The sequence below is a fragment of the Prionailurus viverrinus genome, chromosome D4, assembly GCF_022837055.1.
Source record: "Prionailurus viverrinus isolate Anna chromosome D4, UM_Priviv_1.0, whole genome shotgun sequence".
Taxonomy (NCBI): Eukaryota; Metazoa; Chordata; class Mammalia; order Carnivora; family Felidae; genus Prionailurus; species Prionailurus viverrinus.
Window position 1 is genome coordinate 21,770,504 of NC_062573.1, and position 55,227 is coordinate 21,825,730.

General features: G+C 37.3%; 4 protein-coding genes across 4 annotated transcripts; 3 read left to right on the forward strand and 1 right to left on the reverse strand.

The window, feature by feature from the left end:
* The first annotated feature begins 5,849 nt into the window (after positions 1 to 5,849).
* Positions 5,850 to 6,806, forward strand: LOC125150036 (olfactory receptor 13C2). Its single transcript, XM_047829350.1, has one exon. It carries the CDS (start codon positions 5,850 to 5,852, stop codon positions 6,804 to 6,806), a length of 957 nt encoding a protein of 318 aa, XP_047685306.1.
* A 10,354-nt stretch (positions 6,807 to 17,160) lies between these two features.
* Positions 17,161 to 18,123, forward strand: LOC125150035 (olfactory receptor 13F1-like). Its single transcript, XM_047829349.1, has one exon. The coding sequence runs from the start codon at positions 17,161 to 17,163 to the stop codon at positions 18,121 to 18,123; it is 963 nt and encodes a 320-aa protein (XP_047685305.1).
* Positions 18,124 to 23,407: 5,284 nt separating this feature from the next.
* Positions 23,408 to 24,361, reverse strand: LOC125150050 (olfactory receptor 13C3-like). The gene has a single exon (XM_047829365.1). The coding sequence runs from the start codon at positions 24,344 to 24,346 to the stop codon at positions 23,408 to 23,410; it is 939 nt and encodes a 312-aa protein (XP_047685321.1). The 5' UTR covers positions 24,347 to 24,361.
* Positions 24,362 to 48,710: 24,349 nt separating this feature from the next.
* On the forward strand, positions 48,711 to 49,679 carry LOC125150045 (olfactory receptor 13C9). The gene has a single exon (XM_047829361.1). The coding sequence runs from the start codon at positions 48,726 to 48,728 to the stop codon at positions 49,677 to 49,679; it is 954 nt and encodes a 317-aa protein (XP_047685317.1). The 5' UTR covers positions 48,711 to 48,725.
* Positions 49,680 to 55,227: the final 5,548 nt, after the last annotated feature.

A 55,227-nucleotide genomic window follows, 5' to 3' on the forward strand; every position in this document is an offset into this window, starting at 1 on the left:
ATGAGTTACTTTTTATTAATGTTCAGCTTTTTAGTGTGTTACATCGTATTTGGACACTGTTATTTACTTGAGCGAATTGAGGCTTACTATAGGGTGTACAGTAGACTGTGTTCTTTGGTAAACAAGTCATCGCTGGTCCTCTAGCAACAGCTCAGTTCCATTTGGTTCAGTCACTTAAGAACCAGGTGAACTGTGTTCCAGGTACTGTTCTAGGGCCTCTTTATACAGAGATAATATACGAGGAGGATCCTATGACCAATTTGGATTTTTTTAAAGAAAGTGAACAGTATCATTTTGTGAACTGAAAAAGAAAATATACCAAAGCAATGCATAGCCAGAAAGACACCTGCTTGGGCATTATTCTAGTATGTTTGCATGCAGTATTGGGGACTATTTTGAATATCTGCTTTTCGATCATTGGGTTATAATTGTAAAAGTGAGTAACTTTTCCTTTTCCTTTTCCTTTTCCTTTTTATGTCAAGAGGCTTGCTAAAAATGTTAAAATAGTCTTAGTCAAAAAAGTTAGTCATGTGTTTTAAGACAAGGAACACACTGGTAACTTACTACAACCCTATCTTTTTATAGAGGGAATTGAATTTGATATAAGGCAGAACTTGAGATGATTTTTGCCATTTTGGCACCTAATTTTCTGGTGTCCAGAAGATTGGGGTGACTGTGATAAAGTGTATTAGGATCTGTATGTAGGATGAAATAATACCATTTGTCAGAACATTGTGTGTGACCTGATTAAGCTTTTAAGCTACATGTACTTGATAAAGAAATGACTGTTTCAGAGATGTAAAAAAAAAAAAAGAAGGAAGAAATGAACAGAGAGGCATGAAGGAAACCACTGACAATGGGAACCATTGTTGTGCTATTTGCATTATATGCACCAGCTCCTTTAGTCATATAAACAAATATTATGATGTAAGTGTTTTTATCTTCATTCTTTACCAAGGATGATGATAATCAGAAACGTGCCCAGGCCATCTAGTTAAGAGGCAGAGATGGTGTTTGACCTAAGTTTGCCTCCAAAGTCTGTGTGCCTGACAGTGGTATGGAATGTGCGTGTTAGAATATCATGTAGCATGGGGATAGCTAATGGAACCATGGTTTTGGCAGAGATGATTTTTCACAGGGGTGCATATAATCTTCAGTATTCAAAGAACCCCTGGTGTACCTAATGCCTTTGGGGGTCTCAAGTGGTTTGAGACCTAACCCAGAAAAATATGACAAATTCTATAAGATGGAAATCTTCTAAAAAATTAAATAATTTTAAAAGTTAGGGCAAAGAGGATTTTAAAACAGGAAAATCAGATTTGGCTTTGGGTGATCCCAAGAAGACTAGTTATGGTCTGAAAATGAGAAGATGGATCCTTATTTCAGAGCAAAGTGCCTCATAACATTAGGTGGACAACGGAATTGAGAATGGAACAAGAATAATAGCTAGCATATTGAGCTATTATTTATTGAGCTATTATTTTGTGGGGAATTTTACTACTCATAAAAGCAATAATGCATTTAATGGAAAGGAAATGACATAGGATATAAGGATAGACCCTTAACCTGGTCAAAGAATAGTTTACAGCTTGATGGTGGGACAGGAGATGGTTATGGGCCTGAAAATCCTAATGATACTATTAAGTATCTTGAGTATTGAAAATTTGACTATATTTAGAGTACCTATTAGTCTCCAAGTCTCATGTAGTGTGTAATACTGAACAAGTTAGAACAATTTTCAAACATACCGCCTTGTGTCCTATGACAATGGATGGTTTGATGTAGTATATGTCATGTAGTGATGTAAGTGAAAGGAGAGAGAGAGGCAGGCAGTGAATCTCAAGAGCTTTAATGTTGCTTTTAACTAATAAGCAATCTATTCATAAAGTGCCAAAATTTCAAAAAGTAGTAAAAGATATACTGTAAATAGCCAACTTTCCATTCCTGTTAATCAGCTATCCATTTCATTTTCTGGTGATAACTATTCTTGTTTCTTTTTCTAGAGATATTCTATATATGAGCAAAAATGCGTGTATGTATGTGTATCATAATGCATATATAATATTTTTTCACAAATGTTAGTGTGTCATATACTATTAATGCTATTCTGAGCATTAATTAATGCTATTCTGAGCATTAATTTTCCAGTTAATATTTCTTAAAGGTATTTCCACATCAATGCACAAAAAGACCCATATTCTTTTTGACAGCAGAATAGTATTCCATTATTTCTATGTCCCCTTTTCCTGGAAATGTAAACTGTTTCCACATCTGCTAATACAGACAATATGTTAATGAATCAATTTGTATGTAAATCACTTTACACATGTGCTAGCATAACTAGTGATAATTACTTACAGGTAGATCTTGGTCAATGATTATATGTATGCTTTTATGATTTTGACATATATTTCCAAATTGTCCTCCATAGAGGATGTACCAATTAGAGTGTACATTGAGAATATAGGAGTTCCTGTCTCCTTGCCCTTAGGAGGCAAGCCATTAGAGGTGAAACCATGCCTTGTCCTTATGAGATCAGTGCATAGACATCTAAAGAATGAGTCATGGTGAGAGATGTAGGAAAATTCTCTGTAGCTCCCTGTGATGTTGGTCACTCAGTTTCTTGAAAACTTTTTTGAATATATGTGTGTGTGTGTGTGTGTGTGTGTGTGTGTGTGTAGTGTTTGTATATTCATACTTATATGTATAATTATATATAAACTTTAATGTACCAAATAAAATAACGATGTCAATTAACAGCAGGCACAACTTATATATACATATGTATGTATATTACCAATATATATTTTAATATATACTTATATATTACATGTTATACATATATTTGTTGTATATGATATATAACTATATATTGTATATTATGCATAATTATGTATATTATATCCTTAGGGTATATTCTGAAATGTAGAATTTGGTAGAAAAGTCATGCATTTTTATCTGCGATTTTAAAAAAGAAAGATATTTGATAATTTATGGAAATTTAGATAATCTATTACATTATAATCTGAGGAAAATTCTGCAAATATACTCTAACCAAACCAAAATATAAATTAACATGTGGTCCTGAAGAGAATAGAAGAGAAACAGAAGAGAGAGGAACCAATAGTGAACAATGAGTAAATATAGAGTGGTAAATACATTGATGAAGAATATCCAATACGTATAGTGTAAGGGCTGAGAAAGAACTCTCAAAAAGGCTCATTGTAAGGAAATTATAAACACTTCTACATTATTTCACTGACTGAAATTTAGCAATTTGAGGATAGAAATGGGGGAATAAAAGTATTCTTGTAGTTCTGTCTTCATTTAATGTTTGAGGGATAGTTTAGGAGATTAGGCAGCACTCTAGTAGAAAAAAATAATCATTATGAGCAAATGGTTGGGTCCTGTAAGTCAAATTTTGAGAGTAGAGAAAGAGAAGATATCCACTTACTTATGGAATGGTAAAATTGAGTAGAGCGTTCAAGTTAATGAAAACAAATAAGAATGACAACTTAACCAGCAAAAATAAGGAAGTGGGAAAAAAAGAGAATGCACTAATGTAAAGTAAATAAGTTATAAAAATAAAGTATATGGAAAGAAGAAAATTAAATAGATTAATAACTATATTTTAAAGTGAATGGACTAAATACTTTCATATAAGACAGAGACTGTAAAAGGAGATTAAAAATTTAAACCAGATATATGTTACTTATAAGTACTATACTTAAAGCGAGAAAGAGAAAGAAAAGTTGAAAATAATGGGATGCACTAAGAGTAGGCAAAAGCTCCCAAACTAAGAGGAAACAGGAGTGTAATAGAAATATCCTAAAAGTGGAAAATAAAGCACAAAACAGGAGAAAGGCCAATTAAGAACAGTCATAGTTTATAAAGATTATTAGCCATTAACAACACAGAAGTAAGCATATAAAAAAATCCTACTTATATAGGCAGAACATGCTTACCAATATTTATATATAATTTATTAATTATAGATGACAGAAGTTAATTATTTCAAAGGTTTGAATAATACATTAAATAAACTTGATTATATGTATACATGTATGCATGTATTGTGTATCTATATAAAATCATATGTCTCTCTCAAAGAGAATTCATATCTTTTGTTAACATTTACAACATGGATCAAGTAATTGGCTGCCAAAGTCTCCATAACTAGAGAATTATAGGTCATTTCTCATGTCATAAAATTGGAAATAACAAAAATCGAACACAAATATCTAATGACTAGAGTTCAAGAAACACACACTTGGGTAACTCCTGGTTAAAGAGGAAAAGGAAAAATAATTATCTAGAAGTTAATGAAAAGAACATTTCATATCAAAATCTAAGTTTTTAGGAAACAACGTATTTTAAGAGCATGAATTACAGTTAGCAATAGGGAAGAAGGGAAATATTAAGGAATTTAGTTCTTATTTCATGAAATTAGAAAATCCAAATAAGCTTGAAAAAAATTTACAAACAAACTTCTTAAGTTCATAAGACAGGGATAAAAAGATTGGAAAAGATAAATCTATCCAAAAGCCTCCTTTCCTTTTAAGAGAAGATCTGTAATATAGGGAAATGCCTTGTGAGACTAATACAGAAAAAATATCACTTAAGATAGTAAGGAAAAAGGAGATAAAACGTCTCACAAGGGAGAGCACAGATTATTAGGATTAAATGCAACCCTGTGATGACACATTTGTAGCAAAATATAAAGTATTAAAATGAATTTCTCTCAAATCTCCATGTTGAAATCTTACTTCTTTCTGAACAATCATCTATTTTGGTTTGATATTTCTTTTGAAACGTTAGTATTAGAAAATATTAGTAAATTAGATTACAAGGTAATCTAGTCTATGAGCCAAGTTCTCTGCAAATTGAATAATTAAGAATTTACACTCTGCAGCCATATGGCTTGGGGTTAATCTTAGTTATACCATTATTTAGCTATATGACCTTGACCTTAGGCAAATTACTTAACTTTTATGTGCTTTATTTTCTTCCTCTGTTAATAAAGATGATGATGCTAACAACAGTAATTGCCTAATACGGATGCCATTCAGACTAAATGAGGTAATGCATAAAGTAAGCAATTAGTAGTGGATTGGCACAGAGTGACAAATAGTAGTCATTATTTTGTCTTTCATTTTATTCCTTTATTCAACATATATTTTTGAACATCTCTTTCTGTGTCCACTTCACTATAGGTACTGGACTGTGGAAGTAAACAACAAAAGTACCTACCTTTGTAAAGTTTACATGCTGCTGGTCAAGACAGATAGTAAACATAATTTCAAGGAGTGACAAATTATAATTTCAAGGAGTGACAAGATCATTGATTTATTGTGTGGTGGTGTGTAGCCAGTAAAAATGGTTTATTGTTCAGTTACACATAAAATACAATGCTAAGTTTTTATTATAACCTCTAGTTTACATATGTGATGATAAATATGATAAAACGGCCAGGCTTCAGCAAGGAAGACTTAGGTTTGAATCTGACTTAGCTCTGATATATATTTACCTTTAGTCAAGTTTACTTAATATTTATACTTTAGTTTATCTGTAAAATGTGGATTACAATACCTCTATTTTAGCACTATGATGAGATTAACTAAATTACATGACACATTGCATGTAGCATAAAACATGTTAGTTTCCTCTTCCTTGCTTTGGTTCATTTTTGTATACTTCTTTTTTTTTCTTTAGTCTTCTCCTTTAGAAATATTTTTCCCTTCTGGAAGAATATGGTACTTGTAAACTAGTACACATTTGAAAGTAATCATAAGATACACATTTTGTTTTAACAAATATTAATGTTTTACAGGTAAAAGAGAAACAGTAGAATGGAATGGGAAAATCAAACCATTCTGGTGGAATTCTTTTTAAAGGGACTTTCTGGCTACCCAAGGCTTGAGCTACTCTTTTTTGCACTGATCTTAATAATGTATGTTGTCATCCTTCTGGGCAATGGCACCCTTATTTTAATCAGCATCTGGGACCCCCACCTTCACACCCCTATGTACTTCTTCCTGGGGAACCTCTCCTTCTTGGACATCTGCTACACCACCACCTCCATTCCCTCCACACTGGTGAGCTTCCTCTCAGAAAGAAAGACCATATCCTTCTCTGGCTGTGCAATACAGATGTTCCTCGGCTTGGCCATGGGGACAACAGAGTGTGTGCTCCTCGGCATGATGGCCTTTGACCGGTATGTGGCTATCTGCAACCCTCTAAGATATCCTGTCATCATGAGCAAGGATTCCTATGTGCCCATGGCAGTTGGGTCCTGGATCATAGGAGTCATCAACTCTGCAGTACAAACCGCATTTGTAGTACAATTGCCTTTCTGTGGGAATAACGTCATCAATCATTTCTCCTGTGAAATTCTGGCTATCATGAAACTGGCCTGTGCTGACATCTCAGGCAATGAGTTCATCATGCTCGTGGCCACAACACTGTTTATATTGACACCACTGTTATTAATCATTATCTCTTACACATTAATCATTGTCAGCATCCTCAAAATTCGCTCTTCTGAGGGGAGAAGCAAAGTTTTCTCCACATGCTCAGCCCATCTGACTGTGGTGATAATATTCTATGGAACCATTCTCTTCATGTACATGAAGCCCAAGTCTAAAGACACACTTAATTCAGAGGACTTGGATGCTACTGACAAACTTATATCCTTGTTTTATGGGGTTATTACTCCTATGATTAATCCTTTAATCTACAGTCTTAGGAACAAGGATGTGAAGGAGGCAGTAAAACACCTATTGAGAAGAAATGTTTTTAATAAGTAAATGGGAAAGGGACAGGTTATTTTTATAATCACAATATGAAAATCAATTAGGGAAACCAAAGAGCCTAATAGATCGGTTCTTATTGCTGTGTCAAATTCACCTCTCAAATCTCTCAAGCTTTAAAAATTTTTTTGGTGCAGTGCATAATGAAAATAAGTAAATGCCTATGTTTTAGGAGTCAGCGATTATGGTTTTTTCTTATTGTTCAAGAGCTTGAACGTGAGGGCAAGTAGAGGGGTAATGTAATAGTGAGAGAGATTTCCAGACAGGACAATGTTACCCTTTAAATGCTTTTTGATAAGATTATTTTCAAAACCAATTTAATATTTTCTTACTTTATAAGACAGAATAAAAACCTGTTTCAGATTTTTAAAACTGTTAAAATCATGAACTTACAATATTGTATTTACTAAAAAATATAATTTACTTGGAGCTTGTTCATATATGTAATGTTGATTGTCCTCTGTCTAGGTAGCTGTACAATATTAAACTTTTTGGTTCTAGTATAATAATTTTTTATAACTTTTTGTTCATATCCACCTATGAAGTATTAAGTTATTATTCTTTTCTACTTTCAACATATCTACTTTGACAGTCTTTTTTTCTGAAGGCCTTCTGATACATGGGATCTAACTGCTTTGGATGTGGAATTAAATGACTGATTTTTAAAGCCTTTTGAAAATTAAAAGAAAATAACTACTTAGTGAAATATCCATGGATAAAAGTAGAGCTATATATTTTCCTTTGTACCACTGACTTTCTATCCATGAAGTATGTTGCTAATCCAGGAGGAATCTGTTATTATGGAATGGTGGATCTACCTTTAGATGGTTTTTACATTTGGTTTTTATCTGGGATTTCCATTTCTTTTCTATGTTATGGTAACGTTCAGCTTTAAAAACATTTACTTTTATCATTTTATTCCTTCATCTGAATTTCATACTTTAAATATTCATATTAGATTTGAATGATTAATATTATATATTTTTTCTTCCTCTATCATATTATTCTCAGAGTTTTTTTATTTAAAAATTTAAGTAATTTAGGTTATGTTTCTTTTTTAAAACAATATCCTATATTTTTTAAAAAATTAAATTGAAGTTAATTAACAAACAGTGTAGTCTTGGCTTCAGGAGTAGAACCCAGTGATGCATCACTTATATATGACACCCAGTGCTCATCCTGAAAAGTGCTCTCCATCACCCATTTAATCCACCCCTCCACTCACACTCCAACAACCCTCAGTTTATTTTCTGTCTTTAGGAGTCTCTTATGGCTTGCCTCCTGCTCTGTTCTTATCTTATTTTTCCTTCTGAGCCCCTATGTTCATTTGTTGAGTTTCTCAAATTCCACATGTGAGTGAAATCATATGATATCTTTCTCTGACTAATTTATAATACCCTGTAGTTCTATCCATGTTGTTGCAAATGGTAGGACTTCATTCTTTTTAATCGCCAAGTTGTATTCCATTGTACATGTATACCACATCTTCTTTATCAGTTTGTCAGTTGGGTGGACATTTGGGCTCTTTCCATAATTTGGCTATAGTTGATAGTGCTGCTATGAACATTGGGGTGCATATGCCCCTTCGAATCAGCATTTTTGTATCCTTTGGTTAAATGTGTAGTAGTGCGATTACTAGTTCTATTATTAATTTTTTGAGGAAACTCCATACTGTTTTCCAGAGTGGCTGTATCAGTTTGCATTCCCGCCAACAGTGCAAAAGGGCTTCCCTGTCTCCACATCCTTGCCATCATCTGTTGTTCCTATCTCGAGAAGCAAGAAATGTCCCCAGTACATAACCTAATCTTATAACTAGAAAGAAAGAAGCTAGAAAAGGAACAGGAAATAAAGCCCAAAGCCAGCATAAGGGAAATAATAAACATTAGAGGAACTAAATGATATAGAATCCAAAGAAACCAAAACAGATAAATGAAACTAAGAGCTGTTTTTTTTGAAATAATAGCTTATGATTCTTTTAGAATTTTAGAAAACTTTAAGATATTAGGTTACTTGGTTTTACTCTGATTGCTTCAGCTTTTTAAACACTGCTTAAAATTCTACGTTATTTAATTGCTAATTTTTATTTAGATTTTAAATTTTTATTGTTTTTTTAACCTTTTAATTTTTTAAAAATCTTGTGTTTACTTTTAATTGTAAAATAGAGATTCATTTTCCCCTTATAGTTCAGAAAGAGGCAGCAGTGAGCATTTTATAAGATACTACATCACAAAAGAAAGGCCTCCTTTATTCCATTGTCATTATACTTCTATCTCTGTCTCCTTGAATCTTTTATTTTTCTTAGTAATAATAGTAGTAAATAATTATTTTCTGGGAATGTCCTTCAAGAAATTTGAGAGAACCACAAGTTCATGATCCTTCCAAGATCCTATATCTATCTAACTAACTAACGAACGAACGAACGAACGAACGACAGCAACAACAAAAAGACCTAAGACCTGAGTGACTTCTTGTAATGGTGTACTTTCTGAAACTATAAGGGGGATAAAATGTTTTAAATTTCTCCAATATGCAAAGCTGTTAGGATATACTGAGCCAACATTTGTCTAAAACCACGAGCTGTCAGCATACTCAAGGAGGTAGTGAAAGATTTGACTGACAAACCACAATAGAGGTTTTGTATAACAGGTTCACAGCCTGATTTACATCAAACATATTTATTCCCAAGATGGAGCTCTTGGGAATTTCTTTCCAGAACAGTCATATATGTATGTCATATATATACTGTATATATATATATATACATACTGTTTGTCACTCCTTTGCATTACTTTCTTTCATCATTATGATCAGTGAGAAGCTGGCTAGAACCCAGTTTATACAAAATAAGATTTTAAAACATGGCATCAGAGTCGTTTCACTGATTCATGGTTTCCTGACTTTGTTGGATTTAGACTTGGTCATTGTGCAGCTTCCCAGAAAGTGGAACCACCATATTGCAGATTGGCCCTTCTTTGGAAAATGCTTAGGGAGCAGATAGACTAGCAATTTGTAAACTTTAGTTGGCTTTCTTAGGAGAGAGTGATGTGCCATTCAGAGGGGGACAGAATAACTGAAGGGTGACTGAATGAGAGTGTTTAGAGACTACTGGTTGTGGCTGATCTCTTGTTTCATACCACTGTTTAGGCTTCAGGACCAGTCATTTCTGCCTGTTCTTCAATGTCATCAATGCTGATGTCATTTTGATCCAGTTTGTCTCATCCCATGCATGGATTTACATTCCCTTCATTCCCTGAACTATAGCTAGCTCTGGGCTTCTATTTACTAACTGAAGATTTGAGGAAGATACAAAGGAATGACAATGCAGAAAAGGAAAAAAGAATAACCCTAATTAGACTTCAGATCTCACTCTATCTAACCTCCACCATGAGCTTACATAAAGATTCCTTATCATCCGTCTCTCCCCTAGGCTCTGGTCACCTGTTATGTTAATAGGGTTCACTGTTTCTCATTTAAGAATTATATCTTACATTTGTTATCATCCTTAGTCCCAGAGAAGCATGACTCCATGTACTTGCTTCTGGACCTTGGAAGACATCAGGTTCAGACCAAAACTTAAGTAGTTGCTGTCAGCTAGGGCACAAACAAAGCGTAATGCCAGTTTTTGTTTGTTTGTTTTGTTTGTTTTGTTTTTGTTTTTGTTTTTGCTTTTCTAGTCAAACATCTTGTGTCTTTGGAACATGATGGCCCTAATAGAATCAACCTTGGAATGGTGACCATATGTCTTATTTGCTCAGAACGAGTCTACTTAGCAGAGTTTCCCTGGTGTAATTAGTAATAGTTCACTTTCATTGTCAAGTGTCCTAGCTTGGATGAGAAGAAAAATTATGTAATGCCTTATAAGTGGAGATGAACAAAAAGTTATAAAAATAATACTATACTAAAATGAAAAAGTTTAATATTACATAGCTACATAGAACAAGGATAATCAGCATTTCATATTTGAATAGACTCCAAATAAATCAGATTCTTTTAGTAATTACAATATTATAAATTCATAATTTTAACTGAGTTTTAAAAATCTGAAACCAGTTTTCATTCTGTCTTGTAAAGAAAGTAACAAAATATCCTGGTAGTCCAAGCCTCCTTACCTTACTTTCTAGAACCTTTATATTTTTACCTTTCATACTGAGATACACAACCCATCTGGAATTGATTAATTAACAATCTCTGGGCAGATCATGCCATGCTGTTTAGGGTGTCCTAAATTGTTTTCCACAATTTACTTGGAAATTTGTTAATTTGCTTTACATTTATTAGACATCAGAGTAACATATTTTTACTTATTTTTATTCTCTTCTGTTTTGTCTCACTAAAGTCATTAGAAATACATTTTATAGGATTTCTGGGAGCTCATTTACACCCAGTACTAAGAAAATGGACTTTATATTTATAATTGTATTTTGGAACTAGAAATATTTTGTGTCGTCTACAATTTGCTTGTTTGTATTATAAGAGGAATCTTAATTTTTAAGGAACCTAAAACGTAGTTTTAAATAGTCCTTAGCCATTTTCAGGCACCAATACATTTTTCAAATAAAATTCTCTCATTTTACCTTATATGTCTCAACTCCTGAATATGTTACTCTAAGTACCAGAATTCATAACCAGTACTAAAAGTAATGATAAATGATATAAATAATGAAAACAAATCTGTCCCTATTTATGAATAATGCTCTATGATGTAGGATACTCAAATGATCTACAGTATTGGACTTAAAAAGTGAATTAATGTCAACTATGCTTCAATTAAACATTTTAAAAAATTGCAAAAAAGTGAATTTACCAAGATTGCTAAATATCAGTTTAGCATAGAAAAATCATTACATACCAATAACAAGAAAGTAGAAAATAGCATTTAAAGCAAAATTTATAATAGCATCAAAAATATAAAAATATATGACAAGACATTTATATAAGAAAAATCAATAAAACATTATTGAGAGAAATTTAAAAATACCTAAATTAATGGATTAGAAGATTCAATAGTATAAAGATGTCATTCTCTCTAAATTGAAATATAGGTTCAAGGCTATCTCAATCAAAATTCCAGCAGATTATTGTGAAAATTTATACACAGACACCAAAATATACAAATGCCAACACTAGCTAACCCACCCATAAAGAATAAATAATTTAGAGGGCCAAAATCAAATCTTATTATATAGAGCTATAGCTAAAAAGACAATGTAATATTTGTGCAAGGATAAGAATAATAGACTAATGGAACAGTACAAGAGGCCAAAAAGAGATCCAAACATATATGGTCAATTAGTTTATATCAAAAGTGATACTGTAGTGCAGTGGGGAAGAGAGCTTTCAATAAAATCATATTGAGTCAAATAGTGTACACATAGTAAAAAATAAATCCTGACCTTGCCTGGTACCGTACACAAAAATTAATTCCAGATGGATTGTATATCTCAGTATGAAAGGCAAAAATGTAAAAGTTCTAGAAAGTAAGTTAGGAAGCTTGGACTCATCAGGATATTTTCCCTATGGATATAAATAGGAGAGACAAATGAATAAAATTATGACTCTTTTAAGAGGGATAAAGACCAGGTGAGTCAGTGTTGGATAGGCGATGAAATCATTTATTGCTACATCAGTGTTACATTGTTACAATGAAACAGCATAATAAACAATCATAAAATCTCGGTGGTACACCAAAGTAAACATTTATTCAAGACTATGAGACACCTGGATCCATGTGACCTCAACTAAATCATCTTTATATCTCAAATCAGCTGTGAGTTGGCTTGCTGATTGTGGACTCACTCATTTGTTGGGGATTGACTGACTCATGTAAAGTCGCCTTGGCTGTTGGCAACTGAGGCACCTCAGTTCTGCTTAATGCGCATTTTATCCTCCAGTTGGATAACTTGGACATATTTTCATGATAATAGCAGAGATGGAAAAGAGAGGACTAACCTAAGTGAAAGTGCTTTACTAGTCTCTTCTTGCATTATATTTCTTAATGCTCCAGTGATCAAATCAAGCCACATGTGTAGGACCAAATCAGAGTAGGCAAGCCTGGGAAAGAGTGAAGAATTGGGGTCATTAATATAATTAATATACCACAATTGTATAAGATCACTTAGCTCACCAATAGTCGAGCTGAGGTTTAATTCACAACTCTTTACGTCTGGTACTCATTCCAATGCACTATTCCTTCAAAGACTGTTATATAATCTTTATAAAATCACAGTCATTGTGCTAAAACTCAGGGTCTTCACGGGGCATTTGATAGTAGTCAGTTATCTGATTGATCAATGTTCTCCCTTTACTCTGTGACCATTTAAAAGCTCAGTAAGGATGTTTTGTCTTCTGTTTTTCATATAACTGAAATATTTGGAGAGATTTCTGAAAATAATTCAGTTACTTTACAAGCTCAGAGGCCCTGTAGGAAGGCATTTCTATAGTTTTTAATTGCAGTGTTTGCTATGTAATTCGAGGGCAATCTGCAGAAGGAATGCAGGAGGCAAATAGTCTCCTACAATTCTACTTGCACAAAGCCTGCTCAGCAATCAAGTGTTTTATGGGCCCAGATAACTTGAATTAATTAAAAATTTTTTCACCTCATTTTTTGGTTCCCAATTAGTACATGGAACTTGGAGAATCAAACCCTGGAGAACTAGAAAGTTTCTTAACTTCTTTATGTTCCACAATCACAGCATTAAATTGTTAAGGGAGTTGGAAGGTCCCTAATAGCAACAGGAGACTTTAGTAGTCTTAGATCCAGGGATAACCCTTTGGAAGTTTTAGAGAACAGAGCATAGGTGGTGATTTTGGCAGAAAAAAATCTTTGTCATTATTTTTCTTAGGCAGTTATTTTTATATTTTTACCAAAAGCTCTGTATGTTGAGAATTTGTGAATGAGGAAAGATCTGGCTTGATTTTTTGCAAACCAAGAGCATCCATATTCTTTTTCATTGCAATTTCTGAATAAAAATACCTCTGCATAACCCACTCTAATACAGTTTTCATGGAGAATTACCATAATTACAAAATTCAGATTCTTTTACTTTTCTGAGCACTGCACAAAGATTCACAAGCAAGACCATGCTGGAGATCAACTTTAAATAGTGAAGCATACATTAGTCAAAGAGGAAGATACTAAGGTAAATGAGAGCAGACCGTATCCATCTCTTTCTGTATCCTCCGATTTATAAAACTGATTCATGGGTCTCAGCTAGGCCAGGAGACCAGAAGAGGAGACCAGATATTTACTTTTAAAAGAAGTACTTGTTGATAAGGAAAATATTGAGTTGAAATGAGCCCAAAATGTGGGACGGAAGTTTTCGATTTGCTTTTGATTTTCTTATTTATCTCAGACAAGTCATTAAACTCCTTCAAGCATCCATCAACTTTAAAATTAGAATGTTGGGGTAGAACTCTGATTTGTTCTGGCTCTGACATTTGGGAAGGAAAAGGGAAGAGATTGTTGGAAAACATTTGGTTATCTTAGCCCTGGCATCTGAAGTCATTTTAGGGAAAGTATCTCAATAAAATGACTTAGGATAGGTGAGACTCTTACAAGCATTGTAAAGGAAGGATAAGGGAAAGAATAGGGACCCAATCTGCATGAGAAAAAGACATCATTATTTTGTTTATAAGAAAAGACCAGACAGTAGTGAAGAAAGAAGAGAAAGCAAGAAGAGCAAGAGCTAGAGTAGGAAAACTGGTGCTGAGTGGGGAAAGACCACTAGAGAAGCCCTCAGTAGAAGCATGGTGTGTGCCGACCCAAATGAACTTTAAATTATTTTTTTTCAACGTTTATTTATTTTTGGGACAGAGAGAGACAGAGCATGAACGGGGGAGGGGCAGAGAGAGAGGGAGACACAGAATCGGAAACAGGCTCCAGGCTCTGAGCCATCGGCCCAGAGCCCGACGCGGGGCTCGAACTCACAGACCGCGAGATCGTGACCTGGCTGAAGTCGGACGCTTAACCGACTGCGCCACCCAGGCGCCCCCCAAATGAACTTTAAAGAGCAGAAACCTTTAACAATCACCTTTCTGGAACTAGTCAGGTGTTTCCTATTCACCTATGGATTGGAGGTTGACATTTTAATAGATTATGAAGAAGTACTAAGTTTTTTATCTGAGCCAGTGTGAACCAGCACTGGGTTAGCATAGGCAGGTATAGCTCTGAAAGAAAAGCAGGGAGATGATGAAATCATAAACGTTTTGTGATGTTCTGAAATATTAGAGAGGCCATGGAATTGGGTGGTGGAAAAAGAATTTTAAAATAAGTTAATCTAGGAATTGTCATCTTCCTGTATAGATTACAAAAAAAAAAAAAAACCCACACAAACTGATTTCAAAGAGGCCAAGTGATTTGCCTGATTATGTGCACCAGTAAGTAGCATGGTTGGATTTAGAGTCCAATTCTTACACTCAGAGGACAGTGGTCTAAAACCCTACAGAAGATGATTGGGGAACACCTCAACCTCTCCTAAGAGTACAAATGGCCATTGCCTTCCCCACCTCACTCTATGTCAAATATTTAAAGCTAAGAGCTCATCGTCTTTGTTTCTTAAATGAACTGGTTTCTTTAATGTTACAGATAAGGGTGCAGATCTAAATGAGCAGTTGAGAAATCTTAGGCTTTTAAGTTGGCACAGGGACCAATAGTGAAAATGTTCTTATTTGAATATGTACCAAACATTGTCCATGTTCAAGGGAGTGGTGTGTTATTAAAAATCTTGAATGTAAGTTATTCTTTGCTAGTACTATGGGGAACAAGATCTGGAGAAGCTCAGTTGTAACAGGGGTGGGAGCCAATGGGATGTGCACATATGGCTATTGTTCAGTGTAATATACTTGAGTAATGTAGGTATATATAAAGAACAAAGCTGTACTTGAGACAGTGGCATACAGTTTTGATGACTGGATAAATATTCATGAAAAACAAGACTGGAGTTGGTGAGAAAGGTAACAGCATGTAGATGAACTGTTGGTTATAGACGTAAAAATATAAAATGGCATGATAAGTATGAGAAATGACAATCTGGTTGTTGTTTCAGACCAGAGTCTGGAGCTGGAGTGTTGGAAGATGAGGTTGGAAAAGTAGGCAATGATGAGGATGTGAGGCTTGAGTGTGTGTGATTGATTGCATTTGAACTCTACTTATAGGACAGTGGTTTTTAAACATGTTCCCATATGTGACTAATTGTGAGATACATCACAAGTAATTAGAATTGCATTATAAAATCCTGAACCTTGAAAATGAGTTTGTTTCTAAGAAAGCGTGGGCTCAGGATGATTCCATATTCAAAAATGCCTTCTTGGAAATGGAAATCAGGTAGTGCGATAGTGATTGGACACAGGTTTATCTTCTATTTATAGTGTACTGCATATCCATGTGTTACAACACATAATTAGCAGGTTTATGAAATGCAACTAAATCCTTTCTCCACGTAACATTTTACAATTTTTTTTTTCTTTCCCCAGCAAGCCTCCTGTGGTCCTTAACTCGATTAGGTATAATGCATTTTTTTTTAAAGTTTGTTTATTCATTTTGAGAGAGAGAGAGAGAATGTGAGCAGATGAGAGATGAGAGAGTGAGGGAATGAGAGAGAATCCCAAGCAGTCTCCGCACTGCCAGTGTGGAGCCTGACATGGGGCTTGAACTGAACTTGTGCGGGGCTTGACCATGGGATCATGACCTGAGCCAAACCCAGGTTTGATGCTCAACCACTGAGCCACCCATGCGCCCCAGGTCTAATGCCTTTTTTGATTAAACTAAGTGTCACGGGGTGCCTGGGTGGCGCAGTCGGTTAAGCGTCCGACTTCAGCCAGGTCACGATCTCGCGGTCGGTGAGTTCGAGCCCCGCGTCAGGCTCTGGGCTGATGGCTCAGAGCCTGGAGCCTGTTTCCGATTCTGTGTCTCCCTCTCTCTCTGCCCCTCCCCCGTTCATGCTCTGTCTCTCTGTCCCAAAAATAAATAAACGTTGAAAAAAAAATTTAAGTGTCACAGTGTCTCACTGACCAGTGTTCCTAACACAGAGCTAAGATTCTTACCCTCTGTGTTCTCATGGTACCCGAGGGTGTATTTATATGTTAATTGTATTTATTTCTTTACTTGACTGTGTGATATTTTATTCTGAGCTGCCCAAGAGTAGCTTTTTAGGTAATTCAAAGAGATCTTCAGTGACTTGTAGTATATTCAACAAATGAATGAATGAGTGAATAATTAGCATGGTATTGCCAGAATAATGATCCTTTTAAAGTACCCCTAACTAATCCCCTTGAAAGATGGTAGAATTTGATTTTCATATATATAACAATGTATATTTTTATTCACTACTACAGATAAACAAAGAGGCATAAAATGGTCAAGGCAAACTTGACAGTCATTTCCAATTTTATTTTCCTGGGGTTTACTCCTTACCCCAAAGTTGAGGTCATCATATTTGTGCTGTGCTTGCTGATGTACCTGATCACCCTGCTGGGTAATATCATTCTGATCTCCATCACCATCCTGGATTCCCACCTACACAAACCCATGTACTTCTTCCTCAGCAACCTCTCCTTTTTAGACATCTGGTACACCTCTTCTGCTCTCACTCCAATGCTGACAAACTTTGTTTCAGGGAAAAACACCATCTCATTCTCAGGATGTGCCACTCAGATGTACTTTTCTCTTGCCATGGGCTCCACTGAGTGTGTGCTCCTGTCCACGATGGCGTATGACCGGTATGTGGCCATCTGCAACCCTCTGAGATACCCCATCATCATGAACAAGAGGGCTTGTGTGCAGATTGCCGCTGGCTCCTGGATGACAGGCTGCCTCACCGCCCTGGTGGAAACAGTATCTGTGCTGCAGCTGTCTCTCTGTGGAAGTAGCATCATCAATCACTTCACTTGTGAAATTCTGGCTGTCTTGAAACTAGTTTGTGTGGATACTTCCAGGGTGCAGTTGATCATGCTGGTGATCAGCGTACTTCTTCTTCCTATGCCGATGCTCCTCATTTGTGTCTCTTACGCATTCATTCTCTCCAACATCCTGAGAATCAGCTCAGTGGATGGTGGAAGCAAAGCCTTTTCAACATGCGCAGCCCACCTGACTGTGGTGGTTTTGTTCTATGGGACAGCTCTCTCCATGTACCTGAAGCCCTCCGCTGTAGATTCACAGGAAATAGACAAATTTATGGCTTTGGTATATGCTGGATTAACCCCCATGTTGAATCCTATCATTTATAGTTTACGGAACAAAGAGGTAAAAGTAGCTGTGAAAAAATTGCTGATTAGGAACCCTCTGTGTGCTTTTTTAATCCCCCATAGCAAATCATAACATTAGTCTAAGGGATGTATTGATGTGTTCAATACGCACCAGAACATTGGACTAAGAGGGGAAGACACTCATTTTAAATAAGATGTGTGATTTCCTAAGTTTCCTCCTTGACTGACTGCTGAAGCTCTAAGATAATATAGACATATGTTACATAAGCATATCTGAAATCTTACATAAAAAGGGCTCATGGTGACAAATTTCAATATTTTGTTTTGGGTGATAGAATGTAAGCACAGCTTTAAACATTAAGTTAGTGTATTGTTAGTATTCAAAATTATGTGCATGTAATATACAAATGTAAAAACTATAGTAGACTTTTTAGATAGTTTATTATTAACCTCTGTTTTAGGCTGAGTTGTGTCTCTGCAAAACTTATGTTGAAGCTCTCATCCCCAGTACCTCAGAATGTATCTACTTTTGGAGATAAGGCCTTTAAAGTGATTAAGTTAAAGCGAGGCTATCAGTGTGGGCCCTCATACAATTCGAGTTGTGTCATTATGAGAAAATATTTAAGAAATTTAGACACCCATGAGTACACGAGTGTTGCTCACACACAGAAGCAAGGACATAGCAAGAAAGCAGCTCTCTGAAAGCCAGGGAGAGGCCTCAGAAGAAATCAAATCTGCCAACACTTTAATCTTGGTCTTCTATCCTCCAGTACTATGAGCAAGTCAATTTCTGTTGTTCAGCCAGTCAAGTCTCTGCTATTTTGTTGTGGTAGCGTTAGGAAACTAGTACAACCTCTTTTTCAGCATTGCTGAATTTAATGGGAGTAATTGCATATTCTACAAAGTATAACTGTGTTTTACATGTGTGGAAATATTTGTGCATGCAGATGGATGTGTGTGATGTGAATGTCTATGTACAAATGGAGAAGGTCTGCACAAATGTATACTGAATAGAAATGGGGTAGAGGAATGGTAGTCTGGAAAAAATATGAGAGAGTTTAGCAGTTTGTTGTTGGTCTTCGAGTGTTGATGTTATTTAGTAAATTCAAAGAAGCTGCAGGATGTTTCAGTGAAACTATGAAGGCCCTTCCCTTTTTTATTGTGATATCCGCTAAGACCTATATCCTTTAATTCAAGGGTGTAAATGAAGCCATAAGCATTTAGAAACAAAATACATAATATATTTGTACTATAAAATATACAGTACCCCAAACCCACTAAAATGGTGTGAAGTAGTGAAATACATGAATATATCTTATAATATAAACCACAATATACAAGGAATTAAAAAATGTACACTTATCCGTATTTGTAACATTTGTATGTCCTTTCTGGACCAGATGACTAAATGTGAGGACAGTGTTCAAAACTGCTTTTTATCATGAAGCTGTCACCAGAGTCTATAAAATTGATATGATGCCTTGGATCCTGAAAGCAGTCGGTGAAGAAGATAGGATGAATATGGGATTACAGGGCTGTAGGGCTGGATTTGATTTCTCAGATATGAATGAACAGTCATCAAAGATGATTGGTCCATTGGTGTAAGTAAAGAACTCTAATGCAGCCATTGATTGGATGAGAGGAGATGCCTAAGGATGATGACTTCACAAAGTTAGGGATGTAAGTCACTTGACTGGTTGGCTGTGCATTGATGGTTAGACTTACAGATGAAGACAGATTTGTGAAATCTGGGCAAGAAATCAGGTCTAAAGCTATACATATGTTGGGAAATCTTTTGCACAGAGATGGAAATTGAGCCCTTGGTGTGGATGATGTTGTCTAGTGAGAAATTTAGGACAATTGCCTATAAAATAGTTGGCTATATTTTCCTGTTATTGATCACAGCTGTGGTAAAAATGAAAGTATAGTACACTTGGGATCTAGAGTAAGTTTTCCAAAGGATACAAAATGCTGATTTGATGAACACATGCATCCCAATGTTTTTACCAACACTATCAACAATAGCCAAATTATGGATAATCCCAAATGTCCACTGACTGATGAATGGATAAAGAAGAGAATGGTGTACACACACACACACACACACACACATACACACACACACACACAATGGAATACTACTCGGTGATCAGAAAGTATGAAATCTTGCCTTTTGCAACAATGTGTTTGGAACTAAAGTATGTTATGCTAAGCAAAATAAGTCAGACTGAGAAACATAAATATCATATGATTTCACCTATATGTGGAATTTAAGAAACAAAACAGATGAACATAGGGGAAGAGAAGAAAAAAAATGAGATAAAACAGAGAGAGGGACAAACCATAAGAGACTCTGAAATACATAGAAGAAACTGAGGGTTGCTGGAAGGGAGGTGGATGGGGGATGGACTCAATGGGTGATGGGTATTAAGGAGGACTCTTGTTGGAATGAGCACTAGGTGTTATATATAATTAGTAGAATCACTAAATTCTACTCCTGAAACCAATACTATACTATATGTTAGTTAACTAGAATTTAAATTTTAAAAATTTACATTTTTTTGTTTCTGTATAATCTTAGTGATTTTAGGAGATTTCTTTTTTTTTTTTAATGTTTATTCATTTATTTTGAGAGAGGGAGAATGTGTGCACATGCCCTCAAGCAGGGGAGGGCAGAGAGACAGGGAAAGAGAGAATCCCAAACAGGCTTTGCCTCGATCACCTCCCCCTCCCCCAGTACACACACACACACAGTGTGGGACTTGATCCCATAAACCGTGAGATCATGTCCTGAGCCAAAATTAAGAGCTGGACCTTTAAATCAAAGAATTACCCAGGCTCCCTGATCTTAGGCAATTTCTTGAATATCCGAATCTAATTTCCTTGTTTATGAAATGGGAATAATTTATTTAAAAATTTTTAATATTTATTTTTGAGAGAAAGAGAGAAACAGAGTGTGTGAGTGGGAGAAGGGCAGATAGAGAGGGAGACATGGAATCTGAAGCAGGCTCCAGGCTCTGAGCTGTCAGCACAGAGCCTGACAGGGGACTGGTATCCATGAACCGTGAGATCATGACCTGAACTGAAGCCTGGTGCTCAAGCCACCCAGGTGCTCTGGGAATAATTTAATATATTTATAATAATTATTTAAAAATTCATATTTGCTAATTCCCAAAGACCACCTGACAATTAGCTATGATGATAGCCTTATCACTTTGAGAGTCATTTTTTTGATATATTTTTTGGACTAGACTCTAGATCCAGTTAGTTTCAATTTACCTATGATTTCAAATGTATTGAGCAATATCTATGAATGTGTTATACACCTAGAACTGACATTCTGGTAGTTTTTAGGGATATAAGCATAAAATACCTCAAGCTATCTCTTTCTCTCTCTTTCACCCTTTCTCTGATTGTCTGAGCTGAATCATTCCCTGTGTGGTGTCCTCTTGATTCTACTGGGTTCTGACAACCTGCACTGGGCCTCCCTTTCATGTTGACATTTTACTTATTCCATCAGGTCCAAACATCCTGCTGAACAAAACAAGCAGGGATTCCCTTCTGAACTCTGTTGGGTTGTTGAAACCTTTGCTGGGTGGCTCTTGAGCAGAGCCGCTCTCCCCTATCCAGCTCAGGTTGTGGCACTGTACCAGGCAGCTCATCTGTATTACGTATAAATACATGTTATGATATCACATAAAAAATAAAACAGTTACTACTTACTAGCAATTTCAAGGGGATTTTTTTGAAAGGAAATATTTAAAATGAGACTATTGCTTCTGAAAGAGTAAAATTATCAGTATTCCTAAGGATTTATCCAATTGATATATTTTTCCCAGCAATTGCTTATTACAGAATAATTAGACACTGATATGATTTTTGCCTTACCCAGCCCAAATGACCTCTTCAGTATATTTATCAATCAAATATATCAGTCTGCATTTAAAATTAGCTGATATTTTACCCAAAGCTTTTGGATATGTTCTTTAGTCAGTGAAATAATACATAAATTCAAGTTCTCATATTTCCCCATATTATATTGCACTTAGATTATATTTTACTATTCTTTAAAAATGTTTATTCAATAGTTAATTACTGCCTACTGCCTAAAATAAATTCATTTTACATTAGACTTCATACAGAGAACATTGAGTTCTGCCATTGGGTAGATTTCAGAAATGAACAAATGATTATAGTATAAAAGGAAAATAGCCATAACAGAGATAAAGTTCAAGGCAGCATAGAGGAGGGAATAACTAACCCAGTAGAGTTTCAAAGGATTTGTAGAAGATCTCACACTTGAATTGTGTTTAATGCGATTGCTAGGCTGTTACCATCGAAAGAGAAATGTGATGATGGGGATGAAGTGGCATATGCAATTGTCTTTAGGTGTAAAGAACATGATGTAATTGGAGAAGTAATAGTGAATGTAGCACAGCATGTGCAAACATGGGAGAAACATGAGGAAGGGAAGAAGAAGGGGAAATATGTACCTGAAAAATTAGGTTGGAGTCAGGTCAAATCCTTGGGTAAAACAAAAACCAGTAATAAACAAACAGACAAACAAGCAGAAAAACTCAAGTAGTTCTCTCGAAAGGGAACTGAAAAATATGTGTTTTACTTGTTCAGTAGACCTACATACAGATGGTCATACGTTAAAATGGTTTGACTTAGGATATTTTGTCTTCATGATGATATGAAAATGATATGCATTCAGTAGAAACCATACTTTAAAATTTGAAATGTGGTCTTTTCCTGGGCTAGTAACATGTGGTATGATAATTTCTTGTTGCGCTAAGCAGTGGCAGTGGCCCCAACTTCTAGTCTGAGCCACATGATCATGAGAGTAAACAGCTGATTCACTCACAACCATCCCATACCCATACAACCATTCTGTTTTTAAGTTTCAGTACAGTACTCAAATAAGTTATATGAAATATTCAATACTTTATTGCAACATTCTTTGTATGAGATGGTTTTGACCAATTATAGGCTAATGTAAGTGTTCTGAGCATGTTCAATGTAGGCTAGGCTAAACTCTGATGTTCAGTGAATTAGGTGTATTGAAGACATTTTTGACTTAATGATATTTTCAACTTTCAATGGGTTTATCAGGATATAACCCTATCAGTTGAAGAAGATCTGTACTGGATTTTCTTGGAAAAGCTTAATTTCATTTTTTCTTATTTCTTAAGGTTTGCTCACTTCTTATACCAGTAGTGTCTACATTTTTATAACAGTCATTTTCATAAAAGGTGAAGTTATTGTCTTCACATTTCTTCCAACTCCTAAATTCTGTAATTTGACATACAATCTTTATTGTTCTCTTTATATGAAAAGCTTTTGTCTCAAATCTATGAGCTTATTTTGTGCATGAACTCAAAGGTATAAGTTTTTCATCCTTTTCTCCAGAACCAGTGTCTCCTCATCAATTTTCTCATAGCTCCAAGCACCTCTGTATTCCTCAGGCTATAGATGATAGGATTGAGCATGGGAGTGACTACTCCATAGAACAGAGCAATCAGTTTGTCAACAGCAGAGTCTTTGGACTTTGGCTTCATATACATGAAGAGGATTGTCCCATAAAACACAGTCACTACTGTTAAGTGGGCTGAACAGGTAGAAAAGGCCTTTTTTCTTCCTTCTGCTGAATTGATTCTTAGTACAGTAGAAAGGATGAAAATGTAGGAGATACAAATTAACAATAATGGAGAAAACAAAAATATTACATTGCCCAACATTATAGCAATCTCATTCAAGGAAATATCTGCGCAAGCCAGCTTGACAAAGGCCAATATTTCACAAACAAATTGGTTAATGACATTTTTTCCACAAAAGGGCAACCGTATTGCAAGTATAGTCTCTGTCAATGAATTGAGAAAGCCTAGTCCCCAGGAGAGGGCTGCCATCTGAATACAAAGTGCCTTGCTCATGATGATGGGGTATCTCAGAGGGTTACAGATGGCCACGTAACGGTCATATGCCATCACTGCTAGAAGCACGCACTCGGTGGACCCCATAGTGTAGGAGACAGACATCTGAACAACACACCTAGTGAAGGAGATGTTTTTTTTCTGTGATAGGAAGTGAATCAACACTGAGGGGGTAAAGGAGGATGTGTAACAAATGTCTAGGAGGGAAAGATTACCAAGGAAGAAGTACATGGGCGTGTAGAGGCGGGAATCCAGGAGAATTAGTATGATCAAGGGGCTGTTCCCCAGCAGGATCACCAGGTACATCATCAAGCACATGACGAAAAGGAGTTTTTCCACTTTGGGGTACTCAGAAAGTCCCTGCAGAATGAACTCAATCTCTGTCCAGTTCGTCCTGTCCATTTTATTTTTCTATACCTGGAGTAATCCAGAAGAGAAAACTGCATGTGAGCATAATGCGTCAGTGCCTATTACCATGTGCAGTGAGAGATCACTGGGGGAGGGGCACCAAGTGTGTCCACACTAGCTGGAGTGGTGCTAAGAGCTCTGAATTTAGCGTTTTGAATTTCTCTTCTGGTACATATAGGAAGGGATTGAAGACGTGTAATAATTACATTGATAGCTTATTAAAAATATAGGCTCTTGTATTCCATTTCCTGAGGTAGTGATACACAGTTCTGAGGCAGGGAAGAACTATTTGCATCTGAACAAACATCTATTATTTCCTGTTCTTTGGACCCACAGACTCCACTTTGAATATCATCATTTTGGAAAGCTTATGCTTAATCTGTTAAAAATAACTTTGTATTTGATTTTATTTCATGGAAGTCATTAACAATATTATTAGTTCAGGGTTTTATAATTTACTAATATATTCACACATATTACCCATTTTATCATCACTATAATTCTCTGAGAGTGAAATTCACAGAGGTAAAATGTATATAAAAACACAGTGAGTGATCCACTATTCCAGTCTGCATTTTCTGACTTTATATCACCTGCCCTTTTATTTATTTTTAGTTTATTCAGTGTTTAGAGAGATTGCTAATGGGGGAATGGAAGAGAGACAGGGAGTTGGAGGTTGCACAGCGGGCCCTATGCTGACAGCAGAGAACCAGATGCGGGGCTTGAACCCAGGAATGAGGAAATCATGACCTGAGCCAAAGTCGGATGCTTAAGAGCCTGAGCCACATAAGTACCTGCTCTTTTTGAACAACATGCTATTGCCCTCTCCAAATTATGTGAATTGTCTAAGGAGTGGGAATCAAACATCTTTTAAATACTGTTCTCCAGATGATCCTAAAGTTCAATGTGGAAAAAATCCACCTGTCTAGTGGAGTGCCTCCAAATTTTAGTATACAGACAAATCACATGGGGGAAATTTGTGAAGGGTTCTAAAATTTCTTTTAATGTTTATTTATTTTTGAGAGAGAGAGACAGAACACAAGCAGGGGAGGGGCATAGAGAGAGGGAGACACAGAATCTGAAGCAGGCTCCAGGCTGAGCTGTCAGCACAGAGCCAGACGTGTGGCTCAAACCCACAAGCCATGAGATCATGACCTGAGCTGAAGTTGGACACTTAACTGACTGAGCCACCCAGGCACCCCTCTAAAGGATTCTAAATTAGTAGGTCTGAATTGATTCTAATTGATTCTAACTGATTGAAATCTAACTGATTTGTTAACATGTTCTCAGATGCTGCTGCTGTTGCTGTCTGCAGAACTCACATAAATAGCAAGGCCTTTTAGACCATTTCTCCCCAATGCTATTGCAGAATGCCACTACTGCTTCCCTTGTATGTAGGACTGTAATCGAATAGTAGACAATGCAAAACTGAACATTCTGTGACACTTGGAGTTGAGACATCTGTGTGAGTGTATTGCGCTCAGTTTTGTATTCTTTAGATTTCAGATATACGAGCAGTCAAACTACATACAGGAGAGTCTGTTTTTTGTTTCTGTCCATATTAAAGTCCTTTCTCTTCCATTTGTTGAATTTGCGATTAGGGCCAATAGTTTCCAAAAAAGGAATTTGAGATCAGTTCAAGCATCTGAGTTGTGCATCATAGAGCATGGAGCAAATAACTTTAATTTGAAAAAATTTGAAGAGTAGATGTTAGTAGCTGACAGTAAATAAATCAAAGAACATAATTTTGAAAACACCTTTTCATTCTCAAGGTTTTCTACCTAACTAAAAAACACCCTGAGGGGGAAAAAAAAGACTGATCCTATAGACGAGTTTCTAGTTAGTGTGGTTTTTTTTTTTAATGTTTATTTATTTATTTCAAGTGAGAGAGAGGGAGAGACTGGGAATGAGAGAGGGAGATAGAGAATCCAAGGCACCATCTGCACTGTTAGTGCAGAGCATGAGCTGGGGCTCCATCTCATGACCTGTGAGATGACCTGAGCCGAAATCAAGAGTCGGAGGCTCAACCAGCTGAGCCACCTAGATTCCCCCCGCCCCCACCCAGTTAATGTTTTTAATCAAGGCTGTGTGAGGCACCTGAATGTCTCAGTTGGTTAAGCTTCCTACTCTTGGATTCCTCTCTGGTCGTTATTTCACAGTTCATGGGATGGAGCCCAGTGTCAGGCTCTGTGCTGACAGCCAAGAGCCTGCTAGGGATTCTCTCTCTCCTTTCTCTCTCCCCTTCCCCACTCTCTCACTCTCTCAAAATAAATAAACATTAAAAAAATTAAACAAGGCTGTGTTTATGGTTAAGGCTTTGGCATTTCTCTCTGTGATAGTCATTTGACGATAGGTTATGCTGCTTTCTATGATGACTGCAGTTTACAATGGTGAAACATATTCGTCAGCATAATATGATGTTTATACGTCTTTTGGCTATGGAAAGGAGGGTTCTATTCCAATCCAAGCTGACTAGGCTTTTCAGGCATACATTACAAAGAGAGTAGGAAGGGTTGGGTAAGACAGGATATATTTCTATTTGGTATTAGGATAGGAATGTGATTGACTGTAAATGCATATATCACCCTACTCTGAATCTGAAAATAAAATTTTGATAGAGACTTTGAAGGAGCATCAGTTGTCCGGGATCTGTTGTTTCAGGGGTGTTGTGAATTCTGTCAAAAATACCTTTTATTTTCTAAGAAAATCTCCTAAAAGTTGATTCCATTTGGAAATTACTTGTAGCAAATAATGATGGTATACATCTGGTATCCTGACAGTTCAGAGATAATTGATGTAAAAAAATTTTCCCTTACAACATAAGAGAAACCACCAATGTGCTTTAACGCTTTCAAATGGTTAGGGTGGGGGGAAGGATAATGGACAGTATAGAGAAAATTACTTTCATTACTCTTGTAATGCTAGTGTGACTTTTAGAAAGCAATCGACAAACACTCTTGTTTAATAGCAATGTGACAAATCTTTTCTTCATTTTAGCTTACTTCACTAAAATAGTTTCCTGGGAACAAGGGAGAGAAAACTTTTAAGACTCTTGATAGTTTCTAAAAAATCACTTCCCATGCAAAATGTATATTAGATTATTCCATTTTTATTAATCTTTGCCATTACTGGATATTATCTTTTGAAACAGTTTTTCATTCTTAGCTCATGGCAGGGGAATTATTAAAGAATGATGGCACACTAATTTGATGGGGCATTATGCACTTATTAATATGACATTTGTGACAACTTTGTATTAAAACAAAAATGATATTTAAATTATGTGAAAATGTTTAAGTTGGAAACAGAAACAAAACTACAGCATTTTTCTTCTTGTTTGCAAAACTAAAACTTAAACTAAGATAGCTTAGACAGAATAGAAAGACTGGAAAGGAAAACCCAAAACATTAATGGTTACCTTAGAGACCTTTCTCATACTCTTCTGAATTACCCCAGTTTTTAAAATAGATAAAGATAAAGAAGGCATATTATTAAAAAAGAGAAAAACACTAAAGCAAGTGTCCAGTTATTTTAGGAAGACTAACTCAGAAAAAAGAATGTTAAAATAATTTAAGTAGTACAATTATTGCCTCAAGTGCCTAGAAAATACACATGGAGGCTGAGCTGTACTGGTGTGTCCTATCAGATTATTAGAAGGAACCCACTGTTACTGGTAGACAGAGAGCATTTATAATCCCTACTCTCAAAAGCTTCCAAAGAAGAGTGCTTTGTGTTTTTAGGAGCTACACCAAGATAGGGGACTTGAGTTCTTGACTTAATCATATGTTATCGAAGGAGAATGCAGGCTGTTGATGCCTAGCACAGAATTATTGTTTAGAAGATGACATTCCTATTTGAAAAGGATCTGAACTGGCCTGGATCCTAGCCAACCTCTAATCATCTTCTCCCAACTCCTGGTGTTTTATAAGAATTAACCACTCTGTGGTTCAATGCCCTTGGACTTCATCTGGGCACTATTTTAGTGTTGTAAGAAACCTAAGGAAAGTCTGTGACTTTTTATCCAAGCCAGAAGTCAAGCCCTCTAACTTTCTAGAAGGAAACTTTTTAACTTTCTATAATTTTTTTCATTTTGTTTTATTGACTTAGCTACTTGAAGACCTAATAGTTAAAGTACTAAGATTTTTCAATGTAAAACACATGCTATCTGTACTCTAAATTCTCATTAGAGGAAACAGTCCTATCATCCTCTCCAGATCTTCTAAAGATATCAATTAAGACAACTGATACTGTACAAAAATGAATGGACCTGTTAACTCTCAATTTATAGATTTTTTTTTAACTTTTCAAACATCAACTAATATTTAATGAGCACCCAGTAGCCACATAGCAGTGCAATAAGCCTTCTATTTGTTCCCAGATTGCAGTGCCTTTTTTTTTCTTTTTTTTTTTTTAATGAAATTTATTGACAAATTGGTTTCCATACAACACCCAGTGCTCATCCCAAAAGGTGCCCTCCTCAATACCCATCACCCACCCTCTCCTCCCTCCCACCCCCCATCAACCCTCAGTTTGTTCTCAGTTTTTAAGTCTCTTATGCTTTGGCTCTCTCCCATTCTAACCTCTTTTTTTGTTTTTTTTTCCTTCCCCTCCCCCATGGGTTCCTGTGAAGTTTCTCAGGATCCACATAAGAGTGAAACCATATGGTATCTGTCTTTCTCTGTATGGCTTATTTCACTTAGCATCACTCTCTCCAGTTCCATCCACGTTGCTACAAAAGGCCATATTTCATTTTTTCTCATTGCCACGTAATATTCCATTGTGTATATAAACCACAATTTCTTTATCCATTCATCAGTTGATGGACATGTAGGCTCTTTCCATAATTTGGCTATTGTTGAGAGTGCTGCTATGAACATTGGGGTACAAGTGGCCCTATGCATCAGTGCTCCTGTATCCCTTGGATAAATTCCTAGCAGTGCTATTGCTGGGTCATAGGGTAGGTCTATTTTTAATTTTCTGAGGAACCTCCACATTGCTTTCCAGAGCGGCTGCACCAATTTGCATTCCCACCAACAGTGCAAGAGGGTTCCCGTTTCTCCACATCCTCTCCAGCATCTAGGGTCTCCTGATTTGTTCATTTTGGCCACTCTGACTGTCGTGAGGTGATACCTGAGTGTGGTTTTGATTTGTATTTCCCTGATAAGGAGCGACGCTGAACATCTTTTCATGTGCCTGTTGGCCATCCGGATGTCTTCTTTAGAGAAGTGTCTATTCATGTTTTCTGCCCATTTCTTCACTGGGTTATTTGTTTTTTGGGTGTGGAGTTTGGTGAGCTCTTTATAGATTTTGGATACTAGCCCTTTGTCCGATATGTCATTTGCGAATATCTTTTCCCATTCCGTTGGTTGCCTTTTAGTTTTGTTGGTTGTTTCCTTGGCTGTGCAGAAGCTTTTTATCTTCATAAGGTCCCAGTAATTCACTTTTGCTTTTAATTCCCTTGCCTTTGGGGATGTGTCGAGTAAGAGATTGCTACGGCTGAGGTCAGAGAGGTCTTTTCCTGCTTTCTCCTCTAAGGTTTTGATGGTTTCCTGTCTCACATTTAGGTCCTTTATCCATTTTGAGTTTATTTTTGTGAATGGTGTGAGAAAGTGGTCTAGTTTCAACCTTCTGCATGTTGCTGTCCAGTTCTCCCAGCACCATTTGTGAAAGAGGCTGTCTTTTTTCCATTGGATGTTCTTTCCTGCTTTGTCAAAGATGAGTTGGCCATACGTTTGTGGGTCTAGTTCTGGGGTTTCTATTCTATTCCATTGGTCTATGTGTCTGTTTTGGTGCCAATACCATGCTGTCTTGATGATGACAGCTTTGTAGTAGAGGCTAAAGTCTGGGATTGTGATGCCTCCTGCTTTGGTCTTCTTCTTCAAAATTCCTTTGGCTATTCGGGGCCTTTTGTGGTTCCATATGAATTTTAGGATTGCTTGTTCTAGTTTCGAGAAGAATGCTGGTGCAATTTTGATTGGGATTGCATTGAAGGTGTAGATAGCTTTGGGTAGTATTGACATTTTGACAATATTTATTTTTCCAATCCATGAGCAGGGAATGTCTTTCCATTTCTTTAAATCTTCTTCAATTACCTTCATAAGCTTTCTATAGTTTTCAGCATACAGATCCTTTACATCTTTGGTTAGATTTATTCCTAGGTATTTTATGCTTCTTGGTGCAATTGTGAATGGGATCAGTTTCTTTATTTGTCTTTCTGTTGCTTCATTGTTAGTGTATAAGAATGCAACTGATATCTGTACATTGATTTTGTATCCTGCAACTTTGCTGAATTCCTGTATCAGTTCTAGCAGACTTTTGGTGGAGTCTATCGGATTTTCCATGTATAGTATCATGTCATCTGCAAAAAGCGAAAGCTTGACTTCATCTTTGCCAATTTTGATGCCTTTGATTTCCTTTTGTTGTCTGATTGCTGATGCTAGAACCTCCAGCACTATGTTAAACAGCAGCGGTGAGAGTGGGCATCCTTGTCGTGTTCCTGATCTCAGGGAAAAAGCTTTCACTTTTTCCCCGTTGAGGATGATGTTAGCTGTGGGCTTTTCATAAATGGCCTTTATGATCTTTAAGTATGTTCCTTCTATCCCGACTTTCTCAAGGGTTTTTATTAAGAAAGGTTGCTGGATTTTGTCGAAGGCCTTTTCTGCATCAATTGACAGGATCATATGGTTCTTCTCTTTTTTTTTGTTAATGTGATGTATCACGTTGATTGATTTGTGAATGTTGAACCAGCCCTGCATCCCAGGAATGAATCCCACTTGATCATGGTGAATAATTCTTTTTATATGCCGTTGAATTCGATTTGCTAGTACCTTATTGAGAATTTTTGCATCCATATTCATCAGGGATATTGGCCTGTAGTTCTCTTTTTTAATGGGTCTCTGTCTGGTTTAGGAATCAAAGTAATACTGGCTTCATGGAATGAGTCTGGAAGTTTTCCTTCCCTTTCTATTTCTTGGAATAGCTTGAGAAGGATAGGTATTATCTCTGCTTTAAACGTCTGGCAGAACTCCCCTGGGAAGCCATCTGGTCCTGGACTCTTATTTGTTGGGAGATTTTTGATAACCGATTCAATTTCTTCGCTGGTTATGGGTCTGTTCAAGCTTTCTATTTCCTCCTGATTGAGTTTTGGAAGAGTGTGGATGTTCAGGAATTTGTCCATTTCTTCCAGGTTGTCCAGTTTGTTGGCATATAATTTTTCATAGTATTCCCTGATAATTGTTTGTATCTCTGAGGGATTGGTTGTAATAATTCCATTTTCATTCATGATTTTATCTATTTGGGTCATCTCCCTTTTCTTTTTGAGAAGCCTGGCTAGAGGTTTGTCAATTTTGTTTATTTTTTCAAAAAACCAACTCTTGGTTTCGTTGATCTGCTCTACAGTTTTTTTAGTTTCTATATTGTTTATTTCTGCCCTGATCTTTATTATTTCTCTTCTTCTGCTGGGCTTAGGCTGCCTTTGCTGTTCTGCTTCTAGTTCCTTTAGGTGTGCTGTTAGATTTTGTATTTGGGAGTTTTCTTGTTTCTTGAGATAGGCCTGGATTGCAATGTATTTTCCTCTCAGGACTGCCTTTGCTGCGTCCCAAAGCGTTTGGATTGTTGTATTTTCATTTTCATTTGTTTCCATATATTTTTTAATTTCTTCTCTAATTGCCTGGTTGACCCACTCATTCGTTAGTAGGGTGTTCTTTAACCTCCATGCTTTTGGAGGTTTTCCAGACTTTTTTCTGTGGTTGATTTCAAGCTTCATAGCATTGTGGTCTGAAAGTATGCATGGTATAATTTCAATTCTTGTAAACTTATGAAGGGCTGTTTTGTGACCCAGTATATGATCTATCTTGGAGAATGTTCCATGTGCACTCGAGAAGAAAGTATATTCTGTTGCTTTGGGATGCAGAGTTCTAAATATATCTGTCAAGTCCATCTGATCCAATGTCTCATTCAGGGCCCTTGTTTCTTTATTGACCGTGTGTCTAGATGATCTATCCATTTCTGTAAGTGGGGTGTTAAAGTCCCCTGCAATTACCACATTCTTCTCAATAAGGTTGCTTATGTTTATGAGTAATTGTTTTATATATTTGGGGGCTCCGGTATTCGGTGCATAGACATTTATAATTGTTAGCTCTTCCTGATGGATAGACCCTGTAACTATTATATAATGTCCTTCTTCATCTCTTGTTACAGCCTTTAATTTAAAGTCTAGTTTGTCTGATATAAGTATGGCTACTCCAGCTTTCTTTTGGCTTCCAGTCGCATGATAAATAGTTCTCCATCCCCTCACTCTCAATCTAAAGGTGTCCTCAGGTCTAAAATGAGTCTCTTGTAGACAGCAAATAGATGGGTCTTGTTTTTTTATCCATTCTGATACCCTATGTCTTTTGGTTGGCGCATTTAATCCATTTACATTCAGTGTTATTATAGAAAGATACGGGTTTAGAGTCATTGTGATGTCTGTATGTTTTATGCTTGTAGTGATGTCTCTGGGACTTTGTCTCACAGGGTCCCCCTTAGGATCTCTTGTAGGGCTGGATAAGTGGTGATGAATTCCTTCAGTTTTTGTTTGTTTGGGAAGACCTTTATCTCTCCTTCTATTCTAAATGACAGACTTGCTGGATAAAGGATTCTCGGCTGCATATTTTTTCTGTCTAGCACCCTGAAAATCTCGTGCCAATTCTTTCTGGCCTGCCAAGTTTCAAAAGAGAGATCAGTCACGAGTCTTATAGGTCTCCCTTTATATGTGAGGGCACGTTTACCCCTTGCTGCTTTCAGAATTTTCTCTTTATCCTTGTATTTTGCCAGTTTCACTATGATATGCTGTGCAGAAGATCGATTCAAGTTACGTCTGAAGGGAGTTCTCTGTGCCTCTTGGATTTCAATGCCTTTTTCCTTCCCCAGTTCAGGGAAGTTCTCAGCTATTATTTCTTCAAGTACCCCTTCAGCACCTTTCCCTCTCTCTTCCTCCTCTGGGATACCAATTATGCGTATATTATTTCTTTTTAGTGTATCACTTAATTCTCTAATTTTCCCCTCATACTCCTGGATTTTTTTATCTCTCTTTTTCTCAGCTTCCTCTTTTTCCATAACTTTATCTTCTAGTTCACCTATTCTCTCCTCTGCCTCTTCAAGTCGAGCTGTGGTGGTTTCCATTTTGTTATGCATTTCGTTTAAAGCGTTTTTCAGCCTCTCGTGACTGTTCCTTAGTCCCTTGATCTCTGTAGCAAGAGATTCTCTGCTGTCCTGTATACTGTTTTCAAGCCCAGCGATTAATTTTATGACTATTATTCTAAATTCACTTTCTGTTATGTTATTTAAATCCTTTTTGATCAGCTCATTAGCTGTTGTTATTTCCTGGAGATTCTTCTGAGGGGAGTTCTTCCACTTGGTCATTTTGGATAGTCCCTGGCGTGGTGAAGACCTGCAGGGCACTTCCCCTGTGCTGTGGTGTATAACTGGAGTTGGTGGGCGGGGCCGCAGTCAGACCTGATGTCTGCCCCCAGCCCACCGCTGGGGCCACAGTCAGACTGGTGTGTGCCTTCTCTTCCCCTCTCCTAGGGGTGGGATTCACTGTGGGGTGGTGTGGCTCGTCTGGGCTACTTGCACCCTGCCAGGCTTGTGATGCTGGGGATCTGGCGTATTAGCTGGGGTGGGTAGGCAAGGTGCATGGGGGCAGGAGGGGCAGGCTTAGATCGCTTCTCCTTAGGTGATCCACTTCAGGAGGGGCCCTGTGGCAGCGGGAAGGAGTCAGATCCGCTGCCGGAGGTTTGGCTCCGCAGAAGTGCAGAGTTGGGTGTTTGCGCGGAGGGAGCAAGTCCCTGGCAGGAACCGGTTCTCTTTGGGATTTTGGCTGGGGGATGGGCGGGGGAGATGGCGCTGGCGAGCGCCTTTGTTCCCCACCAAACTGAGCTCTGTTGTCAGGGGGCTCAGCAGCTCTCCCTCCCTTTGTCCTCCAGCCTTCCCGCTTTCCGAGCAGAGCTGTTAACTTACGACCTCCCAGGCGCTAAGTCGCGCTTGTTGTGGGAACACAGTCCGTCAGGCCCCTCCGCTTTTGCAAGCCAGACTCGGGGGCTCTGCTTGGCCGGCGAGCCGCCCCTCCGCCCCGGCTCCCTCCCGCCAGTCCGTGGAGCGCGCACCGCCTCGCCGCCCTTCCTACCCTCTTCCGTGGGCCTCTCGTCTGCGTTTGGCTCCGGCGACTCCGTTCTGCTAATCCTCTGGCGGTTTTCTGGGTTATTTAGGCAGATGTAGATGGAATCTAAGTGATCAGCAGGACGTGCGGTGAGCCCAGCGTCCTCCTAAGCCGCCATCTTGCCGCAACTCTGTCAATTTATAGATTTTATAAACTCTAATATTCAACTAATATGCCACATGAAAGATCTATTATTTTAGCTTACAAAGAGAAGAGAAAGTTGCCTGTGATGTCCTAGTATGAGGCGCTTCATATAATTTTTATCATTTAATCTTCAAAATAAGCCAAATGTTATTATGGATTTTACCAATGAGGAAATTAGTTTGAAATTTCAAAGGTTAAGTACCATGATCACTGTCTTCTTTTAAAGTTCTTATTTAAATTCTAGTGAGTTAACATATAGTGTAATACTAGTTTTGGCTGTGCAATTTAGGGATTCAATACTTCCATACAACACCCTGTTTTCAATATCTTATAGTTGTTAAATACCAGAAGTATGATTTAAATCCTTATCTTCATGATTCCCAAGCCCATTTTTAGCACTATAGTACATTTACTTACTGATAAAATTTCTTCTTATAAAACCACTGTTTAATATGACATACTTAACTTTCAAGCATCCAAATGATAAAAATACACATAAAATATATCGAAATCCTTGGAAAGCATTGAAGGCATTTATTGTCTTCCACTTATGAAGACACTATCCACAAAAATGAATTAAAATTTAAAAAAATAGCCAAAGATCCTTTCTAATGGTCTAGTGTGGACAGTTAAGATGTAGGGTGGTAGAATTGATTTGTTACATAAGTGGGAAATAAAAGAATTAATATTTCTTCTTTTGCCTTGGACCCCTAGAGCTAAATTAACACCTATAATTACTTTAGCCCCCTGTTACACATGTTTTGTTTGTAATCCTGTTTTTACCATAAACACTTTTAATTACAAGTTTCCTCAAACCCTTACTGAGCATATTTATGTGTGATTAATATATAAATTATTGTGGGATCTTTCTTGAGATAATTTTTATTTAAGATTTTAGTGAACTATCTACTTGAATACAGTAGCTTTTCACCTATTATATAAGGGTCTGTTGTATTACAGGCAACTTTCTCTTCCTCACTACCCTCTTTGTGCTATTTGGGGATTTTTTAAGAAATTTAAATAATATCCTGCTCTTGATGTTGTCCCACCAGCAATGATCACCTCAACAAAATAAACTGGTTATATTTATTGATAGGATATTTTCCTTTGGAAATGATATTAGTAAAACTTTTCTCTTTATCTTACCTCCTGACTATGTTTTAAAGTCATTCTCACCATTCCATTCTATTAAGTAATAGAAAACATTTCCAGGGATTTGAATTCCTTCTGCATTTTTCAGATGAAACCAGAAGATTCTCACTTTGAAAGATGTTTGTTCTCCTTCCTAAAAAGAAATGTGAGAAAGAATTGCTACAACCAGGCAATTGGTCTGCACATGAATTTTCCCAAGAACGTGTCAAGGAAAGAAAACATATTAAAAATAAGGACCCATGATGCAACTCTGGTTTCCCAGTATTTGTGCTAAAGTTGATGCTTACTCGAGAGATTCAGTTTCACTTGGAAGTTAATTTAGCACTTATTTTTAGAAACTTCTTCAATCCCTAAGGTTGTGAATCAGAAACAGGATTCTCTAGAGATCAAAATCCCTGACTCCCGCACATTCTAAAGACCCAATTATCTTCACTTAAAGAGAATCTTCCCCAGCCATACATTTCTTGGTGTATTCATTGAATATGACTGTATTTGATGGCTTCTACAGAAGCTGGGGTTGGAATCAGAATATGTCCAAAAGGTCTCAGAAGAGTTAACCTTTTACCAAAAAAAATTTTTTTTATTCCACAGATAATACCAGGTCAATCCTAAAATACTCCTAAATAGTCCTTCCACCTCTTTAAAGTCTTTTTATCTTTCATATTTTTGTTAGTTCTAGACCATGCACTACACATTTTTTCTTTATACCAGTATAATCATAGTATATAATTAGTATTTGCCACTTTATAGCAATGTTTTTGTGATTTTTTTAGTCTTTATAATATTCCTTTTTAACATTTGAAGAGTCTTTAATCAAGTGGAATTAGTGTAATCTAGCCTATAATTTTAATAGTATTGGATAGTTTAATTTGTCTCAAATTCATGAGATTTTGGTATAATGACCATTGGTATCTATGTATTAGGCTAACTAATCTGCTTTTCCTTCTTCTGAAAAGCAGGTATCACCATGAACACAGCCACTCAGGGACGCACTCCTAGAAGAGTGAATAATCTCCTCACTGTGTGCGCCAGACTTTGTTCAGATTGCTGTTTCCATGCCATCTGTTCCTGGATTGTTTTCCTGCCTTCTCTCCAGGAGCAGTGCAGTACCCTCTGGGCTCTATCCTAGCCAAGCCTGCTGACCTTCAAAACTCTAGGCTTTAAGGCCCATTGGATGTAAGAACTCATGAAATTCGGCCCCTCTGGTTTTCCCAGCCAATGTCTTTGGGGAAACTTTCTCCTTATGTGTTTCCCTGTGTGCTTTTCTCTCTCTAGCCTTTCTCCATGAGGATGGCTCCCTCCCCTCTGCAGCACCCAGGGTCCTTTTCTCCCCCAAACCAGGTCTCTCTACTTGCTACCTTCTTTGAGGTGGCCTCTTCTCTCCTTTTAGTTGTGGAGATTGTTGTGGCGGTGTTTAGGTTGATTCTGGGTTATTTAGGATGATTTGATAGTTATCTAGTTGTGTTTGTGGGAAGAGATGGGTCTAGTGTCCTCCTACTATACTGTCATCTTCCTGCCTGCTGCCTTTTGTAGTAGTTTTCCATACTTTTCTATTTTGGTGAGGGGGAATTATGAAGTCATCATAGTACATCATTTGATAGACTATTGTACATCCATTAAATAATATTTTTGAAGAATTTGTGTAAAAAAATAATGTTATAAAAATAAAAATAATGTTAATACTTATGTTAACATTGTTACATGAAGAAAAAACAAAAACTAGTTTTTTTCATTGTTTGCAAAGCCAAAACCTAACTAGGAAAGCTTATGTGTGATAGACGCTGGAAAGATCTATTTGAAAAATTAACCAAGGTACTTTTTCCTAATTGTTTTAGTTTCTCAAATAAATATGGATACATATGAAAAACAGAAAATGTAATTTAAAAATTTTTTTTTTCAACGTTTATTTATTTTTGGGACAGAGAGAGGCAGAGCATGAACGGGGGAGGGGCAGAGAGAGAGAGGGAGACACAGAATCGGAAACAGGCTCCAGGCTCTGAGCCATCAGCCCAGAGCCTGACGCGGGGCTCGAACTCACGGACGCGAGATCGTGACCTGGCTGAAGTTGGGCGCTTAACCGACTGCGCCACCCAGGCACCCCCAGAAAATGTAATTTTAAAAGAGAGGAAAAAATTGAGGTATGTGCCTTATTGTGTTAGAAAGTTTAATTGACAGTAAAAAAGTAATCTCTATTTAAATAATTAAAGCAATTTCTTTAGGTCTGGAGATTACACATTGAGGCTGAGTTGCCCTGCATGCACATTAGGACATTTTGTACCTTCTAGGTGATGACAGAAAAGCTAAGTATAGTTTTTTTAAAGAATATTTTTGATGGGTGCCACTTTATTGAGCCATTAGGTTTTATAAAATTATGACCCATATCCTAGCTTTATTTATTTTTATTTATTGTTATTTTTTAATACAATTTATTGTCAAATTGGCTAACATACAGTGTGTAAAGTGTGCTCTTGGTTTTTGGGCTAGATTCCAATGGTTCATCATTACACACAACACCCAGTGCTCATCACAAGTGCTGTCCTCAGTACCCATCACCCATTTTCCCCTCCCCCCACCCCCCCCATCAACCCTCAGTTTGTACTTTATATTTGATGGTCTCTTATGGTTTGCCTCCCTCCCTCTCTGTAATTATTTTTCCCCCTTCCTTCCCCCATGGTCTTCTGTTAAGTATCTTAAGATCCACATATGAGTGAAAACATATGATATCTGTCTTTCTCTGACTGACTTATTTCACTCAGCATAATACCTTACAGTTCCATCTACATTGCTGCAAATGGCATGATTTCATTCTTTCTCATTGACAAGTAGTATTCCAGTGTATATATAAACCACATCTTCTTTATCCATTCATCAGTTGATGGACATTTAGGCTCATTCCATAATTTGGCTATTGTTAAAAGCACTGCTATAAACATTGGGGGGTACATGTGCCCCTATGAATCAGCACTTCTGTATCCTTTGCATAAATTCCTAGTAGGGCTATTGCCGGGTCATGGGGTAGTTCTATTTTTAATTTTTTGAGGAAACTCCACACTTTTCCAGAGCGGCTGCACCATTTTGCATTCCCACCAACAGTGCAAGAGGGTTCCTCTTTCTCCACATCCTCGCCAGCATCTATTGTTTCCTGAGTTGTTATTTTTAGCCACTCTGACCGGTGTGAGGTGGTATCTTAGTGTGGTTTTGATTTGTATTTCCCTGATGATGAGTGATGTCGATCATCTTTTCATTAGTCTGTTGGCCATATGGATGTCTTCTTTGGAAAACTGTGTCTATTCACATCTTCTGCCCATTTATTATTCTGGAGTATTTGTTTTACGGGTGTTGAGTTTGGTAAGTTCTTTATAGATTTTGGATACTAACCCTTTATCCATTATGTCATCTTTTCCCATTCTGTAGGTTTGCCTTTTAGTTTTGTTGATTATTTCCTTTGCAGTGCAGAAGCTTTTTATCTTGATGAGGTCCCAATAATTCATCTTTGCTTTTAGTTCCCTTGCCTTTGGAGATGTGTTGAGCAAGAAGTTGCTGCAGCTGAAGTCACAGAGGTTGTTGCCTGTTTTCTCCTCTAGGGTTTTGATGGTTTCCTGCTCACTTTTAGGTCTTTCATCCATCTTGTGTTTATTTTTGTGTATGGTGTAAGAAAGTGGTCTGGTTTCATTCTTCTGCATGTTCCTGTCCAGTTCTCCTAGCACCATTTACTAAAGAGACTGTCTTTTTTCCATTGGATACTCTTTCCTGCTTTGTCAAAGATTAGTTGGCCATACATTTGTGGGTCCAATTCTGGGTTCTCTATTTTAGTCCACTGGTCTATGTGTCTGTTTTTGTGCCAATACCATACTGTCTTGATGATTTTACAGCCTTGTAGTAGAGTCCAAAGTCTGGGATTTGTGATGCCTCCTGCTTTGGTTTTATTTTTCAAAAATACTTTGGCTCTTTGGGGTCTTGTGATTCCATACAATTTTTAGGATTGATTGTTCTAGCTTTGATAAGAATGCCAGTGCAATTTTGATTGGGATAGAATTGAATGTGTAGATAGCTTTGGGTAGTATTGACATTGTAACAATATTTATTCTTCCAATCCATGAGCATGGAATGTTTTTCATTTTTTTGTGTCTTCAATTTCTTTCATAAGCTTTCTATAGTTTTCAGTGTATAGATTTTTCACCTCCTTGGTTAGATTTATTCCTAGGTATTTTATGGTTCTTTGTGCAATTGTAAATGGGATCAGTTTCTTGATTTCTCTTTCTGTTGATTCATTATCGGTGTATAGAAATGCAACTGATTTCTGTACATTGATTTTGTACCCTGTGACTTTGCTGAATTCATGTATTGGTTCTAGCAGCTTTTTGGTGGAGTCTTTCAGGTTTTCCATGTAGAGTATCATCTTATCTGTGAAAAGTTAAAGTTTAAATTCTTCTTTGCCAATTTTGATGCCTCTTATTTCATTTTGTTGTCTGATTGCTGATGCTAGGACTTCCAGCACTATGTTAAACAACAGTGGTGAGAGTGGACATCCCTGCCGTGTTCCTGATCTCAGAGGGAAAGCTCTCAGTTTTTCCCCATTGAGGATTATATTAGCTGTGGGCTTTTCATATATGGCTTTTATGATGTTTAGTTATGTTCCTTCTATCCCAAATTTTGAGGGTTTTTGTTAAGAAAGGGTGCTGTATTTGTCAAATGCTTTTTCTGCATCTATTGACAGGATCATATGGTTCTTATCCTTTCTTTGTTGATGTTATGTATAACATTGATTGATTTGGGAATATTAAACCAGCCCCACAGGCCAGGATGAATCCCACTTGATCATGGTGAATAATTCTTTTTATATGCTGTTTTGTTCAATTTGCTAGTATCTTATTGAGAATTTTTGCATCTATGTTCATTAGGGATATTGGCCTGTAATTCTCTTCTTTTGTGGGGGTCTCTGCCTGGTTTGGGAATCAAGGTAATTCTGGCTTCATAGAATGAGTCTGGAAGTTTTCCTTCCGTTTATATTTTTTGGGACAGCTTGAGAAGGATAGGTATTAACTCTGCTTTAAAAGTCTGGTAGAATTCCCCCAGGAAGCCATCTGTTCCAGGACTCTTATTTGTTGGGAGATTTTTGATAACTGATTCAATTTCTTCACTAGTTATGGGTGTGTTCAAATTTTCTGTTTCTTCCCATTTGAGTTTTGGTAGTGTGTGTGTGTCTAGGAATTTGTCCATTTCTTCCAGGTTGTCCCATTTGTTGGCAAATAATTTTTCATAGTATTCTTTGATAATTGCTTGTATTTCTGAGTGATTGGTTATGATAAATCCATTTTCATTTGTGATTTTATCTATTTGGGTCCTCTCTCTTTTTCTTTTTCTTTTTTTTTTGAGAAGTCTAGATAGGCGTTTACCAATTTTGTTTATTTTTTCAAAAAATAAGCTCTTAGTTTCGTTGATCTGTTTTAGTGTTTTGTTTTTTGGTTTTTTTTTTGGGGGGGGGGATTCTGTATTGTTTATTTCTGCTACGATCTTTATTATTTCTGTTCTTCTGCTGGCCTTGGGGTTTCTTTGTTGTTCTGATTCTAGTTCCTTTAGGTATGCTCTTAGATTTTGTATTTGGGATTTTTCTTGTTTCTTGAGGTAGGCCTGGATTTCAATGTATTTTCCTCTTAGGACTGCCTTTGCTGCATCCCAAAGGGTTTAGACTCGTGTTTTCCTTTTCATTTGTTTCCATATATTTTTAAATTCCTTCTTTAATTGCCTGGTTGACCCATTCCTTGTTTAGTAGGATGTTCTTTAACTTCCATGCATTTGGAGCTTTTCCAAACTTTTTCCTGTGGTTGGTTTCAAGTTTCATAGCATCGTGGTCTGAAAATGTGCATGGTATATCTCAATTCTTTTGTATTTATTGAGGGCTGTTTTGTGACCCAGTATGTGGTCTATCTTGGGGTATGTTCCATGTGCACTCGAGAAGAATGTGTATTCTGTTGCTTGAGGATAAAAAATTCCGAATATATCTGTCAGGTCTATCTGGTCCAGTGTATCATTCAGGGCCATTGTTTCTTTATTGGTTTTCTGTCTACATGATCTGTCTATTGTTGTAAGTGGAGTATTAAAGTCCCCTGCAATTATCACATTCTTACCAATAAAATTGCTTATGTTTGCAATTGTCTTATATTTTTGAGTGCCCTCAAATCGGTGCATAGACATTTATTTATTTATTTATTTATTTATTTATTTATTTATTTATTATTTGTTTTTTAATTTACATACAAGTTAGTTAGCATATAGTTCAACAATGATTTACCCATTTAGCCCATGCCCCTCCCACAACCCCCCAGTAACCCTCTATTCTCTAAGAGTGTCTTATTTTTTGTCCCCCTCCTGATTTTATATTATTTTTGCTTCCTTTTCCTTGTGTTCATCTGTTCTGTGTCTTAAAGTCATCATATGAGTGAAGTCATATGATATTTGCCTTTCTGTGACTAACACTGCTTAGCATAATACCCTCTAGTTCCATCCATGTAGTTGCAAATGGCAAGGTTTCATTCTTTTTGATTGCCAAGTAATAAGAAACCATATCTTCTTTTAACATTCATCCAACGATGGACACTTGGGCTCTTTCCATTCTTTGGCTTTGTTGATAGTGCTGCTATAAACATTGGGACACATGTGCCCCTTTGAAACAGTGTACCTGTATCCTTTGGATAAATACCTAGTAGTGCAATTTCTGGGTCATAGGGTAGGTCTGTTTTTAATTTTCTGAGGAACCTCCACACTGTTTTCCAGAGTGGCTGCACCAGTTTGCATTCCCACCAACAGTGCAAGAGGGTTCCCGTTTCTCCACATCCTCTCCAGCATTTGATCAATTCTTTAGCTTTCATTTCTTCCTGGAATTTCTTTTGAGGAGAATTCTTCCATTTCATCATTTTGGCCAGTTCCCATGTCCTAGCTTTAATGAGATATGTTAAAAAAATAGTAACTAACCCTTTTCTGTTACAAAATGTAAAAGAACAATTCTCTTTGCTTGAAACATTGTTCTGAGATGACTTACTTGGATACTTCAATTAAGTAATGTTGGATATGGGATTTTGAGGATCCATTATGATTTGAGGAGAAGAAAGGAAAAATAATGGGTCAAGAGCTCTGCTCTTAGGAAAGAAGCTTACTCACATGCTGGTAGACCAGGACCTAAGAAGATAAGTCCAGGAAGCAATTTCGTGTAGTCAGCTCAGTGAACTTTGGAAGCAATGATGTTGGGTACTGTATTAATTCATTTAATGTTCAGTTCTGTGATTCCCCCCCCCCCCCTGTCATTGCACCTGTAGTCAAAGTCTGTTTTACCTGGGCTAGTGGTTTTGTGGTGAACAAATTGTATTCATTTTTTTTGGTGTAGCCGTTCAAGGAAAGGAGAGCACTGTCCTCAAAAGTAGAAGATGGCTGAGAGTACCTGGGATTCTATACATATTTTCACCATTACCTCCTAATTGTTTAATTTAGATAGGTGGCGATTTTATGCCGATTAGCGTGGGGGATAGGTATATATATATATTTAGGCGAATTCTTTGGAGATGCTTACAGTACAGAGTGGGATTGAGCTACAAATTAGTTGGTAGACTTACAATAAGAAACCTGAATAGCTTGATGGATTCCAGGTTTCATTGTATGCTTGCAGAATTTCTTAATTTCTTGTGAATTTCAAAATGCCATTCATATTCACATAAGTACCAGTAAATTCTGATTTTCAACTTCAATAAGTTTTAGATTATTTTGTACAATAAACACTTTTTCTCTTCTCTCCCTGATTTAATAAATGTGAATTAACTAAATATATATAAAATTCTTTTAACAGTGCCTAGAAATTTATAAGTTTTTACTCTTACTATTGATAACCAAGAGGTAATGTAGCTATACATTACCTAGTATAGCTATGTAACAGGTCTTTATATTATCAATAAGACATGGTAGGTTGAACAGCGGTATGGACAAGAGCCCTGGGGTATATTTGGATTAAGCATTTCAGCAGTATATGATAAAAAGAATGGGATAAGACACATCCTCAAGACTCCGGATTGGCTATTTGTAATACAGTATAAATGTAATATAATTAAGCCTTTAGGGGATTATTCTTGAAGTTTTTAAAAGTTTTGAATGTCTTTCCCCTGAAGCAATTTAAAGCTATGGCTTAGAAAAGTGTATAAGTCCCTTAGAGCAAGAAATATTTAAATTGCCTTCCTGAGCCTGGAGAAAATTCTTTAGATAATTTCCTGAGTCTTCATCTTAGGGCAGTGTTTTCACCTTGGCTTGAAGGGCAAATGAAATCTTCCATGGTCTCAAATATTTATTTTTATCTTACTTTTGAACTAGCACATCCAAAATACATTCCCTTTGTAATCAATCATATTTGGCTGTAATGTATAGAAGTTTTTAAAACCATTTTAAATAGTACCTTTGCCATCAATGTTTTCCAGACCACAAGGCCTGTGACATTATGGTTCCTCAGTGGTGATACCTTCAGATATTCATCAACCTCATGGAAAATTTTGTACAATTGGCTGCAAATAGAAGATCAAGCAAAACAATCTGCTGTGCATTGCAACCTAGGAGGTGAATCAATCTTCCATTTAGAGGTAATTGCTGAAAACATACTAATAACACAAATCTAAGGGGATGTCTGTCCAATGAACTGAGTTGAAATAAGCCATGTGTTTGGGGGACAGAATATTTCTTACTATAAAGAGTCTTTACAGAATAGGAATGAAAAAGTTCCAAGAGGATTTTCTTTGATATAATGAAAAAATGGAGACAAAATTAAAACACATGTTCAAATAACAATTTGAATATCCAAAAAAAAGATGGATATTTAGATGTAGAATTTATCTTACTGGGAATAAAAATTCATTTAGTCAGAATATAGTTTCTGGGTTCATGGTTTTAGTAGTGCTTACCTGTCTAATGGTATCATTTCCCACTGGTCCAATGAGGTACTATACAATAGGAAGCAGATTTGCATTCTTGATATAGAATGTAGACTAAGCTTGTGTCACCGAAGTTCTGATTATGTAACAGTTTTCCATTTTTTCTCATAGCACCAATTTGGTTCTGTTTAGCAAATGTTTATCCGGTGCTAATCATGAAAAGACTGACAGTTCCTTTCCTGAAGTCTCTCACTGGAGGTGCTATTTGGAAAATCTTATTATTCGTTCTAAATACATATTAAATTTGTGTAAAAAGTAAATGAAGAGGAGCAATGAGTCCTTAGCTAAGGGGAAAGCATTTTGAATTTCATTGTTATGTTTATATGAATATCTTGGGAATCGTTTTAAATAGTTGTAAGTTTTTGTTATTGTTGGTGGTATATTCCTATGGTAACTTTATACATGATACTTGTCACACACACACACACACACACACACACACACACACACACACACACATTTAACTTTCATATGAATGAACTAAAATAGGCTTTCTTTAAAAAGCTGAGTGTCTGGGGCGCCTGGGTGGCGCAGTCGGTTGAGCGTCCGACTTCAGCCAGGTCACGATCTCACGGTCTGTGAGTTCGAGCCCCGCGTCAGGCTCTGGGCTGATGGCTCACAGCCTGGAGCCTGTTTCCGATTCTGTGTCTCCCTCTCTCTCTGCCCCTCCCCCGTTCATGCTCTGTCTCTCTCTGTCCCAAAAATAAATAAACGTTGAAAAAAAAAATTTTAAAAAGCTGAGTGTCTGGTTCTAAATGGTGCTGGCCTTTGCTATAGTGGCATAACACTCTGTTACAAAGTGACTAGAGATTGGTATAACATGCATCCATGTCATGAAAATTTTCATGTATGTGATGAAAATTAGTATGTTGTTAGGTTGAGAGACCAGATACCTGAATAGGTCTCATTGATAAAAATTTGAAGTGACTCTTGTAGGAGCATGAAACTTGGGATTGGCATGTAAAAGAATTAGAAAAAAGAGTAAGTCAAGAAATATGAAGGAAACCAAAATAGTGTTTACTATATGCGAGGTGCCTTATATGCGCTATTTTATTTATTTTCCCAAGAACACCACAATGAGACTATTAATTAAAGGTGAGGATATCGAGACACAGAAGTTAATTGCCCAAGGTCAGATAGCTAGTAACTGGCCTTGTAAGCAGAAGGGACATAGATGTGGGATGCTAGCCCTGAGGTCATTGCTGGCCATAGACAGGCTTAATCCATACAGAAAACATATAAAATCTCTGTCTATGTGTTCTGCACAAAGACTCAGGCCTCTTCCTGATCCAGGGCACTGACAAGAAATTTTCAGTGAGGACTGAGTGGAGTAATGTGGACTGAATCTACAGCTTTTACCGAAGTAGGGTAGGGTTGGGAAGAGGCAAATCTGGGGAAGCTGTAGACGGATTCCCTGTAGGTATTTCTGCAGCACAGCCTTGTCCCTCACCCTCTTCTTAGGTGGTGTTTTGAGCCCCTTCCTGTCTATGGTGAATGCCATCTCAGAGCATGTTTCCCTTCAAACTTGGTAGCTGCTTACTCTGTTCTGTGGTTGGGGCTTCGAGGGTGTAGTTGCGTTGTAATATTTTTAACATCCTGTGACTTCATATTGGAAGTTTTCTATTGTTCATGGAACTTTTTTGTAGAAACACTAACTCTAATGCACATCTGCATGTCAGTAAAAATATCAGTTTCATTAAAAAAAGACAGGTTTATTTCAATAGACAAAGTGACCTTTCAGAGTGAAATTGCTTCTTATAATCATTTACCAAGGAATTGGGATTTTGCTGGCTAGCAATAAAAAGGTGAATCTGGGACTCAATAAAAGACGCACGCATATTTCAGGTATAAAAGAATCCATAAAAGATGAAGTTGATTGAGGACAGGGCAAAAATAGGAAGAAAGTCGTACCCCAATGATGACCAAAAGCAAATATATGTAATTAGATGCCAGTTGAAATAGATTCAGAGGATTCAGACCCAAAACTCATGCCAGGATTCCTGAATAAGGAGCAATGTTCTACATGTTAGGTACTTTTTGTTTGAGTGAATTAGAGCCTTTTCAATGGATTCTGTGTCCATGAAAAAGAAAATTTGTGTGTGTGTATATGTGTGGGGGTGCTATTTTTGAAGAAAAATGAAAGGAAATAGTCTGAGACTTTATGACACCAGCTCTTTGGATACAAAGACTGTGTCTGATCCCTGGCTGAATGGCAGGGAATATTTCCCTGAGAAATCACCTGGTTAAGGTGGCAATGAAGAGTTTTTTGCATTAATAAAATGAGAAGACAAGTCACAGACTTGTTGACAATATATGCAAGTCATCTATGCAATAAATTATTTGTAGCCAAAGTGTACAAAGAACTCTCAAAACTCAATAATGTGAAAATGAACAATCCAATTAAAAATGGGAAAAAGATGTGAATGACACTTTACTAAAGAGAATGTAAGGATGGCCAAAAAAACCCCCAAATATTAGTCATTAGGGAATGCAAATTAAAAGCATGATGAAATATCACTACATACCTATTAGAATGTGTAAAACAACACACACACACACACACACACACACACACACACACACTACTAAGTGTTGATGAGGATGAGAAGCAACTATAACTCTCATACATTTCTGGTGGGAATGCAAAAATGATACAGCTACTCTGGAAAGCTGGCAGTTTCTTATAAACTTAAAAATGCATGATTCATTATCCACTATGCCAATCTGATATTTACCCTAGGAAAATTAAAACTTATGTTCACATAAAAACCTGGGTATAAATTTTTTAACAGCTCTATTCATAATTGTCAAGAACTGGAAACACCTCAAATGTCTTTCAGCATATAATTAAACAAACTCTAGTGTATCCATACCATGGAATACTCAGAAATAATAAGTTGGATGAAGCTTGAAGCTCAGAGGCTTTATGCTAAGAGAAAGAAGCCAGAGACCAATGGCTCTTATGATTCCTTTTTTGTATGACTTTCTGGAAGAGATAAAACTATAGGATGAAAAGCATATTAATCTTTGTAGGATATGAGTGGTAAAAGGGGTGACTAAAAAGGGACACAAGGGAATTTTTAGGGTGAAAGACAAGTTATGTGTTCTTATTATAGGGATAGTTACATGAATCCATACATATTTTAAAATTCATAGAACTATACACTAAAAGAGAGAAAATCACTTTTACTATATATTTTACTATTGATAATTACTAAAATTTTGTTCTATCTCCCATAAAAAAAGATATTTGCATTGGAACAAGAAGACTTCAGATAATTGGGTTTTGCATGAGTTGTACTTGTTTTTTGGGCAATCACGCAGTCAAGAAACACTGATTGGGTTTATTGTTGACTTTTGTCCCATCACATTAGCACACTTCATTCAATGTTTTGGTATGAAGTGGGTTATTATTAAATATTCCCGACAAGGAGCTAGACTGCCTTTGCAAGTTAACTAATCAAATCTCTGATATAATTCATTCCATAATGCTTTTAGAGTTCAGAAAATATTTCAGATAATTAGGGACCACAAGCAGAGTTGAATTTGGGCCTAGGATTTGCTACATATTAATTATATGACTTTAGGCTTAAACTCTGGTTAACTTAAATTTCTTATTTCTGAAATGGTCATATTGTGGAGTTTCAGTCAGGTAATGTGTGAATAAACCTCACAAATTCCTGGCCCAGAGTGGTCGATACAACAGATTCTCCTTCATACTTCTCTTCTGGTGTTGTTTATTTCACTTCTTTACCTTTTCTCCCTTCTTCCCCTTCTCTGTTTTCTTTCTTCCTTCTTCTCATTGGGTTCATGGCAAATTTTTATATATGTGCATTGGTGAACTTGGACTTACCATAATAAATAAATCATTATGTTAAAAAAATTCTTTGAATTCTTACAGGTAAGAAAAAGTACAATGGAATGGGAAAATCAAACCATTCTGGTGGAATTCTTTTTAAAGGGGCTTTCTGATTACCCAAGGCTTGAGCCACTCTTTTTTGCACTAATCTTAATAATGTATGTTGTCATCCTTCTGGGCAATGGCACCCTTATTTTAATCAGTATCTGGGACTCCCACCTTCACACCCCTATGTACTTCTTTCTGGGGAACCTCTCCTTCTTGGACATCTGCTACACCACCACCTCTATTCCCTCCACTCTGGTAAACTTCCTCTCAGAAAGAAAGACCATATCCTTCTCTGGCTGTGCAATACAGATGTTCCTTGGCATGGCCATGGGGACAACAGAGTGTGTGCTCCTGGGCATGATGGCCTTTGACCGGTATGTGGCTATCTGCAACCCTCTAAGATATCCTGTCATCATGAGCAAGGATTCCTATGTGCCCATGGCAGCTGGGTCCTGGTTTGCTGGGGTTATCAACTCTGCAGTGCAAACTGCATTTGTGATACAATTGAACTTCTGTAGGAATAACATCAATCATTTCTCTTGTGAAATTCTGGCTGTCATGAAACTGGCCTGTGCTGACATCTCAGGCAATGAATTCATCATGGTTGTGGCCACGACATTGTTCACACTGATGCCCCTGCTTTTGATTGTCATATCTTACTCATTAATCATCTCTAGCATCCTGAAGATCCATACTTCTGAGGGGAGAAGCAAAGCTTTCTCCACCTGCTCAGCCCACCTGATTGTGGTGATAATATTCTATGGAACCATTCTCTTCATGTACATGAAGCCCAAGTCTAAAGAGACACTTAATTCAGAGGACTTGGATGCCACTGACAAATTGATATCCATGTTCTATGGAGTGATGACTCCCATGATGAATCCTTTAATCTACAGTCTCAGAAACAAGGATGTAAAGGAGACAGTGAAACATCTATTTAACAGAAGTTTCTTTAGCAAGTGAATGGAAAAGATGATTGAATTGTGAATACATTGGGCATTGTTAAAGCTTTAGAATTATGTTGGAATTTTGGTTACTTTTTCTTGTTTTGAACTTTCACATATTACTCAACAATTTTTATGATGACATACAGCATTTCAATATTATGTCATGCTCACTATAGAGAATTTGCAAGATACAGGACATAGGATGAAGAAAATAAAGAGATCACTTATTACTCTAACTCTAGGAGATGGCTTTCAAGTATTTAACAATATATTTTGTGTTCTGTATATACCTCAATATTGGAATTGGGTATTATATGTCTTTTTATGTTCACCTTTATACATAGTCCTATTTCATACACATCATTTCATCAAATCTTTCAAAATAAGTAAGTTCTCTGTTGTGAGAAAAACAAAACAGAAAATCCCCCAAACTGCACCCACATTCTCCAGTGGAGAGCCTTGTGACATAGTTTCACATTAATTTCAAAATCCTCCGAAGACTTTTGGATACTATTTTCTTGTTCAGTATTTAGAATGTTTCCTGTGGAACTAAGCATGCAAGCATTTGGGACTATTGAGGGAAACGGGTAAATGCCTTAAGGATGGAGCCTATGCAATCAATCAGAAAGTCCTTATTTTATCTCCTTTTTTTGTTTCAGCTTACATGTTAGCTCTAGCATAAAGAAAATTTTGCAAAATTAAAACTGGGTTGGAAAATCAGTCCACTGGTCTAGAAAGTAATGTGGACAAGTGTTGGGTTAGATGGCATCATATCCATGCCCATTTTGAAGAAAGCAGATTTCTTTGATATCCTGAGATCATTCCAATGCTTTTCCAAAACATAGAAGAATGTCTAAGTTCTTGATTTCTAGTGTGGACCTGCATTGATGTCTTGTCTCTGTTACTAATAGCTTTGTCACCTTAGTGATCTAAGTAGATTTGGGGGGATGTCACACAGGATGTGATATTATCTTGATTTTGCTTGGCTTCCTCCTCACATTTTTACTCTATCTGAAGAACATTTCTAATTTACAAGCCAACAGGAATGAGAAAGTATGTTCACGAGTAAGCCACATTCTAGGAAATCCATTAGGCTGGATAAATTTTATATTGATGGAACAGTAAAGTTAGAGGATGTTGGGGATTAACATATTTTACATAGGCAAATAAGAGTTAAATGCTTGTGGTATTTTGGGGTGTATTAATGTCACTTTTCCAAGTTCAGTTTTTAATTTTAGTGGCAGGAATATCAAACAGTCATGAACTCTATTTAAGTCCCTTTAGCTTCCATCATAGATATTCACAGATTAAATCTGATGGCAAAGGTTGAGACTATTGATGTATTAGAATCACACCCTAGTGAAATAGGCTGTAAAAACCTATTAGTGGGGTGTTTGGGTGGCTCACTTGGTTAAGCATCAGACTCTTGATTTCAGCTCAGGTCTCCTCTCCCACTTCCTGAGCTGGAGCCCTGCAATGGGCTGTGTGCTGACAGCACAGAGTGTGCTTGCAATTCTCTCTCTCCCTCTCTCTCTGCCCCTCCCCAGCTTGGGTACTCTCTCTCTCTCTCTCAAAATAAATAAACAAACAAACTTAAAAACTTATTAGTTTCCATACACAGACTCAAAGGACTTTTATTTCCTGAAGAATTCCAGGTAGGTGGAAAACCTTTAGAGTTAAATATTTTGTGTTTGACTCACAGGCCGTGTTCGATATCCAACTCTACTTTCGTTTTTTTCTCAAAGCTTAAATCCAACTGTTTCCACAAGCTCTGGAGGATGACTAACCTAGGGCCTAGTCTTATATTAGACTTACAAATGTTTGATAGAAACTTAATTATAGAAGCATTTTATTTTTTTTTCAAATATTTTATTAAATTTTGAGAGAGAGAAAGAATGAGCACAAGTGGGGGAGGAGCAGAGAGAGAGAAGGGGACAGAGGATTTGAAGTGGGCTCTGTGCTGAAAGCAGTGTGCCCGGTGTAAGGCTCGAATTCATTAACTGTGGGATCATGACGTGAGTTGAATTGGATGCTCAACCAACTGAGCCACCCAGGTGCCCCGAAAGTAGAAACTTTTTTTAATTAAAAAAATTTTTTTTATGTTTTTATTTTATTTTTGAGAGAGAGAGTGCAAGCAGGGGAGGGGCAGAGAGAGGGAGACACAGAATCTGAAGCAGGCTCCAGGCTCTGAGCCATCAGCCCAGAGCCCGACGCGGGGCTCGAACTCACGGACCGTGAGATCGTGACCTGGCTGAAGTCGGACGCTTAACCGGCTGCGCCACCCAGGCGCCCCGAAAGTAGAAATTTTAATACGCATTTTGTCCTCGTACGAGAAGAGGAAGATGGTTTTTCCCTTCTTAGGGTTGTAGAATAAATTTGTGAAGAAAAGAAAGGTCAGTTACCTTTCTTGATGTACCCATATGCTCACATTTGCTGGTTACATACCTTATCACTATAATACTGATAATTCTTTCCTTAATACTTCAGCTTCTGCAGGGTTTTCCATTTAGGAAATTTATTTTGAAAGATATTCCCATTTTTCCAATTCTCAGTTAATCAGAATTTTGTGACTTGGAAAACATAAATTTCCTAACAATTCTGTGAAGAAATTACTGTATGGAACCACTTCCATACTATTATTTAATAATAGTAAATGAAATAATTTCTTTCCATCCAGTGTGTATTCTACCATTTGTAACTAAATCCCTGATTGCTACATATGGTATATGAGGTTCTCTTTGCTTTGGTCTGTTTGGTTTCATCTTCCACCAGCCCCCATATGCCTATTTATATTCTTATGATGCTGTGTTATTTTTATTTTCCTGCCTTCATCATGCATTTCTTGTCTTATACCATGGTGTTATTGTTTCTTCTTCCCGGATGTCCTTCCTCGTATTTTTTACCTCTCAAAATCTCACTCACAAATTAAGAATCAGTTCATGTATCACCTCTCCTGGGAAGTATGACTTGATCCTGAGTTACTTGTCACTTACACCTCCATAGCACACTAAACAATCATTTTAATTAATTAATTAATTAATTAATTAATATTTATTTTGAGGGAAAGAGTAGGGAAGGAGTGAAGGGAGAAGGAGATAGAGAATCTCAAGCAGGCCCCGCTCCCAGAGCAAAGCCCTACCTGGGGCTCAACCTCATGACTGTGAGATCATGCATGACCTGAGTACAAATCAAGAGTTGGAAACTTAACTGACTGAGCCACTGAGGCACCCCTAACTATCATTTTAATTGCAGCATTACCCCCTCTTATTGAAATCATCTGATTACATGGATATTTTCTCATTACCTGTAGGACAGGTAGAGACTGCACCTTGAACATTTTTATATTCACAGAGATTCTTACAGCCAACTTCATTGAGTAGGTATGCAACAAATGCCATGTAAACAGAGGTTATTAGAAAATATAAAACACCAATAGAAATAAGGGTAGAAGATATGAGTACTTAACACATATAAAAGGGCGATTCTAGTCAAATGGCGGCTTAGGAGGACGCTGGGCTCACCGCGCGTCCTGCTGATCACTTAGATTCCACCTACACCTGCCTAAATAACCCAGAAAAACACCAGAGGATTAGCAGAAGGGAGTCACGGAGCCAAGCGCAGACGAGAGGCCCACGGAAGAGGGTAGGAAGGGCAGCGAGGCGGTGCGCGCTCCACGGACTGGCGGGAGGGAGCCGGGTGGAGGGGCGGCTCCTCGGCCAAGCAGAGCGCCCGAGTCTGGCTTGCAAAAGCGGAGGGGCCGGGCGGACTGTGTTCCGACAGCAAGCGCGACTTAGCATCTGGGAGGTCATAAGTCAGCAGCTCTGCTCGGAAAGCGGGAAGGCTGGAGGACAAAGGGAGGGAGAGCTGCTGAGCCCCCTGACGACAGACCTCAGTTTGGTGGGGAACAAAGGCGCTCGCCAGCGCCATCTCCCCCGCCCATCCCCCAGCCAAAATCCCAAAGGGAACCAGTTCCTGCCAGGGAACTTGCTCGCTCCGCGCGCAAACACCCAACTCTGTGCTTCTGTGGAGCCAAACCTCTGGCAGCGGGTCTGACTCCCTACGCTGCCACAGGGCCCCTCCTGAAGTGGATCACCTAAGGAGAAGCGATCTAAGCCTGCCCCTCCTGCCCCCATGCACCTTGCCTACCCACCCCAGCAAATATGCCAGATCCCCAGCATCACAAGCCTGGCAGGGTGCAAGTAGCCCAGACGAGCCACACCACCCCACAGTGAATCCCACCCCTAGGAGAGGGGAAGAGAAGGCACACACCAGTCTGACTGTGGCCCCAGCGGTGGGCTGGGGGCAGACATCAGGTCTGACTGCGGCCCCGCCCACCAACTCCAGTTATACACCACAGCACAGGGGAAGTGCCCTGCAGGTCCTCACCACGCCAGGGACTATCCAAAATGACCAAGCGGAAGAATTCCCCTCAGAAGAATCTCCAGGAAATAACAACAGCTAGTGAGCTGATCAAAAAGGATTTAAATAATATAACAGAAAGTGAATTTAGAATAATAGTCATAAAATTAATCGCTGGGCTTGAAAACAGTATACAGGACAGCAGAGAATCTCTTGCTACAGAGATCAAGGGACTAAGGAACAGTCACGAGGAGCTGAAAAACGCTTTAAATGAAATGCAAAACAAAACAGAAACCACCACGGCTCGGCTTGAAGAGGCAGAGGAGAGAATAAGTGAACTAGAAGATAAAGTTATGGAAAAAGAGGAAGCTGAGAAAAAGAGAGAAAAAAATCCAGGAGTATGAGGGGAAAATTAGAGAACTAAGTGATACACGAAAAAGAAATAATATACACATAATTGGTATCCCAGAGGAGGAAGAGAGAGGGAAAGGTGCTGAAGGGGTACTTGAAGAAATAATAGCTGAGAACTTCCCTGAACTGGGGAAGGAAAAAGGCATTGAAATCCAAGAGGCACAGAGAACTCCCTTCAGACGTAACTTGAATCGATCTTCTGCACAGCATATCATAGTGAAACTGGCAAAATACAAGGATAAAGAGAAAATTCTGAAAGCAGCAAGGGGTAAACGTGCCCTCACATATAAAGGGAGACCTATAAGACTCGTGACTGATCTCTCTTTTGAAACTTGGCAGGCCAGAAAGAATTGGCACGAGATTTTCAGGGTGCTAGACAGAAAAAATATGCAGCCAAGAATCCTTTATCCAGCAAGTCTGTCATTTAGAATAGAAGGAGAGATAAAGGTCTTCCCAAACAAACAAAAACTGAAGGAATTCATCACCACTTATCCAGCCCTACAAGAGATCCTAAGGGGGACCCTGTGAGACAAAGTCCCAGAGACATCACTACAAGCATAAAACATACAGACATCACAATGACTCTAAAACCGTATCTTTCTATACTAACACTGAATGTAAATGGATTAAATGTGCCAACCAAAAGACATAGGGTATCAGAATGGATAAAAAAACAAGACCCATCTATTTGCTGTCTACAAGAGACTCATTTTAGACCTGAGGACACCTTTAGATTGAGAGTGAGGGGATGGAGAACTATTTATCATGCGACTGGAAGCCAAAAGAAAGCTGGA

Excerpts from the sequence above, each read along its gene's own strand:
- LOC125150045 (XM_047829361.1), top strand. The coding sequence starts at position 48,726 with ATGGAATGGGAAAATCAAACCATTCTGGTGGAATTCTTTTTAAAGGGG.
- LOC125150050 (XM_047829365.1), bottom strand. The coding sequence starts at position 24,346 with ATGGACAGGACGAACTGGACAGAGATTGAGTTCATTCTGCAGGGACTT.
- LOC125150035 (XM_047829349.1), top strand. The coding sequence starts at position 17,161 with ATGGTCAAGGCAAACTTGACAGTCATTTCCAATTTTATTTTCCTGGGG.
- LOC125150036 (XM_047829350.1), top strand. The coding sequence starts at position 5,850 with ATGGAATGGGAAAATCAAACCATTCTGGTGGAATTCTTTTTAAAGGGA.